Source organism: Prionailurus viverrinus, chromosome A1 (genome assembly GCF_022837055.1).
Source record: "Prionailurus viverrinus isolate Anna chromosome A1, UM_Priviv_1.0, whole genome shotgun sequence".
In the NCBI taxonomy this organism is placed as follows: domain Eukaryota; kingdom Metazoa; phylum Chordata; class Mammalia; order Carnivora; family Felidae; genus Prionailurus; species Prionailurus viverrinus.
In genome coordinates, this window is record NC_062561.1 from 51,211,617 (window position 1) to 51,283,705 (window position 72,089).

General features: G+C 42.5%; 1 long non-coding RNA gene across 1 annotated transcript; it reads right to left on the reverse strand.

Annotated features, from left to right (window-relative positions):
- Nucleotides 1–20,008: 20,008 nt before the first annotated feature.
- LOC125174652 (uncharacterized) lies at nucleotides 20,009–50,014 on the reverse strand. Its single transcript, XR_007155491.1, has 4 exons — nucleotides 49,940–50,014; nucleotides 46,830–46,928; nucleotides 20,330–20,559; nucleotides 20,009–20,083 (listed from the first exon to the last, which is right to left on the reverse strand). It is a non-coding gene; the product is annotated as an uncharacterized LOC125174652 (long non-coding RNA).
- Nucleotides 50,015–72,089: the final 22,075 nt, after the last annotated feature.

The window sequence follows — 72,089 nt, forward strand, 5'->3', positions numbered from 1 at the left end:
TTCAATCCCCTGACAAGGGAGTGTGGTCTGGCCCGCCACTGGCAGCTCTTCCCTCAATTCCTGGTCATTGGGAACAACCTGAGCATCTGTCAGTTGAAGATTCCTTTCCCTGCCAATGGCCATCATGGATAGAATGTAAGATGAACCAACTGCACTTTTCATAGATCTGGTCCTCAGGGAAAAATGCACCATAGAAACTATCAGTGGAAATCTAATTATTTCCTGTTTTACCCAGGCTTCCCCCAAAAGGAGACTCTGAATCAAGGGCTTCTATATGAGCACCTAATTTGGGATTGTGATCCCAAGCAACAGGAGTGAAGAATGAGGGGATGAAATGGGGATGTGGTATTAGTTTCATGTGACTGCTATGTCTTAAAAGAGTACAGATTTATCTTCCTATAGTCCTGGGAGGTCAGAAATTTGAAATGTGTCTTAAGGGCTGAAATCACAGGGTTGGTAGAGCTGGTTTCTTTTGAAGTCTCTGAAAATAAAATCCATTCCCTTGGTTTTTGTTTCACATTCTAGAGAATGCCAGAATTCCTGAGCTTGTGACCCCTTTCTCACATCACTCCAACCTCTTGATTCCAACGTCACACCTTGTACTATCCCTAACTGTATTGCGTTTTTCTCATAAGACCTTTGTGATGATATTTGGCCCGTCCAGATAACCCAGTATACTCTACCTATCTCGAAATCCTTAATCACATCTAGAAAGTCTCTTGTGCCATATACGATAACATATTCACAGATCCCAGGGTAAGAATGGGACCATCTTTGGGGTGTCATTCTTCAAGCTGTCACAGACACACTGGCCACTGCTATGGACACTTCACTCCTGCAGAACATTCTAAGCAGTCCTACAATATTCATCTCAGAACTAGCCACTTAGGGGAAGAAAGAGAGACAAGTTATCTGGCAGCACCCAGCCCCTGCTGAGCAAGATTGTCTCCAGGGCGTTAACTCCCACAAGCCACATCTCATGAGGGGTATTGGAGTGAGGAAAGAGAAAACCTTTAAAAAGCCTAAAAAGGAAAAATCAGAATTCATCTCTAATGACTACTAGAAGGAACTGATACAGAAAGAAAGAAGCTCCAAAGACTGGACTAAAACACCAAGAAAGGCAGTTAAGGGATTTATTCTCTGCCTACCTAGAATCAGTTCTTACTGAGAGTTCAAACTCTTCTCCGAACACAGGAGGGATAGAACATTTGAGTCCTGACCTAGCATATTTCTAAAATGCCACCAGAGTGATAGAATCAGGAGGTAAACAACATAAGTTATTGAGGTCATTCATGTTCCCAAGGACAACCACGCTTTAACGTGCAGGCACCTGGACTTGTAGAAAACATTAGGGCTGACTTCACTCTTCCACCATAACAGAAATGGAAGAAAAGTGGGGCGCCTGGGTGGCTCAGTCGGTTGAGCGACCAACTTCGGCTCAGGTCATGATCTCACAGTTCCTGGGTTCGAGCCCCGCGTCGGGCTCTGTGCTGATAGCTCAGAGCCTGGAGCCTGCTTCCGATTCTGTGTCTCCCTCTCTCTCTGCCCCTCCTCCACTCATGTTCTGTCTCTTTCTGTCTCAGAAATAAATAAACCTTAAGAGAAATTTTAAATAAAAAATAAAGAAAAGAAATGGAAGAAAAGTAACAGTGTCTGGAGCCGGTTAGTAGTGCAAAGAGCAACACTGCCACACTGATAATCAAGAGTGTAAACCAAGAATTATGCTGTCTCACTTATCAGACAGGCAAAGATTAAAAGGAGAAAACAGATACAGTTTTGGAGAGAGGATGAGAAAATAAGCATTCTGACAATTTCTTGGGAAGCATGAATTGATAGTTTTCTGAGGGGGAATCTGGCCTTATCTATCAAAATATATAACAGGTGTGGGCCTTTTCTTGGAAAAAATAACTTACAGAAATAAATAAACAAATGAGCAAAAAAAAGTATATGAAAGCATGTTTATTACAACATTGCTTTGAATTGGAAATCATCTAAGAAGTTGTTCTAGAAAAAAAGAAAAAGAATGAGTTAGTTCTTTATGCAAGAGGTTCCTGATACATAGAGAAACGAGCAAGTTGCAAAATAGTGGGTGCAGTGTGATCCCGTTTATATTTTACAAAATAGTATTTGCACGCGTGAAAGCTTAGTATGATTTGACTATCATGTCGCATCTCTGCTACATTATGGAACCGCCTTGCATGACATCATCCCTCTCCCGGGGCCACCGTGGGGTTCACAGAAGAGAAGCTTTTGCAGCTGAGCTGCTTCCTTTGTGTGACTCCCTCCTTTGCTGATGAGTAAAATGGGTGCTGAAGATGAGGAGTGAATATGAGGTATGTGTTAAGAGTGTGGAGAGCAACAGGAAAACCCATTCTCTTGAACAAAGCAGCATATAATCAAACGTTACGTGTGCCTCATGATGTTTAGGCTTTGTTGCTATTCTTTTTTTTTTAATTTTTTTTCAACGTTTATTTATTTTTGGGACAGAGAGAGACAGAGCATGAATGGGGGAGGGGCAGAGAGAGAGGGAGACACAGAATCGGAAGCAGGCTCCAGGCTCTGAGCCGTCAGCCCAGAGCCCGATGCAGGGGTCGAACTCACGGACTGCGAGATCGTGACCCAGGCCAAAGTTGGACGCTTAACCGACTGAGCCACCCAGGCGCCCCTGTTGCTATTCTTAAAAGAGTTACTGAAACCCCTATAGGTAAAAAAAAAAAAAAAAAAAAAAAAAAAAAAAAAAAAAATTTGCTTTAAAATTCTAGCCTCTGTAGTTCTAAACCCCTTTTCTATTAAAATATTATGTGATTTTTTTAAAGACAAAATTCCTGAGGAAGACAATTATTGAACTATAGCAGGACAATTTATATACACAGTCCTAAAAACCTCAAAGGTCTGACAACTTCAGGCTAAATATGGCAGATGTTTCTGTCTTGAAAAGCCCCACTAAAATAAGACTGGAGGAATCAAACCAATATATAAACCCACAAGGATGAAGAGAAGGTAAGAGGATACAGTAGTGAATGAAAAAGAGGTGTCAACACATTTTTGGAAGATGGAAAAGTGTTAAGGAACCGAGAACAAGTGCCCCTGTTTGGGGGGTGGGGGCGGGGGGAAGGCTAACAGGAAGTATATCACTTCACTCAACAAAACCCAGAAAGTCTCAGGCACCGGGGACATGCTTGACTCAAAAGGTTAAGCAAGGGATTGATTGCACATTGTTGCACTATATGCTAACTAACTTGGATATAAATTAAAAAATAAAAATAAAAATAAAAGTTAAGCAAGGGATTGCAAACAGGAGCATCTGCAGGCCTGTGCTAGGGAGTCAGACCTCTAGCCTGCATGCTCATTGGACACATGCAGGCCATTGCTGCTGATCAGAACTCAGAGCATGCTGCAGCTTCCTCTATGGCTCTCCTGGACACTAGGTATTAAACTCCTCCTATAAGGGGAGTTAAGGGGAAGATATTCTCTGCAGGGAGAAAAACAAAAGGCTTAGGACTGCCACTGCTTCTTCGTGATCCTGGGAAAACTGCCACTATCCCAGTAGGAAGTAGGAGGAATCCAAGAGCGTGGAAAGGGCAGAGGAAAGGCTTGCTGCAACCTTCTATGGGGGAGGCCAAAGCCTTCTCCAGGGGAACGAGAATGTGGCTCCAAGACTGAGAAAGTAAAGCTGTTTCATGGGCATTATGCTAGATGATATAATGTCCCTTTGCAACTGGTTTTGTCCCAAAGCACATCCCACAGTTTTGAGAGCACTGAAGAAAGAGAATGAGGAAAAAAAGACGATTGTCTATACCCTGGCAGAGGGGAGAAAATGTTTTGTTTTAATCTAAGATGGCTGAACACATCAAATTTAAATTCCAGACTTATACCCACTGCAGTCAGCAGAAAGCCCTACCAAAACCGACAGCTTATTTGGGAAATACCCAAAGCAGCAAAATCCCACAGCAAGTATGCATAGATGCCTTGTCCTTGGAATCAGCAAGAAAGAAATCTGGAGATATATGGTAGTGGCCACGCTTCAGTCAATACACACAAGCCAATGAGAGCACGGGAAAAACTGCACCCAAAACCTGTCAGGGTCATAGGAGAAATATTTTCTAAGTATGAGTTTTCTATTCAAATTTACTGAGCTCAAGAGAGGTGGACCCTATAAGAAGTGCTCCCTAAACCTGGGTACAAAGTCTAAGACTAGTCCCAAGAAGACTCACAATCTGCAAAATTTAGTAAATTTAACTGAACTTGTTAGTGACCGTGAACCCTGAGTCACTGGACGGCCAATATCAGGATCCATCCCGAGCCAGCTGTATTGGTTACCTATCACCACCATGCTGTTGCATAAACACCACCACAAACCCCTAGTGGCTCCCTGTAATAAATATTTATTTTGCTCACAAATCTATAGGCCATCTGGGTAGTCCCGCTGCTCTGGGACAGGATTAGCTGATCTTGGCTGGACTCACCCATGGATGTGCAGCCAGCTGGGGCCTGGTTGTCTAGTGTGCCCTCAGTACTCACTTGGGGTAGTTCCCATCTAATTCATGCAGTCCCTCAACCCAGCAGGCTAGCCCAGCCTTATTCTTATGAAGAAGGCTGGTGTCCAAGAGAGCAAACAGCACCCAAGGCCTCTCATGGCCAAGGCTCAGAATGGGCACATCTTCATATCTGCTGCCTTTTATTGGCCAAAGCAATTCACAACCCAGCCCAGATTCAAGGGGGGAGAGGAGAGAAGTAGACCACCTTTTCATAGGAGGTGCTAAAATGTCACATTGCAGGGAGCATGGGAACAGAGGTGGTGATAAATGAAGGCCGTTAGGGCAATCAATCTAGTACACCAACATCTTGACATAAGAAAATTAATTCTGTGAGTAAATCGAAAGAACTTGGTCAAAGGCAATATGATATCTTGGAAGAAAAAAAGGATATTAGTGAGAAAACTGCTAAAATATGAATAAAGTCTGTATGTTAGTTAATAGTAACATTAATTTCCTCGTTCTGACAAGTTCATCATGGCTATAAGGTGTTAACAAGAGGAGAAGCGAAGTGAAGAACACATGGAAACTGTACTGCCTTTGCAACTTTCGGTGGAACTAAATTAATTCAAAATGAATTTATATTTTTTAATGTTTATTTATTGTGTGTGTGAGAGAGAGAGACAGCATGTGCAAGCAGGGAGGGGCAGAGAGAGAGAGAGAGAGAGAGAGAGAGAGAGAGAGAGAGAATCCCAAGCAGTCTCCACAAGTTGTCAACACAGAGCCTAGGACGCCAGGCTGGATCTCATGTACAATGAGATCATCACCTGAGCCAAAATCAAGAGTGCGACACTTAACTGACTGAGCCACCCAGGTGCCCCAAAATAAAATTATTTTTAAAGGGGCATTATAAAAAGAATGTGGAGCACAGGCCATTTTGCGGTGCAGCACCCAAAACTGGGTGTACCACCAAGTCACAGAAAATGTTCCACCCTGTGTTCAGAAACCCCTGTGGCCTGGGAAAATTTGGCAGCATGCAATGCATGAAAAGCCTGAGCAGGTGGCTTGGCCAGGGCCACGTCTCTGCAGACTTCCTAGGCAATAGCCACGCTGAGCCTTGGGCTTCGGCAGGGGAGGCGCCAGGCTCAGCGGGGCAAGTGGCTGTGCCAGCCACCTCCTCCATGTGACTGACGGGTGCAGACCCAGCTGGTGGTGGCAGTGGGAGCCAATGCCACATGGCCACAGGGCTGCAGTGTCCTTTTTAAGTGAGTGAAATCTAGACTTGGCCACCTCCTGCTGACTGCGAGAGGGACAAATTACAATCTTCTTTGGTGTGCTTGGCTCTGAGTCTAATGTGGAGACCAAATGAGACATACAAACATGCGATTATGGTACAACATGATGAGGGCCATGGAGCCGGCCAGTTCCTCACCTGTTGTGCTCCCTTCCTTCAGGAAACCCCAGCCTTCTTCCAGGACGGTTAAGTTATAGGTGTCTTCCCCACTCCCACTTCTCTGTGCCCCAGAGGCAAGCACATGACATCTGACCCAGACCTGGTTACCCAGAGCAACCCATCCCTCTGGGCGCTGAAAGTGGTCAAGGGAGAGGCTTTCCCCCAGGTGTGCTAATCAGACCCTGTCTGTCATATTTGAGATAGGGCCTCTGGGAAAAGAAGGGTCTTTCCTTCTCTGATACTAGAAGCCGTTATAAAAATACAGACTGTCTGAAGCTAAAAACTACCAGCGGGAAGAACCAAGATATGGAGAGAGAAAATCATCACAATGTAGCTTGAACCCCTGGATACAGCCAAGCCTGAAGCCAGGGATACCTCTTGGACTTCCATATTTGTGGCCATATTCTACTTTGAGTTGGGTATTCTCTCACTTGCACCCACAAGAGCCCTGACTAATGCAGAGATGAGTCCCTGCAAGTGGGGTTTGGAATTGGCAGGCAATACAATGAGGATTTGGCTGAGAACAGAGGAGATGCCAGACAATGAAAGTGGCCTTTCATTTTCTCAGAGGACAACAGGGCTTGGTAAGTGGTAACAAAGAAGCTGGGCAGATTTTTCCTATTTGTGTTTTGGGACTCAATCCAGTTCATTTCTGTGTGTCGGGGGAATCAAATGTGACGCAGTTAAAGTGCATTGACCGTATTTCACAGCCTTTAAGACAGTCCCTAAGAGTCTCAGACCATGCTAACTCTCTGACAGCAGAAAGGGAAAGTTCCACATAGCCTCACCAAAGAGATGACTTCTTCCCCCAGCAATCTGTATGAAGATACAAAAACTGATCTTTCCATTTTAAAAGGAAGTAATATTGGGATGCCAGAAGAGCTAGAGCTCGGGGGAATCCCTATTTCCCAGGTCTTTATCAAACACCTCTGCCTATATACTCCCTTCCGCCAAAAAGCTGTCGTTTCCCTCTATTTAAAAAGACGTCCATTAGAATGAACCCCACACCATCATCCCAGCCTACGATTCCAAGGACAGGGACCACAAAGCATGCTAAGAGACTTACTACTAAGAGACAGAAACTTCAAAACGAGGTTGGACTCAAGAACCATGCCACTGTATGATGGCTGGTCTTAGCAGCCAGGTCACTGAATTCCCAGAAATTGAATAGGCTGGCCTCCCTCTGAGATTTCAAGGCAGTGCTATTTCCACAGATTCACCAAGCCCTGCAAACAGGCTTGTGATTGATTGTTCAACCCCTAAGGCAATCCCCAGGCCCCCAAACTTGCACTAAAAGAAAATGGGCTACAGTTCTCCAGCACTTCTTCCTGAACTTTATGGGTAAATTCAAGCGAAAGATCACAGGAAGTCACATTTCAGCCTGCCTCTAGCCCAAGCCCCAATGCAGCATGATCACCAATAAATCGGATACTGCATTTTCATCCCCATCTGGCTTGTGTCTAACCCACAACTGATTCAGAATTTGGAAGAAGGTAGGTAATTAAGCTCTGCCTCAAACCCCAATACCAGGGAGTTGGTACTTTATCCTGCAGGCTTTAGGGAACAGTAGGGACTAATCACCAGCTTCAAGTAGGTTTAAGGCAGATAAAACCTGGGGAGGGTTTTGTGAAGGGGACTGCGACAGCACGGTGGATCGGTAGGAAAAGGGCTAAGACTGCAAAAGTGAATGAAAAATTAGTTAGCAACAGCAACAGGAAAGCTCATAAAAGCTCGAACAACAGAGCTGCAACGAATATGAAGAAGCACTGAGGGACACTGAGGTTGTGCAGATGAAAATCTCACCAGTATAGGAAATACCGCAAAAGGCGTACATCCTGTAAGAGAGCACCGAGATTAAATGTTGTGGACTGTGAATGGATACAAGTCCCTCCTTTTGTTTTTGTTGGAGGGAAGGAAGAAGCAGACAGCTGGAATTCTATCTGAAACAGAAGGAAAGGTTTTTTAAATCCCTGTTTGTTTTACACTTGAAGAGGATTTGTCCTGAAAATTGCCAAGCTGTATAGATACTCTTAAGGGATTTTGACATGATATACACAAAAGATGCCTTGGTTAGCTTCCTGAAACGCAGCCCCCTGGGATGCAAGACTGAAGCAGGCGCTCAGGAGACACCAGGTCCACTGCACAAGGTTTTAGGTTAGATAATGAGGCTAATTGCATTCTTTCTGGGTTCTTTTTCACCTGGATGAGAGCACAGTGCTAAGCAAGCCAAAAAGGATTCACCTGGCTATGGAAATATACAGACCAGAAAGACCTGAAACACACTCGTGATTTATAGAAGCTAGAAGCGATTATTACTTGCCCAAAGGAGTTTAACATCGGTCCACTTCCTTCAATATCCCTTCCCTGGCTGGGATTCTATGGAACACTGCATTCCTCTCCACACTTTCTCTCCCCACCTTTGTCACAACCTCATGGAAGTCTCTAAGGAGCTCTACCAGGGTGCTGAATAAACACCCACTGCTCTCTCAGGCAAATGCAAATAGATTGGGCTTAGCAGTTTTAGTTTGTCTGTCACATAGGGTCTATGGGAGGATTAAATGAAATCTTGCGGGGGTACGTGCTTAGTTTAGATCCTGGCATATAATGAGCAGTCACATATGGTGGCTAGCCCCTGCTCCATATAGCATTGAAAAATCTGGCTTTAGCTACAAAAGAACTTAGCAAGAAAACACTTTGTTGTTACAAGTATCTGGTAACCTACCCCTAATTTCACTCTAGTCTGTACTTTTCCTCTGTTGATGCTTCTCCAGAATTCATATGTGAGAAGAATTTAGGCACATAGGTGCTTAAATTAAAAACAAAAACAAACAAACAAACAAAACCTTGATGGTAAGCAAAACACCACCCAAGCATGCGTTGGTTAAGCCCAAGATTATTATTCACTAGCACACTTAGGCTTCCAACCCTCTACAAAGGGTAGAAATTATTTCTCATCATCAGTAGGAAGACTTAGAGTTCTTTCCCAGAAACAGCTTAGAGTTCTTTCCCCGACTTGGCCAGCTGCACTTGAATTCAGGGTTTCCGCCCTAGAAAGAATGTGATTGTGTCCAAGTGGAATGAGTCACTGAATTCTAAGCAGAGAAGCTGTCATCTCTCTAAGAGGAGCAGTGGAGAGTTCCATTTTTATCGTAAAATAGTGCTCAAAGTGGACCAGGAAGACAGCCATCCCATATCACATCCTCTCCTCCAGGCCTTGCAGCTCAGAGAGGAAGGGAAGCACTGACCAGAAAGAAAGAACATTTGAACATTGGCAACAGGCCACTTGGCCTCGTGGATCTACCAAGTAATCCTGGCCAAGAGAAAAGTCCTTGAGTAATGGTGTGGAACATGGAGCCCCTCGGGAATGTGCATGAAATGCTTGTTGGCTGTCTGTTGAGAGCCCAAAGCCGCACCAAGGCCTACGGCCCTGCTTGCCGCTGACAGCCTACTTCCACCTTCTTGGGATACAATCTATAAACTATGCTCTTGCTTCTGAGACTCTTCACCATCTCCCCAGCATCCGCCACGTGAAAATGAGTTTCTGTTGAGTAGTTTGTTGGAAGACTGAAGTTTTCAGATGGACTTTTGAATATGTGAATCACCTAAGCTTTTTTTTTTTTAATATCATCACTGAGGATGAGCCCATTTAATTTTGTCAATTTAATTTTAGTTATGTGCTTCCACATAATACTTCATCGAATCATCATACCTACCTTGAGAAAGGTCAAGTCAATCATAGTAACTCCATTGGATGAAATCATATAACAGGCATGTGAAGAACACCCTCTGGAATGCAAGCTGCCCTGCCGGGTGCTTTGGGAAATAGAAAGCTGAGTAACAGGGGTTTCCACTCTCTAGCAGCTTTTAATCAAGAGGAAAGACAAAGCAAAGTGGGTTATGAAAAGCTTTGGGTTATGTTCCATACACTAATGGAAAAACATTGGAGGATTGTATACAGAAGCAGGACACAATGGTAACTGTATTTTAGAGAGCACCCCCTGCCTGCAGGATGGAGAACGGATTTAAAGGGAGCAAGCAAGTCAAAAAAACGTTAGGCTACTACAATAGTCCAGGCAAGATACAAAGGAGTCTCAACCTAGTGCACAGAATACAGAGGGAATGCAGAGAATGCATTAAAAGATTTTAATCAGGGAAAATTAGTAGGACTGATGGCAAATGATCGATTGGTGAGGAATGCTGAAGGAATGTGAAAAGGAACATCACACCTAAGCCTTCACCAGCTGGGCGGGAGGCAGTGACATTCACCATAGGAGAACATGGCAGAGATGGACAGGGGCACAGAGGCTGGGCCAGAATAAAGGAGTGTGGGAAGCCCTCAAGGAACAATGACACGATGAAGGAGGGTAGACTACACACAGCAGCATTATAGCGGACAAGGTTGGGAAAGCAGACTAGGACTGTGAATGCCAAGCATGGAGTTTAGACTTAATTCAATGAGCAATGGAGGCTTTTTAGCAGTAGAACAAGATTATAGCAGTTCTGTTGGAAAACTAAACTGCTCAACGAAAAGACTCAGATTCCCAAAGGTTAAATAGTAAACACCTAGTTAGCATCAGCCATGAATCTAATATGCAGGTGTTTGGACTCCTGGTCCATACCTTCAGAGGAGGAAGTTTTCTGGCTTCTCAGAATTCTAAGTACACACTCCTCTCCCCACGAAGTCTTTGCCCTTATTGACTCCTCCAGCCTTTACAATTCAGCTTGGGCCCGACATTCAGCAGGCCAAGAGGATGGATGGCTACTTCCACTATTTCTTTAGTCCACTATTTATTAGATTGTTCTAATCACAAATACTCAAAAAATACCCATAATTGCTAAATGTAGATAATGGTCATGCTCTTTAAGACTCCTTCAAAGGTAGGAATCTAATGGGAATTAAAAGCGTGTGGAGTATTGTGGAAATAACAAAATGACTTCCAAACACAAGTTAGTATTATAATAAGAAAACAAGAGTAAGAAATAGATTTTACTAAAGTTTTATGCTGTGCTAGCAATTATTTCAGACATCATTTTGTCTTCACAAACAGCTACCTGATAGGTAAGGAGACTCAACAAACCTAGTCTCCTCACAGACACATGGCACAGTCAGAATTTAAGGACAGATCCAACTCCAGACATTCAGCTTTTAAATAGTCTGCTATTCTTGGGGCAGGGGAGGGCGCCTGGGTGGCTCAGTCACCTAAGTGTCTGACTTCAGCTCAAGTCATGCTCTCATGGTTCATGAGTTCGGGCCCCCAATCGGTCTCTCTGCTGTCAATGCACAGAGCCTGCTCCAGATCCTCTGTCCCCAACTCTCTCTGCCCCTCCTTCACTAGGGCGTTCTCTCTCTCTCTCTCTCTATCTCTCAAAAATAAATAAAAACATTTAAATAGTCTGCTATTCTGTCCTTGTCAATCATTTGCTAGAGAAAGTTCAAAAGAAGCTAGAAAGAGCAAGCTAGAAATAAGCTACAGAAATACAGCTTATTTCTGTGCAAGGACGACGAGCAGTGATTTTCTTGTGGCTGTGGAGGCCATTATAGCAGATAGTTGCCTGTTACCCAGAGCCACAGTGAGGACCCACCACCTCCGATAACGTTCTCACTGCAATCTTCCCTGCTATCTGGAAGAACAAGATTCTGTTACACTGGAAATAAAGATCTCGGAGGAGAACAGAATGAGAGGGGAGTGGGCTGCCATTCGTGTCGCTTATTTTAAATAAGCACTTTGATGAGGCGCCTGGGCAGCTCAGTCGGTTGAACATCATCTGACTCTTGTTTTTGGCTCAGGTCACGATCTCACTGTTTGTGGGACTGAGACCTGTGTCGGGACAGCCTGCTTGGGATTCTCTCTCTCCCTCTCTCAAAATAAATAAAGAAACCTTAAAATAAATAAATAAATAAATAAACAAACAAACACCGTGAGGAACAAAGATAACCAGGAAACTCAAGTCAACAAACGTCCACTGAGCGCACGTGCTTTATGCACACCTGGGCTTGCGTGCATGTATGTGCTAGCGCAGAACTTGAGGGAAAGGGCTGGAAAAGCAAACGGCCAGAGCCAACACGAAGCAGTGGGCTTTCCTGTTAACTTCTCAGGGCTGTTATATTCATGACATCAAATGCTGTGTGTTGGCTCTTTCATTTTACCAAGGCCCTTGGGTAGATTTTTTTTCTTTATGAATGGCATTATTTGCTAAAGCAAATTTAATCAAGAAGTTCCCATGGGAGCAAAATGATGAGCTTTTTAAGCGCACATTTTGTAATTTAACTTTGCCCCTACATCTCTCTTTACCATGTTCATTCATGACCAGGCAATGAACTTTAAATCCACTCCTTTCATAATCCATCTCTAGAGAGGAATGAAGGTTGGGTTTAATGAGAGGTAAGGCTCAAAGGAGAAAGCTCCTCCACTGGATTAAGCATTCATCTAGCTGGGAAGGAATTATGGAGAAAAGGAGCCATAAGAAATACCTAATCAAGCAGGGTACCTGGCTGGCTCAGTTGGTTGAGCGTCTGACTTCGGTTCAGGTTCATGAGTTCGAGCCCTGCATCAGGCTCTGTGCTGACAGCTCGGAGCCTGGAGCCAGATTCTGATTCTATGTCTCCCTATCTCTCTCCTCCTCCCCTGTTCACACTCTCGCTCTCTCTCTTTTCCTCTCTCAAAAATAAATAAACACTTAAAAAAATAATAAAATTTTAAAAAATAAAGCAACATGATAATCCCAACAATGTGCCAACCCTTAGAATATTTTTTTTAGGTAGAGATGAAGACTTAAAGGTAGCTTATTCCAGGATACTCAAACCTAAAAGAAAAATTATTTATTGACATAACAGAATTATCTAAGATCATATGAACAATGTTCATTTTTTTAAGTGAGACAAAGATCTTTAACAGAAAAATGAAAGAATTATTATCATCAGTATGTCAAATGAGTTGTTAAGGAAAATAAAAAACACTCAGTCTAGGAATCACCAAAGATACTATAAAAAATGATTTACAATACCTCTTCCTTCCCTGCTTTTTCTATAAATAGTACTTTTACATTGGAAAGTTGGAAGGATTTACTATAGAATCATAGATCTGGAAAGAACCTGTCTAAAAATCCACTTTCTTCTAAACAGTAATGATTGCAGACCAGGCAAAACTCATTCCTATTTAACCTTTTCTTAGGAGACTCAGAAAAGGAGATACTACAGTCTTGAAGATGCCTATCAGTCTATTCCCAACAACCTTGAAAGATCATTTTTAACTCTAGCGTGAGACCATTAAAAACTCAATAATCAGCTTTCAGAAAAGACATTTTTCCTAAATATTATCTTTGGAAAATATATTATTTTCTACCTTCCTCTTCCAGTTTAAAAAATACAAATTAAGGTATTTGTAACCTATTTTTCTGAAGCAAAAAGAAAAAAAAAATTTAGGTAAGTAAAGAGGCCAGCCAGTCCAAAGAAGAGCTTGAGAAAGACTCAGACAAGCATCAGTCTGGCTCCAAGGAGAACCCTGTGTCTGCAGGAAGCAAATTAGGAAAGGACTAACTCACCTGGTGAATCACCACAGCTAATCTGCATCTGGAAATGGCAATGCAGGAATACTTAACACTCCTGTGCCTGATCTACAGTCAGGACCTTCAGCCTTAGACTTGAAAAAGATCCTCCACAGCCCAGCTTCTTTGCATCGGAGAAGAAGAAACACGAAGAGAAACCTCCCACTCTTCAGTGCCTCAGTGTGAGGCGATGCATGTCCGCTAAACTTAGTGTGAGTGTCATTTCGCGATATGCACTTCTATCAAATCATTATGTCGATGCATAAAACGAAGACAGTGGTACGTGTCAATTACATCTCAATGAATAAACAAATAAATAAATAGAACTACGCTTACCAAAATAGGTATTTCAAGAATCTTAACAGTAGAAAAATTATAATATGAATAATAATTTTTAAAAAACCAGAAGACAGGGAAAGCTGGAGGACACGTGCTCGTTTTCTAATCTGCAGAGCCTGGAATCCATCAATACGGTCTAAAATTTGACTCTGTAGTTTTAAAAAATGACTACATTCAATTTTTTTTTTTTTTTTAGCAAGTTTCCCTGAGAGCCAATTTTCCTTACAGTAAACATTTATCTCAGCTCCTGCCCCACTTCCCGTGCCTGCTGTCTCTGACGGTGCGAGAAGCTTGGCAGGCTGCAAGTCGCCCCAGAAGGAGCCCTCAGTGAACGAGGGGCAGGGGCCGGTGGATAATACTGGGCAGAAGGAAGATTCTCAGTTGTGTCCGCAGTCTTTCAGAACCTGCTCGATTTCTCACAGTCCCGGTCCACTCGTTCTGCATGCTTTGTTGGTTTTTCTGCCCCTTTGCCTCCTTTCCCCCACTGTCTCCCCATGCTCCTGGGATCATACCTCAAAAAAACTACTTGTACTCAGAGTGTCTGGGTGGCTCAGTCAGTTAAGTGTCCGACTTCAGCTCAGGTCATGATCTCACGGTTCAGTTCGTGAGTTTGGACCCCACCTCCAGTCTGGCACTGTTGTTGGCAGCTCAGAGCCTGGAGCCTGCTTTGGATTCTGTGTCTCCCTCTCCCTCTCCCTCTGCCCCTTCCCCACTTGTACTCTGTCTCTCTCTCTCTCTCTCTCTCTCTCTCTCTCAAAAAAAAATAAATAAATAAAACTTAAAAAAAAAAAAACCTACTTGTACTCAAACCCTTGTTTCAGGTTCAGCTTTTGGGAGAAGCCACTTGTATGGGTCTGCTCAGGTGGCCACAACAAAATAACTACAGACTGGGGTGGCTTCAACAACAGAAATTTACTTTCTCACAGCTCTGGAGGCTAGAAGTCCAAGATCAAGGTGCCATGAGGGTTGGTTGTTGGAAAGGCTTTTTTTCCTGGCTTGAAGATGGCTGCCTTCCTACTGTGTCCTCACATGGCCTCTGCTCTGTGCACAGGGAGAGAAAGAAATCTTTTGTGTCTCTTCCTCTTCTTAAAAGGACATTAGTCCTATTGGATTAAGGCTTCACCCTTATGACCTTATTCAACTTCCTCACAGACTTCATTTCCAAATATAGTCACATTGAGGGTTAGAGTTTGAATATATGAATTAGGGTTTGGAGAAGGCACAGTTCAATCCCTAACCACATTCTAAGACAGGATCTCACAGGGAGGAGACATGTGCTCCATGCTGCTCCCACAGGAACTCTCCATCATAAGTAAAAGAGCTGCTTAACTTGAACTGGTAGAGGGTCAGGTGAGATGTCCCACTGTCTGCCTACAAGGCTTACCCGAGCTTCCTCAGAGATCACCTTCAGGAGCCACAGGTGAAGACTCAGGATGGCAGGGCACCATGGCTTACAGATCTCCAGCCCTTCTTACCATCTCAGTGAGAGGAGTAGCATCCAGGGAGTGACAATGACAGGATAACAGGCTATCAATGTACTCTCACCGAAGAGACGAGGTGGCAATTTCTCAAAAGAAAGCCAAGAATAGAAACTTAGGCTTCAATCCAAGCCCCAAATACCCAATAAATGGAGGATATAGTTCAAAAAATCATGGTACCTATATATTCTTTTTCTCCTATGTGACAAAGTCACATTTTCCTCTTTTGCATAACACTAATAAATAATGACACGTAATTTCGAGGTTCTGGTGAATACATGAGATTGCAGCTATAAGTGCTTGGTCCAGTTCCTGAGCTGGGGGGCGTCACTCAAAAAGCATGACTTCTCTTTCCCCTTCCACAAAGATGGGTATCCTTCTCCCCCGCTGCCCAGGAAACCGGGACTGGGACTGGTCTCTGGCTTAGCCTGAACATCTCATTCACAGGTATTTTATTGTTGTGACTACCAGTTTTTAAAAACCACCTCTAGGTTCTTGTGTTTCAGATCAAATTTTGTCAAAATGAAAACAAATGAAATGAAAAATGTCCTTTCCCATGGACTTCTTAAACTTTCTGATTTCTACTAAAATGAAATTTGGGATACAAAGCTATCCTTTATCTGATTTGGGGGAGAAATCAAGTCTACTTCAAGTGTGTATCAGTGTGATTGCTCTACCTGGGTCCTGGATTGAACCAAGGGCTGTGTCTACTTTCAGACCTTAGGGTGGGGGTGGGTCAGGTAACACCTGTCATCAGAGGAGAGCCCTGCTTCACAGGGAAGATGAGGCACAGAAAGAAGAGAGGCTGACTCCTATTTTAGATGGAACAGAATTATCTCTACTGCTTCTCCTCTAACTTAGTTAATAGGGATCTCTTTCTATAAGTCAATCTCATTTTCTTTCTTTCTTTCTTTCTTTCTTTCTTTCTTTCTTTCTTTCTTTCTTTTAGAGAGAGAGAGAGAGAGAGAGAGAGAGAGAGTGAGAGAGGGGCACAGGGAGAGGGAGAGAGAGATTCCCAGGCAGGCTCCACACCCAGCTCAGAGCCCAACACAGGGCTCGATCTCATGACCCTGGGATCATGACCTGAGCCAAAATCCAGAGTCAGATGCTTAACTGACTGAGCCACCCAGGCACCCTAGTCAATCTCATTTTTTAGTTGATCTGTTAGCATCCAAAGAATGTCTACTTTTCCTTTCCTATTTCCATGCTTCAAATTCCCATCCCGCAGTGATTTCTCTCCTCCACCTCCCCATACATCCATGTATTTCTCATACATCGCTCTCACTCTCCGAAGCCCACACTTGCCTTTTCTTTTCTTCCTATCGGCTTTGCTACACCAAAGCCATTCCAGGACTAGGCTGTCTCTGTGATGCCTTAGTGACAATATAGTGAAAATCTCTATGACAGCTGACTCCCTGGATGACACACAGATCTTAACTGATGTTTGGTATTCCGTTCACACTGTGCTTGGGGCCTCACTGAAAGGGTCTCTAGCTTTTAGAAGAGAGTTCTTTGGCAATTTCCACAAACACCTTGAACTTTCACCCTCCTCACTTCTCTAAAATGAACAAGAGGAAACTCTTGTGATCCTAATGGAAGAATAACTTAGGCCTGCTAATGATAAACAAATTCCCTGCATCGTCTGACCAGACAAAATATGCGACCCTGACTTGCGACAGTAGCCTGGGTGCTCCTGGCTCCTAGCAGCCCCCTCCCCTGGTGCCTGCTTGCTGACTTCCCTGGCTGTGAACTGGGACCACACCCTCACAGCTCACAGCAAACCGGAAGCAAGGGGAACCACTATGTGAAATGGGTTGAGAGCCCCACGCCACCAGAAAGTCTCAATGCCAGACTGCCAGCTTCGGCCCTGATGACATCCTGTGCTTTTGTCCACTGGGTGACTTGAATTCTCTCCATGTCTAATGGACGGACCACAGATACCATCTGCCCCATGCTCTCACCCAGTGAAAGAATTCTGCATGAACATTCCAGAAGCTTAGTCACCCAACTTCTGCTAGACTATTTCTAGAAGGCCTTGAGGGACAATGGGGACAGAGCCTGCTCCCTTTTTCACATCTCATTTTGATCTCTTCTTCTGCAAGCTGAACAAATAGACGTGGGTCTTTCCCTCACTCCAAGGTATACATGTTTTGTGAGTCCTGAACTCCTGGTTGCTCTATTCTTATTACCCTTGGGTTTCAAAGCTAGTTTCAAAACCAAAGGTGTTCACAACTCCAGCTAATATTATTGATAATATTACCGATACAATATTACAGATACATTATTATTTGTCTCCATAGTGACAGGCAAACTCCAGGGGCTTTACAAGTGATTATTGACTATTCCTCATCACACACTGGGACACACGTTAGCCCCTATTTAGCTTCCACTTTCTGATTTTTCTCAAATAGCTGGGCAGGGACTGAAAAAAAAGTCACACTCATTTTCTTGCAAAATCAAAACGCGCCTTAAAAATGTCAGATTTCCCAGGAACTGTGTTTTTTTTGTTTTGTTTTGTTTTGTTTTGTTTTTTTTAATTTACTATTACACCATTCCTGAAAAAGAATCATCAGCAAAAACTAAGGAGCACTGAAATTTAATTCAACAAGGACTGGAGGGAAATACATGTTAAAATACGTGGAAAAATCTGTGTGACACAATGAGTCAGACACTACCAAGAATCACACTGAGTGAAGTAAACATGGAAACCAAACATTTTTAGTCCATGAGCTAAAATGCAGCTACACAAGCTGATCTTAACGAAAGCAGCAGACCTAAGCCCGTGTCCTGCTTCCTATATTAAGTGGGCAAATACTGGACTCTGGGACGTCTTTATACCTTAGAACCACTGCATAGCAGGCTGAGAATGGGAGGGGCGGGGGCGGAGGCAAGAAGGAAGGAAAAATAGGAAGGATTAAAATCAGCAACAGAACTAACCAGACCTGCTTGCCTCATACAAATGGCATTTCTGCCAAGAGAACAGAAAATGATGATAGAGCGTTTCCTTTTCGATAATCCATCTATCAACTGCCTCTGTTGTGTAGCCACTGTAATGATTTATGCTGTAATTAGTAAAACCTTCCCTAGCTATATTCTCTAATGTGAATTTGCAACAAAGAACATAATGTAAATACCCTAAAATAAGAAGGTTCTATGAGACGTAAGCACACAGCCAAAGTTACCATTGCGCACAGAGAAATAAAAAGACAGAAGAACCACTGTTTTCTCACTTCAGAGCGTGCAGGTTTTACACAGGGAGGGAGGGAGAGTGATCTGTGGGTTTGTGCTGTTTTTGTTTTGTTTTGTTTTCCAGAAGATAGCATCTGCTGAGAGCCTTTTAAAAATGGAAAGGAAAGCCAAAGCAGGTTTAGCCCGGACACCATGAAGAGCCGTTTTTCCTGAATCACAAACAGCAGCAGATAAAAAGGAGAAAAGTAACTAAAGGTCATCGCACACTCACGACCTTCTGAGTTTGAGGCTTTCCTTTTTCCTTTGGCCACTACGCGGAGACCCATTTACATGTTGTTTTCTTTGTCGAATCAAGAAAAACAGGCAAGCGAAAAGCGATGATTTTCCAGAAGCCCTGCTTGTTTAGTGTCATGGGAATTTGAGGTTGTTGTCTGGTACATTTGGAATGATCTTTAGGGTAACAGTAAAACCTCTACAGTGTTTACGAATTTTATTTTCTAGTTTGGTGTTTCTACCATCCTCACTCTTCCAGATGACTTTCAGGCACACCTGGCCCCCTTCCCTGCTTACATGAAAGTATAATGTTGTAATGTTCTAATGTTCACTGTCCAGGATGCAGCCTTGCATTAATCCGAGAATCCTATGAGCAGAGAAATTTTAAAACATAAAGGAAGCAGGGTTTTTCTCAAAGTCTTATTAATCATATTTTGAAAGGAGTCACCTGGGTGGCTCAGTCGGTTGTGCATCTGACTTCAGCTCAGGTCATGATCTCAGGGTTCTTGAGATTGAGCTCTGCATCAGGCTCTCTGCTGTCAGCCAGGAGCCCATTTTGGATCCTCTGTCCCCCTCTCTCTCTGCCCCTCCCCCACTCATGCGCGCGTGTTCTCTCTCTCTCTGTCTCAAAAATAAAAAACTAAACATTTTAATTAAAAATTGTATTTTGAAAGGGATAAAAGACTTGGCAAAATTTTCTTATTTTCTGGTCAACTAAAAGGTAGGTCTTCGAAACATCAGATAAAATGTATTCAATTTACATCTACTGTGTGTCCAGAACTATAACCAGGCACCGTAAGAGAGGTGGCCTTTTAAAACTACAAGACATGGTCTTTGCTCCTACATAGTTAAAAATGTAACTGAAAAAAATGGTAGAATAATGAAAAGGCAGCAGGAAGAAGGGAAGTCTCAGGAGAAATAGAAAGTCCAGCAAGACCTTGAACCATTAGGATTCCTGGACAGCTACAGAGAGGGCTGTGGCCTGGGAACAGCGCGATTAAAAGCGGGAGGGAGGGAACGCTGTGAGTTTTCTGGAGTGCCCGGTAAAGCTAAGAGGAAGCAAGCAGAGATAGACAATTCACATGTTAAAAGACAGCTTCAATTACTTTAATTCCAGGAAGGTGTCATTCTTCTGCTCACTAAGGCATCAGATGCTTTGAATAGATGTTTTCGTTATTTTTTTTTTCTCATTTACCTCAAGTTCTATTTCCTTTAAGGTACAAATTCTTGGGGTGGGGGCGTTGTTTGGTTGGCTGGTTGGGTTTGGGATGGCAAACTGCCTGCAGGACCAGAAGTAGAGCTTCCTCATAAGCAAAGTGCGACCTCTTTTCCTGCGGAAACCACATGTGAGCAGCACAGGTCCTCACACTGCCCGCCTGCCCACCCTTACTGCCCTGGGGAACCATTATCGGGAGGTGGGGGGAGGGCTAAGACAGCGTGAGAGCCAGATGGACTGGGTTTGAATTTTTCCATTTTAGGGATTTGGTGGGGATTTGCTTGTTAGGATTTTATAAAAGGTAATGTTCTATGAATAACTTCAACTCCATTGGAAATGGAAATAGTGCCAAAACCCATACCTGGAGAGAAGGACAATATTTAGTTCATTAAGCTTTGATAACATCCGTGGAACAATCTCCTTTCTTAAGGCAGTTTATCTCTGAGGAGGCATCCTGCTTTTCTGTGTTCAAGTAAGAGCCTGCAGATTATGGCAACACTGTTGCTTCTGTTGTTCGGCTTTGAAATTCAAATTCCCTTTCAACTCTCTTCCTTCAGTGGAGCCAATGTTCAGGTACAGCTGTGAAACAACCTGAAGACAAACAAGGGGGAGGGATTTCTAAATGACAATAGATACTATTTACTGTCCTTCTGTGTCAGATCTCTGCCTGTGCTTTACCTGCATTGTCTCATTTAATCCTGCCCACCACCCTAGGAGGTAGGCATTACAATCCTCACTTTATAAATGAGGAAACTGACACTTCTGGAGAGGGTGGATGTTTTCCAAAGTCACATTGTAGCAAATGGTGGAGCTAAGATTCAAGGCCTGCCCTAGGCCACCATGCCAATTTCAATATGGAGGGTGGGGGAAAGAAAAGGGAAGAAGGGCCCCAGGGGGTGTGAAATTGACACTTAAGGGAGGCGCTGAAAAGGTGGCACTGGTGTGAAAACAGGTGGCTGAAGAAGAATTACAATCAGAGTTTACAACTGGTGAGAGATACAGTACAGACGAATGATACCCAGAAAGTCAAATGCTTGGTGTCAGCCAGAAATCATTTGGGCCCCTAAATTCTCTACTCTTATAAATTATCTGAGTGGGATCTGCTCTGCATGGCTACAGATGAGCTGGGGAGAGAGGCCTTCTCAGAGAAGCCAAAAGACTAGAAACCGAGGGTGTTGCCCAAGAAGGAGAAATTGTCTCTATTTTTACACGGGGGTGGAGACAACCTCCTATGTGGAAGTAAGATCACTAGAAGAACCAAGGAGCAGACCATCTTCAAAGCACATGAAATATTTGGAATATGTTGTCATTTTTTAGACCAACAGTGTTGAGAAGAAACCATTTAGAAAGATGATAATTTAAATGTAACAGCATGCTTTTTTGGTACATTAAACTGGGATGGTGCTGGGCCAGCATGTGGATTTAGGCAACTCTCCTGAAGTACTTAGGGTCTTTCCTAAAACCCTAAGAAGAAGTATCTTTCACCATCATAGGATGTTCAGGGACATGCAAAAAGGTTCTAGCCACATTTCCGTAAGAAAGGATTTGAACAGTGACAACGATATTCATGTACGTTAAAAATGTCTGCTGGAGAGGTCCAGAGAAAAACAGATGCTCTAGAGAAAAGCACTGTAAATGAAAGGCCGGTGTGATGAGCGAGACTTAGCACAAGACCTGACTACCCAAAGGGAAGGTGCCAGCAGGTACAGTGCAAGGCAATAAACTGACACCCACCCTTTAAAACTCAGTCTCTGGGGGCGCCTGGGTGGCTCAGTCGGTTAAGCGTCCGACTTCAGCTCGGGTCACGATCTCACGCTCCGTGAGTTCGAGCCCCGCGTCGGGCTCTGTGCTGACAGCCTGGAGCCTGCTTCAGATTCTGTGTCTCCCTCTCTCTCTGCCCCTCCCCTGTTCATGCTCTGTCTCTGTCTCAAAAATAAATAAACATTAAATAAATAAATAAATAAATAAATAAAATAAAACAAAACTCAGGCTCTGGATGGCACGTAAGGCCTTGAACCCAAGCGAAAGGAATTCAGTAAAGAACATCTGGGTATCTCTGTCTCTTGGGATCCAGGACTCAGAATTTCAGCACAATCTTAGATATCTGCTCTCATTACTAATGCCATTCAAACCCCAGGGAAACTTCACATTCTGGCCCTGTCTTTGAAAGACACAACAACTGTATCCAAATGCCATGAAGGTTGTATGGTCTATGCCACTGCCAGTTTCAGTGATTGACAATGCTTCAGAGCACAGGGAGGATTCAAGCAGCCCAAGTATTTAAGTAAGTGAAAAACAAATTAAAAAACGTGTCATAATCCTCTCTGATACTATGAAATAATGGATTCTTGCATAATAAAGCATATCATTTCCCATTGCTACTAAGCATCCGTTGTCTTCCTTTTCTTCATGTTCCAAATTGAGGTTCTAGAGACACTGGCAAATTAGCACACCACCATTCACAACAGTTGCATGTGGAAGATTAGGGACTTCCTTCCGTATTCAATAGTTCGTGTTACTCTTAAATTATGCATATTTAAGTTTATACTCTTAAGCTATACATAGAGATCCAGACATGACATGCATGAAGCAAAATATCATTTCTTTACGCCCAGCAAGTAGATGGACATTGAACACTAGAAGTAATAATAGTTTTATTTTTATGGTCATATTTAAATGATTTAATTTATATTCAGAAAATTTTAATGCCAGCTCTATTTAAAAGATTCACTGCAATGCATGATAGCCATTAATTCCAATTTGAATTTTATCTCCTAATTTCAGTACATCTTTTTTAATATTTCAGAAAAAAAATTGTCCTTTTGAAAATATGAAAAGAGTTTTTTCAGGGTTTACATTTATTTTCATTTATTTTTTAAATGTGTTCAAATCTTTTACATTGTTAGTAAAACTATATTTTATCTTTTTATACTTTAGATCACCGAGGTTCAAAACAAGCTAAAATCATGATAGAAAATATAAAACAAATTCAGAAACATTAAAAGGCTGAAATTTAAAATAGAAGATTTGTTGTAATAAAGAGACATTTGTCAAAATAAAAGGATAAGAGGGACGCCTGGGTGGCTCAAGTCAGTTAAGCATCCGATTCTTGACTTCGGCTCAGGTCATGATCTCATGGTTCATGAGTTTGAGCCCCAAGTCCAGCTCTGCTCAGACAGTGTGGACTCTGCTTGGGATTCTCCATCTCTCTCTCTCTCTCTCTCTCTCTCTCTCTCTCTCTCTGCCCCCCTCCCACTTGTGCTCATGCCACTCTCTCTCTCTCTTTCTCTCAAAATAAATAAATAAAAACTTTAATATAAAATAAAAGGATAAGATACATTTTATATAACATGTTCACTTGATTTATACTCTTAAGTCTTTAGACTTCTATATGTTAGTCTCCATTTTTACTCTTCCTCTGGGCCACAAAAATGATGGGAGCAGGACTGCTATGCACCCTAAAAAGGAGAGAAATATATAGAAAGACTTTTTTTTTAATGTGCAGGGTTGTATTTCTAAGACCCTAAGCCTCTCTGCTGTGCAAATTTTGCCAGAAGAACTTGGTAAAATAATGGAAATAGCTGTATCTCTTGGAGTCTCTCTCATGAGACAGCTCCCACACACCCGCATGGCCAAGAACGGAGGGAGGGGCTCTAGAAGGAAGGGCCTTTTACTGTTGACCAAAGGGTGAGATGAGCAAGCCGAAGGGGTCAGGAGGCAGAATTCCCGGCCATGGCAACTCCAAGGATAAATGCTCCAGCTCATGAGAGGTCAAGGCCAAGTCTTGCATGCCAAGTAGAGACACAGAGGCCACTCTACTGGACCAGAGAGGCCAGGACAGCTGGATTCCCAGCAACAGCTGGGACTGGCAGCAGGCAGAGCACAAGGACAGCAGCCCCCCAGGCAGTGACTGTATTACAAGGGTCCCTCTCCTCCTCTGTCTTCTGGACGATTCCCCGAGGAACACAATAATCATGACACATCAGGGCTTGCCTCTTGAAAGAAGTGGCTGTTAATCCATAGCACCAGAGGATTACTACCAGGAAAGTCACCTGGGTCAGGTGACTCCCATAAGCTGGTGAAATCTAGGAAATATTCAGGTTCTATAGACACAGATGAAACTATTTTACATTAAATGTTATTAATATATCACAATATCCCAAGGCTGGTCCTCAAGTAATGTAAAACTTAAAAATAAAGACATTATTAAGCAAGATTAATCCATTAAAATTTTTTCCTGAATAAAATAAAATACTGTTTTGAGATACATAGTTAAAAATCTGGGCTTTTCAACTTTTTAAAATATATTTTATTAAGAAATCAAAAAGTCTCCAAAGACAATTTGGTTGGTTAGGTTTTTTAAGACATGACAGATATGTTTTACTCTTTTAGGCTGTAAACGTCACAGGCACTACTTAACCAAAAGGAATAAACACACTTGAGAGAGATGCTGCATGCTCTAAATCAAACACAGCAAAGAAAAAGCAATGGGAAAGGATCCTTCCCCAGAGAACCATAAAATGTGTTATGCCTTGTCGGGGCAGGGGCTGGGGGCGGGGGTGATTCTATTCTTTTGCACCATTCCCTTAAAAATAAACTGGGAACTTCTCTCTCTGCCTGGGATTTTTGCCTCTGGGAGACAATTCCAGTTGAGAACTTGTGTCCAGTCATGAATGAAAGTGTGAGAACTTTCTAGAATAATATGTTCTGTCATTTCCATTTCACAAAGAAGCTTTAACTCCCTCAGCCACATTTAGGTCTGTCCAGTGACGCTGGAGGTCCACGAAGGAGGTGGCTTTTCCCAGATGGGTCCACCCTAAGCACATGAAGGGAACTGAAATAGACACAATCAGTGGAACTGTCTGCATGGTTACTATTTCTCCCCTGTTACAAAGGAATATTTTCGTCAGATCATTTAAATAGGCATAATATTTATCACACATGTTAGCTCTCCGAGAACATTTTAAAAGGACTCTTCCAACTGACCTCCTTTAAACAATGATGCCTCTCTACCTAATCCTTAAGAGACAGAAAACAGAGATTCAGAGACATTGCCATATACTCAGGGTAGGCTAATAAATCCCAGTCTGCAAATACAAACAAGCCATCTGTCACCCGTGAGAGCTGGAAGCCAAAGGGACATGAGCTATCACAATCCACTGACGCTGAAGTCCAAACCACAAGGCAGCCTGAGTAAACTGGGGACTCAAGGCCACCCTGGAAGGGCAGCCACACTTGAAGCCCAGGTGACATTTCCTCCAACAGCGTCAGAAACACACGCTGAAGTCTCCACTGAGGATCCAGTAGGGTTCTGTATTAGGGCTCTCCAGAGAAACGAAACCAACAGCTACACACACACACACGCACACACACGCACACACAGAGCAATTCATTTTAAGTCATTGGCTCAAGTGATGGTAGGAACTGGCAGGTCCAGGACGGACTGGGAAGTTCCAGCAGGAGTTGATATTGCAGTCTCGAGGTCACAGACAGACTGCCAGCAGAATTCCTTTCTCTTCCAGGACCTCGGTGCTTTCTCAAAAGCCCTTCAATTAATTGAACGAGGCCCACCCATATCGTGGAGGTTAATCTGCCTTACTCTAAGTGCACTGATCGAAATGTTAATCACATCTAAAGGATACTTTCACAGCCAGTATTTAGACTTGTGTTTGGCCAAACAACTGGGCCCCATGTAGGCAGGTTGACACACAAAATTAAACTCCACAGGTTCCAGCAAGCCTGGGCTCCCCGCCAAGATGCTCCAAGCTCTGCAACCCATTTGCCAGGTCACTTAGCAAGGGAGCTAATCCATCCTGCACAAGGACAAAGTCACCCCCCACGCCCCCTGGCACCATCCCAAACACAGGCAAGGATCCCAGAGCCCCAGACAGTGCTCAGCCACCTCAAATCCCAAGGGTAGGTTTCTCCTCCTCAGAGCACAACACCCTGTCTGAACATGGAAAATGGGGTTCTTCTATCCCGTACCCACGCACGGACCCCAACAGGAGACTCTCCCTTCACAACTGCCTGGAACAAGAGTTGAACTGAACAATCAATGCAGTCACACAATCTACCCATCACTTTTAGTCTCTCAAACGTCCAAACAAGACAGTCTTAAATATTTATAAAGCACTCAGATCCCTGGATTGCTTAAAAACTGAGCACTTTCAGCATCCCAACACTTACACATACTAGCAAATATGCTCACTTACTCTCTAAGCCTACTCTAAGTTTTAGAAGTCAAGCCTTTCCCTACTGTTTTTGATAACAGAAATTATAGCAGAGTGAAAACACTGATAGAAGAAGATCCATCTCAGGCTTAGAAGCCACCGTGTGAAACGGGTCCAGGCAGCCACAGGGCTCATCAGGAGGCAGAGAACAAAAAACAAAACAAGAGGGAAAGCACAGAGCTCTCATCGCCTTAGAGCCGGAATCACTTTCACACACACAGGCTTCATGAAGAGTTCTGGAGGCTAAGGGAGAGGAATGTTGGTCAGCAGAGTGAAAAAAAAAAATATATGAACAGCATCACCACAAGGGATTACATTTTCCAAATTCTTAGTCATTCTCCAGCAAGACAACTGCAAGCCACTGTAGCATCATAATATGAGTTACTGCAGATCCTGGTAGCACGAGAGAAATTAAATTAGTCCCTCCATTCTTAGCACAATAGATTATTCACAGGGTAATGGACAGTTGCATCACCCAAGGAGCCTTGTTTTAAACAGGGAAGTGGCCATCATTTCTGCTTCTTGCTGTCTCTCCCCTAAGAGGGAAGCTGAACAGCAGGAACAGCTAATGTTGTGTACCTTGTTATCATCATCGATAACTAACGTCTACCGAGCATTAAGGGGACGCTAAGTGCCTAGCAGAGACTAACGTGGCCAAGAGGGCCCTCCGCCTAATTTTGGCCCCCAAACATCAGCAAAGACCAACCACTGAAGTCCATAGCAAAAGGATACAGCAGACTTGCCTCATCAAACCGAAAACTGCCTGATTACACAACAGGAAAAAGAAGTGGCCAGAAAAGAACTTGAAAGAGGAAAGCTGATTTTTAGAAATGTGTCATTTCTTTCCTTTACCCATTGACCTCTGCTGTAGGACGTTTTTAACAAAGGGATAATTATTTACAAAAATGACCCAAGGCATGCTAGCGAAAAGACCTGAAAATTATTAAAGATTCCTTGCAGGACAGAGGAGGTTTTGATTTCTGACGAAGGAAAAAGTTCTTCATCGTTCAAGTTGTAGTTAGAGTCCCTCGTAAAACCGAAAACTTCTAATAACCCTGTTGCCACATCTTGAATTTGACAAACAAAGGAAATTTCCTTAAAACAAACGGGAAATCCGCATTCCTGTTTTATAGTGGATCATTTTGGCCTGAGTCAAATCCCTTTTATACTAACCATGTGACTTTAAACAACTCACTTAACTGTTGTGTCTCAGTTTCCTCATTTGTAACATGGAGATAACGATGAAACCAGACTCGAAGTGTTACTGGGAGGGTTGCATGAAATCACACAACTGCCTAGCCCAGAACCTGGCACCTAGTAGGTACTCAGTGAATGTTAACCATAATTGTATCGGAAAAGAGCGCTTTGCAAGCTGTCAGGTACAACACAAACGGGTTACCTTCCATGGCATGAACGGTCACAGAATCAGCTTGTAACTGCTTCCAAATTACATGTTTCCCTTCTGTAAACAGACCCACAGGATGTCCCATCGTGGTGAGTTTCCTGTCTGGCCAGAGGAGGCTGAAGTAACAAGGGGGCAAGGGGGGCGCCCTCCAAAGCCAGGGAGGAAGGTGAGGCAAGAGTGCAGCTTCCAAACTCCCTGCATCGTTGTAAATGAGTTGAAGGCCCATAACCCCTGGAAAGTCATTCTGTCCTGGCTGAATGACATTGCTGGTACAGCTGGAAGTTTCATCTTGCACTGGTTATTAACCCTTAAAGTTTTCAGCCAGTCAACTGACAGAGAGGATAACTTGCTGGTAGCATTAGGTACTTGGGAGCCTACCATGGAACAGCAAGAATGATGGACTCAACGTTCAGCCATCTTTCCCCTTTCTCCCCTCAATACACACACTCTGCTCATGGCTGTCAGTCCTATACACAGGGAGGCAGCCTGCTGTGATAGTGAAGGGAAGGCCCATGGCCAGACTACATGGATTCAAATGCTGTGTGACTTTGAGAAAGTTACCTCACTTCTCTGAACCACGGGTATAAGCAAATCATGGAAATGCTTATACCAGAGGGCTGTTGTGACGATTAAATGTGATAATATATTTTTTTTAAATGTAGGTGATCAATAAACATTGGCTATTAGAATCACCATCCTCATCACCATCATCTTCATCATCATCTGCATGGTTATTACACACGTTCCTCCCTCCTGTCAGGGCATCCACCCGCAAGTCTGACAGTCCAGCATCCTCTCTGCAAAACTACCAAATCTTCCGTGGCAACCAGTAACACTAAGTAACGACAGAATAGGAGGCCAGGTGCAGACGGGTCACAAATGCATTACACCAGAGGCCTGGATTAGGACAGGTCACATGCATGCAAAAGGCCTCTAGCACTTGGGCATCCAGGAGGAATGAAATACCATAGCCTTCGAGGCACTAAGGTTTAACACACAGCACAAGAGAACATTCCTTGGGAATGACTAATCTGAGCCTGTTTCACAGATGAGCAAAGTAGGGTGCAGAGGTAAAGGACCTGCCCAATGGGTTTGCATCAGAGACAGGAACCCAAGCCTCCCGAGGTCTGTCTAGTCCAGGGTTCTTCCATCACTCCCCACCAGCTTACTGACAAGTTGTACAAACTCCGATCCAGGTTTAGGCAGCCGAGAAAGGCAGGTTCAGTGCTGAGCCTCACCCCCTGGGGACTCTCGAAGCTACATCTACCAGTAAGCTGACTTTCTTCCCCTCCCTCCCTGTTTCAGGTCAGTTCCGCTTTCCCTCCGAGGTCCCAGACAGCCTTGCAACAAGATGCAGCTGGAACACAGCTTTTGCAATAAAACGCGGGGCCGAGGTCAAAACCTACTCCCACCCGTCTCTTCTCGTCCTTACTCACCCACGGTTCCTCTCCACTCTGGTCCTCACATTGGGGCCTTTTGACCACAAGCCCTACAGACTCTCCCAGGGAGCCCTTATTTCCCTGCTTCTGTCTCCTTCTGCCCCATCATCTTTGTTCTCACCTTCTGCACGAATGCCTTTCTAACCCCCACCCCAGGCTCGCCACTTGGGTACCCTTTTCCGGTAAATCTCAATACCAGCATCCTGAGCTCAGCCTCCTTCTGAATCACTTCCACCCACTGCCCAGATGGGATTCAAGTACCTCCCTTGCTGGTTCCCAAATGTGTATTTCCAGCCTTGCTTTTTTGCACTCGCCACGCTTTTCACATTTCTGCTTGCACAGTACCTACAGCTCTTCGAGGGCAGTGACCATCTGCTGTCACATCCCTGGGACATAGCACGGTGCCTGGATTCTCAATAAATATTTGTTTGAGTGAATGTAACACAAGTAAAAATATCTCGACTCTTTCATTTAGCTAAAACGGCCATTGTTTGCATGTTAGTGGCTTAAACCCCTTTCACGTTCCTTCACTGATGAAATATGCAACTGTTCTTTTTCCTGTTCGCCTGACTATGATTTCCATACCTCCCCTCATGAGGCATGGTCTCTTCTCCCTTTTTCTCTCCTCCAAAATCCATGATTTCAAAATTAACCTCTCAGCTCAAAGAATAAAGAGAGACACAAGGTCACAAGTGTTGCAGGATGTAGAATCTTTGACTACACGGGAAGTACAGCCCTTGCGACGACAGATACACGGCAATAATGGTAGAAAGATCTCACTGCATACAGCGTCCGCGCTGTGGCTGAACAAAGGTGCGCTTGAAAGCCCCACGGCCACACTCAGGATCACCCACCCTAACAGGCACTCCGTGCTGCCCAAGAAGCATGCAAGTCTCCTCTGGGGCGCCCCTCCTGGCTCTCCTTCCCACTTTCCCCTTTTTCCTCAAACGTCCAGCCCCACCTACCCACTCTCACCCTCAGCTGCTGTGGCCTTGCCTACTCTTCCACTGGAAAGACAGGGTCCACCGCAAGAGAACTCCTGCGAGCTCACACCTCTGCACGCTGCCCCGCCTATCTATGTCTGTACCCTCGAACCCTCCTTCTCTCCCGAGAAAGGCCAGGGCTTCCACCTGCGCGCTAGATCCCAGGCTTTCCTGCCTCTTCTCGGGCATTTCTTCAGCTGTTCTTTCCTCTCTCGTGCAGCATCCATTTTTCCTTCTTAAACTAGATGCCTCCGTCAGACACGACGTACCCTTTCCTTCCCATCTTAAAAAAGGAAAAATTTTAAAAACCCAGACCTCTCCTTAGTTACTTCCACATTTTCTCCTTCCCTTTCTAGCAAAGTTTCCCCAGAAGTTTTCACGAGCGGTGAACTTAACCCTTTGCGTCATGACTTGAATCCATGCCACTCATATTTTTACCCTCAAAGCTCCATCAAGGTCCCCGCTGCCTGCCACATTGCTAAAACTATGGTTTTGTCTTTGTCGCATTGACATTTCAGCAGTTTTTGTGACAGGCTTTAACTATCTTTTTTTAACTCCTCTTCACTGGCTCTTCTCCAGTTTTTCTCCTATGTGTCCGGACAGTCCATCCTGATCTTCCTTCCTGGTTGCCCTTCATCTCCCAAATCTCTAAATGTTGGAGTATCCCAAGCTCGGCCCTAAATTCTCCGTATTCACTCCCTTGGTAATCTCATCTGGATTTGTATTTCGAAATACCATTTCCGTGCTAATGATTTCCAAAGATGTCAAATAGGCATCTTAAATTTATCATGACTAAAACTAAACTCTTGATACATAACCCCAAATTAGCCCCTTTACGGTTAATTGCGACTGAATTCTTCAGTTGCTGAGGCCAAAACTCTTGGAGTAATCTTTAGATCCTTTTTCCATTTACCCTACATCAGCTTGGTCAGCAAACTCTGTTGACTCTGCTTATTTTTTGCCTTCGTCAGCATCTTCTATTATTATTAAAGGGCTCTACGCCTCACACAACTTCGGAAATTGAAAAGGAACCACGAATGCTATCAAGAATGCCAAAGAATGCAGAAGACCCCACGAAAGAACCACAACTCTGCCTGACCCTCGGAACCCTCTTCATTCCCTGCCTCCCCTGATGGTTCTCCCCACATCTGCTAATAATATTGCTTAACTTTTTGTTCTGAAGAAATTATACATTCACAGGAAGTTGCAAAGATAGTACAGAGATCCCGCGTGCCCTTCACCCAGTTTGCGTTGAGGTTGCATCTTACGGATGACTATAGCACAACATCAAAACCAGGAAATCAACGTTGGGGTACATGTACCATGCCAGTTAGTAAAAAATGTGGGTTCCTGTAAGCACCACTGCAAGCGAGATACAGAGCTGGTCTATTGTCACAAAGGACTTCCCCATGCCACCACTTTATAATCACATCCACCTCCCCCAATGCCTCCCCCCTGCAGAGTACTAATCTGTTTTCCATCCCTTTAATTGTGTCATTTTGATAAAGTCGTGTAAATGGAGCCACACAACATGTGATCCTTTGGGACTGGCTGTTTTTCACTCAGCGTTACCCATGAAGTCCGTAGAAGTTATTGTATGTATCAGGGCACCTGGGTGGCTCAGTCAGTTGAGCGTCCGACTTCTGCTCAGGTCATGATCTCATGGTTCATGGGTTCAAGCCCTGCATTGGGCTCTGTGCTGACAGCTCAGAGCCTGGAGCCTGCTTCAGATTCTGTGTCTCCCTCTCTTTCTGCCCCTCCCCTGCTTGCTCTCGCTCTGTCTCTCTCTCTCTCCCTGTCAAAAGTAAATAAACATTAAAAGAGTTTAAGAAATTATTGTATGTATGACTAATTTCTTCCTTTTTAGTTGCTGAATAGTATTCTATGGTATGGATGTCCCACAGTTGTTGAACCATGTACTTATTGAAGGACCTTTTGGTGGCTTCCGGTTTTTCACTATTATTTCACCTATTTTTCACTATTATTTTCACTATTATTTCACCTATTTTCACTATTATTCACTATGAATAACCCTGTATAAGTTTTTGTGTAAACATAAGTATTCATTTCTCGTAGATAACTGCCCAGGAGTGCAATTGCTAGGCTGCATGATAAGTGTATATTTAGGGTTTTGTGTTTGTTTGTTGTTTGGGGGGGGGGGGGTTGTTTTTGTTTTTGTTTTTTAGAAACTGCCAAACCACTTTTCAGAGAGACTGTATGTACCATTTTTACATTCCAGGATATTTCCAGAATCCAACAACTTCTCACCACCAGGCCAGAATCCCCATCCAAGTCATAGTCCTCCCTCCCCGGATCATGTTAGGAGTGCCCTAACTGTCCTCTCTACTTTGACCTGTGTTGTCTCCCTACCCCTTCTGTCTATTTTCACTCAGCTGCATGAGCGATCCCAGGAAGGTGAAAATCAGGCTCTGTACTCCTCTGTCTGAGACCAAGCACTAGCTTCCCATGCCACCCTGAGTAAAGTCAAATTCCTTACCAAGATATCCTTTGGTTTTCCCTGTTCTCTGGCTCTATTCCCCCGTCACTCCCCATCACTCACTCCCCTGCAGCTATGACAATGGCCTTCCTGCTCTGCCTACATGTGCCACACACTCTCTTGTCAACACAGAGCCCAATCTGCTGTTTCCTTTTCCTGAAAGGCTCTTCCACACAGCTCATTCCCAAACTCCTCCAAGTCTTTGTTCAAGCACCCCTCTCAGTTATGCTTTCCTAGCCATTCTACCCTCCCTACTAGCCTTCTGTGCATTATCACCGCATACGTAACTGACCTTGGCTATTCTCTCTCACCCTTCCCTAGAATGCAAGCACCTTGAAGGCAAGGATTTGACACTGCTGAATTCCCAGTGTCCGAAATGATTCCTGGCACACAATAGATGCTTAATAAATATGTTGTAAGTGGATGGATAGATGAGTAAACAATCACTGACTAGAAAAATATGATTGCCAGCATTTCATGTTTGTTCTCAATGTCCCTGTGTACAATGCCATTGAGAGCACATTGAAATGGAGGTGAAAACTGGGGCATCTGTCAGTTTGACTGGTGACTCAGTCAGTTGAGCACCGACTCTTGGTTTTGGCTCCAGTCATGATCTCTCGGTTCATGAGTTTAATCCTTGCATGGGGCTCTGAGCTGGGATGCAGAGCTTGCTTGGGATTCTCTCTCTCTCCCTCTCTCTCTGCCCCTCCCCTTTTTCCTCCCTCTCTCTATCTCAAAATAAATAAATAAAATTTTAAAAAATTTTAAAAAAATGCACCAAGAGCATTTACAGATATTTCCAGAAAATAGTAACAAATACATATTGGTAAATGGATACATCAACAGTGCCTGGGGATACCTGGCTAGATTCCTTGCATTTCTGCATCTCTAGAACAAAACTCTGGAACAAAACTCTGAAGTGTCACATCAGAACACACAGCTCAGGAAGCCGCAAACCCATTCCCTGATAACCTAGAGAACAAGGCACATACAATTCACTTCCACCCTTTTGTTGTCAATCCAAACCCAAGGACAGAATCTTTCATTCTATGATGACTGTTTCTCAAAGCCTAAAAGAATGAAATGTCACCTCATTACCCACTGTATTACACTTTGAACTAACATTATGCTTAGTAAGGGAGAATTTAACCAACACAACAGGCAAAGAGTTCGCAGCAGGTGTAAGAAAGTTCAAAGCCAATAAGGAGAGCTTGTTAATAGGCTGACAGGTACTATTAAAAGGCATGGATGTGCTAGAAAATAATCTAAATAGGCTAATTTATACTTTGCTTACTGATGTCAATTGTTATTTTTTTTTTGAGTGCTTGCCATGGAAATAGCCATATTATTATGTGCTGAGGTCATATTAATTCAACCAATCCCCCTGGATACTATGAGGAGGTAGACACTGTAATGGGTCCCAGATTACAGAGAGCTCTAGCAACATGTCCAAAGACACACTGCCAACGAATGAGGCCCCGAGCCTCCCAAGCCCCGGCAGCCTGGCTCTGGATTGTGTTCTGCACTTTGGCTCTTCATCTTGTGTTAACATCTGAGCTAAAATATGTTACCCTCAGCATCTTGTTAAAAATTTAAGACCATCCAAGAGGTAAAGGAAGAGAGAACTTAAGAGCTGAACTAAGTAACCTACAAAGTGGTAAAGATGGTTTCCAACTCAGGGGCCTGACCCTTTTTTTTTTAGCATTTATTTATTTTTGAGAGAGACAGAGACAGAGAGTGAGCAGGGGAGAGGCAGGAGAGAGAGGGGAACACAGAATCTGAGGCAGGCTCCAGGCTCTGAGCCATCAGCACAGAGCCCGATGCGGGGCTCGAGCTCACAACTGCGAGATCATGACCTGAGCCGAAGTCAGACACTTAACCAACTCAGGGGCCTGACTCTTAAAGCCCATTTACTGGCCTCTTCTGGCCTCTCCTTCTACCTTTCCTACACCATCCCCGGGGAGGGGAGGGTGCTATCCACCGGCTGCCCACCCTCACTGCCTTCTCCCCACCCTGCAAGGCCCCCCACACACTACCTAGCTTCCTTTTCCTCCTTCCTTCAAAACACCTTTCCTTCAGTCATGTAGGAAAAGAAACAGATTCATCTATTGAGACTTTCCCTTCAACACAGGCTATTACTTACCTCAAATGAAGTTTTTATCTGTCAGTCTTCAGATGTCAAGATACGAATCTCAGAGAGCATCACGGAAATATTTTTGACTGGGGTAGGGGTGAGAGGTCTCTTTCTGATGGACCACAAATCACATCCTCTGAACACTTGTCTTTGTCTACATGCAAAGCTGGCAAAACCATAGTAGGGCACACGGCCTGTGTGATCTCTGACAAGTCCTGTCATCTCTCTGTACCTCAGTTTTCTATACACAAAAGAAGATAAAAACAGAGCTATGTCGTGGGGGTGTGGGAGGCTTCACTGACCTGCATACAGATAATACTGCTCAGAAAGTTCTTGGCACAAAATGAGTGCTATGTAAATGTTTATTATCATTACCACTCTTATTAAATGTCCTGTGCACTGTCCTGGTGTGGAGTAAGGAGGCTTTCTCCCCTCCTCCGTTCCCAAACTCCTCTCGTCTAAAAAACACTTCCTGCCACTGGTTTGCAAGAAAGCTTGTTTTCTGCCTCTTGGAGTGGAGAATTGGGTTGACTTAATATTCCTGGCTATTCATACGGTGTGTTTCTTCCTTTAAAGCCCTCTTTGCTACCAACACTACTTTGCATGAGACTACACAAAGAAAGATTCTTGAAAAGGAAGGTTTTGAAAGAAATGTTTTGGGCCTCATTTTCAGGAATGGCCAAGCTGGTTGAAGTCTGCTTATTGTGAGAAATGTGACACAACCTACCACAAAACAAGAATTTCCACAGTACAAGGAAATGTACTTGGTTCAAATGCAAAAAAAAAAAATTTTAAAAAAAGGCTATTTTAGATTTATCAGCACTTGAGAGTAAATTTGCATTATTCTGAATGCTTTGCACGCTGCTCCTTAGGCTTCTTTTAAAAGAAATTTAAGAGAAGGAAAAGAAAAAAGAACAGTGCAATAAAAAAAAAAGGGGGGCCTCCTTTGCTTATATAACTCACGCTATGGAGACTTAGCGAAAATCAACTGCTAAGCAATGTTATCCCATCTCATTGCACAATCCACTGATAATCTTCACCTCACTTGATGGAAACTTCTATGCTTCCTCCTACTTTTTCATGGGACTGTTCATCTTCCTCATTCAGAATGTTTCTCAAACCATGAATTTTAAATTATTCTCATTTAACTCTTGCCTCACTCTGTACTCCGAGAAAAGCTCTGAGACTTATAGGCAAGAAACACATCCCGTTCTCTATTCCCTTCCCGAATATACGCTTCCATAAGTCACTGCAGTAACTCCCACACTATAATACGCATAGCAACTTCCCGTGAAAGGATTTGCTCAGGAAATTATGAAAGAAGCCAGATAAAAGGTTAAATAGCTGCATGTTGGGGATGAAGAGGTTTTCCTAAACAAGGTATCCTACGACACTCTGCTTCCTGTGAGCTTGAGGACAAGAACTCCTGCTCTCCGAGCAGAGGGATCAGTACCTGGCCAACAGTGACTCCCTTCAACTTGCACCAGTATGATTAAAAGATCAGCTTTTGTGCCTCCACACCTTTCTGCTCCCTTGTCTGGCCTGTACTTGACATAAAGACACTAGACTAAGTACTGTTGGAGCCCTGTGATTCTGCCCCACAAGTAAGACATGCTTAGCTGATGGCCCCATCTCAAATGATAAGTCAGTACGGTCTGATCGGAGCCACCACCTCCTCCTTGGCTTGTTCCTTCTGTCTGCTTCAGTAGACTGCCCACATACCCTTGGTTGTTCCTTCTGTCTGCTTCAGTAGACTGCCCTCCTTCAGCCAACAAAGCACCAATTGCTTTGACATCTTGTTATCACACATCCTGCTCACAAGCACAGAGAAGAGGAACTGGGTCCAAATAAGCAGAGTGCTGTTGCATTCTCTTCATTAGATTGACTGATTAAGTTACCTAATTAGGTGTCCTTAAGTCCATGGTGGCCAGATCTACACAGTTGAGCAGGATTTGTGTTGCTGGTTGAATCCAGAGAAAACATATGCTAATTTTGAGTGTTGCATTTATTTTATCCCTGTAGTTCTCCTTGGTTCCAAGAGTTCTCTTTGAAGTCAGCACACTGGTGTTGATCATTAGTGCACTGTTTTAATAACATCGGAGTCATTAACCTGCCTATTTTTCAATTAATGTCACTCAGTTCCATGGCACAGACTGCACTAGTTCTAGTCAATTGTCTCAGAAATAACAATAGGTTACCAAAAAGACCAACTTAAGAAAAAGTGGCTAGATCAGCATAAATCCACCATCCCAAGAGATAAAACAGTTCAAAGACACCGTCCTCCAAAAAAAAGGGGGGGAGGGTCATTTTTCTTGTGTAAGCAGTTGCATTGCATATAGAAGTGTTCCTTCAGAGTGCCGCTCACTCAGTATTTATAGGAAGCCATAGACCAGCACCTGTACTAACACCTAGTATGTGTAATTAAATACTACAGTGTCAAAAGTGCAGAGTCTAATGGTCACACAAGTACTGACATCACTATAACCAAAGCAGCTGTGGATTTTGTCTATGGTCTTGAAGCATAAAATGCAATGAAACTGGCTGTGCCCCCAGAATAATTGTGACAAAGGTTAGCATACCATCAGAATCTATTTTATTAATAAACTAGGTATAAAGGCTCTTCACCAATATAGATCATATTTGACATGAAAATATAGAGCCTGAAGTTGATAGTCCTCATACCAAAATGGCCATAAGGGTGGATATGCTGGCCCAAGTGCATGGCCCATCCTGTCCCAGAGGCAGATATATCCATATCGTGAAGATGAATTAATCAAGGTCCCTTTGCCAAATGCCATGGATTACTCAAATCCTGCAACCAAATTCCCTGGTTCTAAGAATCTTTGTACCTTGCCTATAGTTGTGAGATTCACTTGCTGCTGATACCGGCACTCATTTATTAACTGAATTCAATAAATAGGCCTTAACTATCTAGTTCAAATTGGGAACCCAGTATCCTCCTGAAGCTTAAATTTTAGACAGCCATTGGTCAAAGAATTATATAAACACATATGAAATCCCACTTGTGATAAATGCTATGAATGAAAGGTATATAGTCCTAAAAGAGCAGAAAATAATCTGAAAATAACAGTATCGTTATTACAGTCATCAGGTAGAAATCAATCTAACACATAAGTTTCAGAATCCTTGTGGGGATTAAATTTGATATATACAAAAACATATTTTTAACCTCCACATACTTAGATAAAACTAAGGATCATTTTACTATCAGCTAAGCTAGGTCGCAGAATAAGTAATAAATGAAATCTTGATAACTAAATACATCAAAGATTCTCACTAAAGGCAAAAGCACCAGCAGGTGTGGCAGCCCTCCAGTGCAGCTCCCTCCAAGCAGTGATTCATCTTAGAATCCAGAGCATCTCAAGGTGTGGCTCCTAGATCACTATGGCAACAAAGTCCCATAAAGGTGAGGGACTTCAGAGTCTTGCATTGGCTCTCCTATGCTCCACCATAAGGGCGCTAACAAATGTGGGGCGACGTGGATGTTCAGTAAATACTTCTGCCATGAGAGGGAGAAGCATGGCTCTTGAATGTGCGATCTAACTTTTTTGAGACCATTTCCCACTGATCAAGTGGAAAGGGTCGTTCGAGCTATCTCAAAAAGTTAAGAGGATTCATGTGAAGCCCTTATTTGCTGCAAGGAGCCATAGAAAAGGCTGTGACTGCTATTTTTACCACAACCACCAATGATACCAACACCAAAGAGAAGAATAAAAATTGAATTGAAGTGTGACAGCCTGGACTAGTTTCTGCCAATGGAACAGGCCAGCCGTTCTGGCTGGGCACCTAGGAATGTGCAGCACCCTGGCAACCGTGTCCCTTGGGGACACAGTAGGGTAGCTAGAAACAGCACCCGAAGCAAACAGGTACAGACCCTGGCCCTTCCCTAACCTCTTGGAAAGCACAATTTCACTTCTAGGTCCCTGCACATTTACTTAGTGAGCTAGTCTAAAATTGCCTAACTGGGCCAACAGACCCAGTTCCAAAAAAAGCTAAATATACCTAGTTACCTAAGTATTTTCTGATTCTAAATAATATTATCCTGGGTCAGAGATGAGCTATATTACTTGTTTAACTGCCATTATTGGTCCCTGTTTGACCATCATGGAACCAATGGCCCTGATCTCAATTACAGACCCTTCTTTACCCAACCGAAAACCAAGAAACCCATAAAGAAGCAATTCCTGGTTCTCGTTATGGCTCCCAATCGTCTTTGGTAAGATCGAAACTCAGGTGGTGTTTATCTATTTGAGAAATACTGTATTTACTTGTACTCTCCTAAGGATTGACCCTCAGCACCAATATGTCTGCTTAATATGCTTCGCTTATTGCTTTGGTGATGCATACAACCATTAGGTGCACAGCATGACAAATGTATATTTGGGTTTGTGGAAATGATGTCAGGCTTTTTATCATGAATTTTAGTTGTCTGTCTGCATGTGCAGCTACTCACGGCCAGAGCAAAGAATCAGAAGAAGCAGTGTGCGAGAATGTGAAAGGCAATACTGAAATAAGGAAAAGAACGCTCCTAGAAAAAACAAGTAGGAGTGCAAGAGAATGAAATGAAAGTCATTGATTAGAAGAAAAAGTCTCAGAGATTCCAAAGGTCAAAGGTTTAAAAAACCCAAAGGCTTGGAAGATTAATCTAAGCACTACCAAACTGCGAAAAACAATCTACAAGACCAATTGAAAACCAAACGGCTGTCCCAGAAAATAGAGTAAAATTGAGAATGCTGAGAAGCTAGAAATGATATGGTAAACAACAGTGGATTTATTTATTTTAAAAAGGTTTATAGCCACAATGTATATCATTATTAAAAAGCACTACGATGACCCAAAGCAAATTAAAAAATAAAAACAAAAAAACAGAAACACTATATGCCCGTTGTCTATCAAGAGAAGTTTTAAAACCTTGTAGGCTTTCCTACAAAAAAAAAAAGCTTGAGAAATCACACAAATAAAAGAGATTCACTATGTGGCCTTTTTACTGTTATTGGTAGAGATTCATTCTTAACTAAGCCATAGGTTATCTGGCTGTTTTTAGCTTATTTATGAAAACTGTCTATTAATATTATGTCATATTATGAAAATAAATAGGCTGAGGTGTTTCAAAATGTGCTTGTGCATGAGTGTTTTTGTATATATGTATGGGGGGAGGTGTGAGCAGTGTATGTGACTGCTTGTATGTGCACAGTGTGTTTATGCACATCTGTGTAACTGGAGAGTGTGCAGGTATGCGGTTGTGCATGAGTGTGTGCGTATGCTGTGGTGTGTGTGTGAATATGCGAGTATATGTGACCGCATGCATGAGTGCCTGTGGGGTGTGTGATTGTGAATATGTGCAAGTCGATGCAAGTATGTACGAGCGTATGTGTGAGTATGTCTGTAAGTGGGTATGTCATGATGTGTGAAAGAGTGTACGAGTGTAAATGTGAGCGTGGGTGTGAATATATGTGTGCACACGGGCACATGGAAGCATATGTAGGAGGCTGTTGCTAATGGCAGAACACTTCTAGTAAGCAGAAGGAGTGAGGCCTTTCCATGGCCTAGAAGGAGACCAAGTGTACAGATATCTAATGGGTAAATAGCATAGCAACTTGTTTCTTATGAGATCACTCAGACCAGAACCACATTCACCAAGAAAGTCATTTCCTAAATAGTCCCCTAGAGGCTGAGGCCTTCCTTCCCATCTGTCCACTCACTGCTCTTTTAATCCTTTATTGCCAAGAAGGCAAAAAGATCTCCAGGAGTAGCCCTTATGAGCTCCCAGCAGGTCTTTCTCATTTCCAGGCAGCTGGCCACCTCTCCCTGTTCACTCAGGCCCAAGACTTCTTCCAAGCCCTGATTAAAAACACTTTCATCCAAGAAACCTTCCCTACCCAACCTCCTCCCACACTGATCTCTCCCTCAGCTCTTAAGAATAACGTTCACATCTTGAATGACATATCGAACTGAATTAACCGTACAAAGAGATGAAATCACATGGCTACCTACACTGGCTGATTTTAATAATTGTAACAGTTAAGTTTTATTAAGAACTTACTATATGCCAGGCACTCTACTAAATAAACCTTTTATATACATCTCAATTAATTGTCACAACATTCCTTTGACATAGCTACTGTATGACTTTCATTTTTTTTTTTTATAATTTTTTTTTCAACGTTTATTTATTTTTGGGACAGAGAGAGACAGAGCATGAACGGGGGAGGGGCAGAGAGAGAGGGAGACACAGAATTGGAAACAGGCTCCAGGCTCTGAGCCATCAGCCCAGAGCCCGACGCGGGGCTCGAACTCCCGGACCGCGAGATCGTGACCTGGCTGAAGTCGGACGCTTAACCGACTGCGCCACCCAGGCGCCCCTGTATGGCTTTCATTTTAAAGATAGGAGAGTGAAATCCAGACAGTTTAAGTAAGTTGTCTGAGGTCTGTCTCTCTCTCTCTCCGTGTGTGTGTGTGTGTGTGTGTTCTCTGTGGTTCATATTGAGTAAATTCTATTGCTCTGTCCTCAAATTCACTGATTTTAGCCTGTCTTCTCTACTCTACTATTGAGCCCATTCAATGAGTTTTTACTTTGATTATTATATTTTTCAGTTCTACAATCTCCATTTGGTTCTTTTTTTATAACTTCTATTTTTTTTTTTTTTGCTCAGATTTTCTGACTTTCCATTTGTTTCAAGAGAATTCATAATTCCTTGTGAAACATTTTTATGAGGCTGCTTTAAGTTGTGAGATCATTTCAAAATCTGATTCATCTCAGTGTTGGCATCTGTTGATTATCTTTTCCCATTCATGTTTTGATTTTTCCGGTTCTTGGTATGGCAAATGACTCTCTATAGTGTGCTGGGCATTTGGGATATTATACTGTGAGACTCTGTATCCGATTTTACCTTCTGTTCTTAACGGGCAGGCCCTCCAGGTAAGGTGTCACGCAAGATGGGATGGGTGTGTATGTTCAGATGCCCTCTGAGCCCTGCCAACACCACCTTAGCAAGAGTAGGGCACTGACTCACGCAGGCTCCTTGCAGGTGGGGTGTTCCTCTGCAGCTCTCCTTCTGCCTCATTGACACCTTCTTGGTGAAAGCGGGGCACTAACTCCTACACACTGGACTCTGCTGCCCACAGGGGAACAGAGGAGGGGTCAGGGCAAGTGCCAACTAGCCCTGCCTCCCACCATCTGATTCTGTCTTGTTGCTACTAGATGGAGTGGAGGCTCAGCTCCCCGCTCAGCCCAGTGACCCCGGGAAAAGCAAAATGCTCACTAGCCCCAACACTGGTGAAGAGGAAGTCTCAGGTCAGCACTGGGTCCTACCGACACCACCCTGACAGATCTGCACTGACTGGTTTCCACTGGGCAGGGCACGGAAGATCAGCTGGCCACTTGGTCCTGCCAACATCACCCAGCGGGAGGATGAATCAAAGCACTGCCTGCTTCCGCCACGCACAGGACAGAAGGTTATCTTCCCGCTCAGCCCTGCTGATACCTCCCTATGGGGTGACCAGGGCATGCTGCCTGCTCCCACTCAGCAAAGGGGTGGAAGATAGAGGGGTCATTTTCCACTGGTGTTTGACATTTGGCTAGAGTAGGCTAAATGTTTTCAAAATGCTTCCTGGCCCTTTGCCTAAGGGGAGCAGGCTCTTTTTGGAACTTTTCGTGGCTGTGCCTATGGGTGGTTCTGGTTTAGAAGCTTCTGAAGTGCCTGTACAAAATATAAGATGGCAAGAAAGTGTCCCAGGAACTCACCACATGTCATTCCTCAAGTCCTGTGGTCCCGGGCAGCCCTTCTTCTCTTACATTTCGGAGACTTCCTATGCTTGTTTATTGTATTGTGTCTGGAGATGTTTTGTTGTAATGGTGGGAAGGAGGGTAGAAAGCTTGTAGAAATGAGGTTACTCCCTCTTGGCGGAACTAGAACTACTCAAGGTATTGTAAACTCACAAAAGGTGAGCCCAGAATTTGAACCATATTCCCAAGGAGAAGCTGGTATTCAACCACTGGCTAAGTTCACTTCAACTCTGACTTCCCCCCGGGATCTCCCTTTGTTTCTGGAATGGACAGTCCCAACATCCCTGGAACCACATTTCTTGGTCTCAGAATTCACATTTATTAATTAAAAAAGGAAAGTGCAAGATTACATACATTTTAACACATTCTCTCAGGTTTGTCAAAATGGAAAGAGGACTAAACCCTCTCTTTATCTCCTTGCAGGGACTTCATATTCTCAGACTTCACAGGACAGACTATCTCCTTAATATCTGACTTTCAGAGAACAAATCGTTGAAACACATAGCAGGCCACTCAATGCTTTGACTATTTTTACTTTGAGCCTGCACATTTATATGGCATACATCCTTATTCTTAAACTATGGATTTCATGAAGCAATGCGAATTCTGAGCACATTCTAAATACCTAAAATAAATGAGTTAATTATTGGCTCTGTGACCAACACAAGGATTTTGCATCACTACCAACCTGGTTTTCACAGATAACATTGTAGCTGGTGTCCCAAGCCACGCTGTGGCCATAAAGAAATGCTCCCGCTTACTTTGCACTGAATCTACAAAGCACACATATTTTTGCCTGCCTAGCATTGAAGCCTTTCCTCCCGTGTCAGAGTTATGAATTCTGTAGTACCGACGGCATTCCACCACACCAAGTAAACAGTTAGTTGTGGTAGATGATTAGCAAGGGAATATTGCAGGTCCCATAGAAAAACTAGAAAAATAAAGTCAAAAACCGGTCTCTTGGACACTCCTGTGGGTTCTCCCTGTGGACCAATTAACCAACACATTCAGATGTTGGCATTCCTTATTTCCAGAACCGCTGGCCCAATTACTGGGCTCCAAACGGTTACATTTTATGGCTGAAATGATTTAGAGCCAATGTTTTCATTGCATAGTACGTGTTCCTCTCTATGAAAACAAAACTTCCCAGAGAAGGACCGCAACCGAGGCTGGGAAAGGGGAGGCAACGCACGCAAAGGATCAAACGCAAAAGCCAAATGCAAATTAGAGAAAGAACAGCAGTCTTTGGACTCCAGCCCTTATTCTTTTGGATTCAGTGCCAAATGTGTATTTAAAGACACCCTGAAATATCACCAATTTAGAATTTGTTTTTTGCCTTTGTTGAGAATGCTGCTCTGCCATAGGGTTTGTTGAACAATAAGTCTAATTCAATTACCAGAGGCCAAAAAGTAGCAGTCCAATATTTTGCTTTCTTAACGACTAAGTCGGATAGACTATCAGAGACCCTAGTCATTGTTTAATGCTCAACAATTAAAAATATCTGGAGTGAAGGGTGGGAGGGAGGTAGGTTTCAAATTTTAATACAGATGTGGACGAGGGCTCAAACCTGTGTCAAGCCACCCGCTGAGGAGGAGAGTTCACCCGCTCTCACAAGTTTTGACCTATTTGGTTTAAATAAAGGAGACATCTACCTTCTTGATGTGATTGCCCAAAACCATTCTTCCATGAACAATGTCTTATAAATGAGTTTTCTGTTCAAAGTTCCATCTTGGGTAGTTAAGAAATGACGAGTGATAAAAAGGGAACCTAACTCCAAGAGTGGGACAGGTGCAACTGTTGTAAAAGCATTGTTCTCAGTGGTTTTCAGGGTGGGGAGAGAGGGATATTGCCCTCCGGGGATCATTGACAATGTCTGGACACAGTGGGTTGCTACAACTAGAGTGAAGGGTGCCACTGGTATCTAGTGGGTAGAGACCAGAGACCTAGTTAAAGATCCTTCAAGGCACAGGACAGCTGCCCACAATAAAGAATTATCCAGTCCAAAATGTCAATAGTGCCAAGGTTGAGAAACGCCATTTTATACTTTCATACAAATTAACAATCAGATCCTTTCAAAAGTTGAGCAGAGAGCAGGTTTCCATAAGGTTTTATCTCATCTGAACAATGTGCCTAGGGTGGGAAGGAATTAAGAAAAGGGCAGGAGGTAGCTCAGAGGGCGAGCAGAAAACTATAGAGAGCAGTGACTGGAGTTGAACACAAAACCTCCCTACATTTCAGTTGGGCTTAAAAACTAATTATGTCCTGAAGCCTTATTAATAATCAGTCTTGTTACCTCGTCTCTGTTCTCAGAGATAACTCGGCCTCAATCCTGCTCCCACAGGTGTTCAAATTCTCCATTAACTTCTTTACATGAGGAAACAAATTTCCCTTCTTTCTCACCCTCTTGGGGCTTCTTTCTGGACATTTACATCCTAGAATTCAGCTTTTGATATTCCAGACAGAAAATAGGCCTTGTTTATAACAACCTTTGAGTATTCTATTTCAAAGTCAATTTCACATTCATCACCCCAAATTCTATATATTTTGTCTATGAAACAACACTGGGAGGGACATGTCAGCCAACTTCGAGAATTCTCATGATATAATGGGTACAGCCTGTCTCGGTTCTTTAAAAGTATTGATACACATCTCTATCTGTCAGATCAGAATTCCCCATATCGTATTTCCTGAGAAGAGTAATCTCTCATGTGTTGCCTCCAGAGTCATGCATTCAAATAAAATAATGATGTTATACTAAAAACGAGTAACTGAGTGTGGACTCTGGTCCTGGCACTCTGCCAAATGTCGTACGTAACATTATATTATTTTCTGTCCACAATAAGCCTATGAGGTTAAACTCATTTTTCCCATTGCTCTGATGGTGCACGGAAGATTCCCATCGTACAGGGAAGTAACTTGCCTAAATTTCATGGCTACTAGTGAGCCTGGGATTTCAGTACAAGTCTTTGTTCAAAGCCGGTGCTCTTAATTAATATGGCCTACTAGTGGGTAAAACAGAGTTTAAGGAAGAATTCTTTACTGTAGAATTTCTCAGACCCTTTAATATGCCATGTCTAATCACAAGCGCTACATTTGTCTCCCAGACTAATTTGTCCCATGCCCCCTTTTTCACCAGGAAGCATCCTGCATGACCAATTCTGCACAGCACCTGTTTAGAACTACACCATGTTCCCCACCTGGAAGAGGCTGGTCAGAAAAAAAAATCTAAAGAGAAGCTCACACAAGTGAGTTGTTCATTAAGGGACTGGTGACCACAGAACCACCACCAAAAAGCTTTGTGAGGCAGTGCAGGTGTCACAGAACTGATGAGAGAAGATCATTTCCCGAAAGAGGAGGCTAAACAGAGTCGGAGGGCTTTCATAGAGTCTTTTTTAGAATTTAAATGAAGCACCCCCCACCCCAGTCTTCATCAGGGTAATACAAATCAAAGCCACACTGAGATACCACCTCACGCCGGTCAGAGTGGCTAAAATGAACAAATCAAGAGACCATAGACGTTGGAGAGAATGTGGAGAAACAGGAACCCTCTTGCACTGTTGGTGGGAATGCAGACTGGTGCAGCCGCTCTGGAAAACAGTGTAGAGGTTCCTCAAAAAATTAAAAATAGATCTACCCTATGACCCAGCAATAGCACTGCTAGGAATTTACCCAAGGGTTACAGGAGTGCTGACGCATAGGGGCACTTGTACCCCAATGTTTATAGAGGCGCTTTCAACAGTAGCCAAATTATGGAAAGAGCCTAAATGTCCATCAACTGATGAATCGATAAAGAAGATGTGGTTTATATATACAGCGGCATACTACTTGGCAGTGAGAAAGAATGAAATCTGGCCATTTGCAGCAATGTGCATGGAACTGGAGGGTATTATGCTAAGTGAAATAAGTCAGGCAGAGAAAGACAGATACCATATGTTTTCACTCATATGTGGATCTTAAGAAACTGAACAGAAGACCATGAGGGAGGGGAAGGGGAAAAAAATAGTTACAAACAGAGAGGGATGGAGGAAAACCATAAGAGACTTAAATATAGAGAACAAACTGAGGTTGATGGGGGGTGGAGGAGAGGAGAATGTAGGTGATGCATTGAGGAGGGCATTTGTTGGGATGAGCACTGGGTATTGTATGTGAGCCAATTTGACAACAAATTATATTAAAAAAATAAAAAGAAAATTCTTTAAAACTCGAGAAATTTTAACCCCAAAGGACAATAAAACATTTCTTTTATATTTAAAAATAAAAATATAAAATATAAACAAAGCACAATTTTCACCCTTTGAGCCTTGTGTTGAGGTCTTTACCAATGAACAGCTGGAGAGCATTAAAAGCTTTGTGAATATTTTCTTACCTTCTAGAACAAAAGATGTTAAACTGCCAAGGGAGGTTTGGTGACTTATGAAGTATCCTGCATCATGATTGGTTCATCATTGGTTCATCAGCTGCAAAACTGGGTCATAAAGGCCAAAAATGAAGTGTTACTATTGAATGAATTTCCACATTTTCATAATAACGTTGTTAACTTGTCATGCTTTTCAAAACTTGCCTCTGCGTTCCTCACTTTTATAGTCAATATTTAAGCGGGATCACAATTCTGGGAGGATTCAGACTCTGGGGAACAAGGGAAAATCGGGTAAAGAGCATTATATCCCATAAGTCACATATACTTTAGGGAAGCCAAGAGGAGAGACAGTCAGCAAAATAAAACCAGATGTGAATTTGATATGATGATACCAGGCCTTCCAATAGGAAGAGCACTTTCAAATACACATTTTTTTTTTCTTGGAATCAGTTGCATCACGGAATAAGTGAAACACTGAGCATCTCTTGCCCAAAAAGAATTACATGAAGCCCACACAGGGCTTTTGAAAATTCATTTACATTTGAATGATGCAAATTGTAATTTAGTATAATAAAGTCTGGAACTGAGAGAGAGAAATCATAGGAACAACTTGACTTCCAGTCAAATCTAATCCTAGTCCTCATCTGAACATGCTACCTTCAGTCAACATGTCCCATCAGAGATGTTTTTTCTGTAAAACAAGTCATATCCTTCCTAATCCTGCCACACCCGCCCATCAGTGATAGGATCAAATGTGGTCTACAGATGTGGTTATTTCCACATAAGGTATTCTCAGAGATTCCTCGTGAACAACAGATGTTTCTGTCTGAGGCTTCTTTGGTACGACAGATACAGCATAATCATGCCACAATAAGAGTGAAGCTCTCTACGATATGTTCAGGTTCTGATGTAGAATTAGCAGAGTAACAAGTCTGTATCAACAAAAGACCATATCTTTGCTGGACGAAACACTATTCACCAGTTGTAGACTAGTAGACTACAAACAACTATAAACACACCTCCCTACTTTCAAATACAAATAGGATAACAGCGCAAGAAAGGTTGTCTGATCTTTCCTCAGAATAGTTAACTCGTGTAATTGCTAAGCCTGAATATGACAACGTAGGGAGGAGGACTAAGGCATCACAATGTGGGGAGAGCATGAAGGGGAAACGCCATTTTTCTTCACTGTGCATGTACGTTCGGTCACTGCAGCAGGGTACTGCCCCCTGAAGCTGAACTTATATTTGGCAAAAACACTTCAGTAAAAAGTATGATTTTATAGTCTCTTTATCAACTTTCAGACTTCAGAGAGTCTTAGATGTCACCTAGCATAACCACCCAGCACCCTCCAGTCATGACTTGGGTCTTAGCTGGTGGGCAGCACGGCTCCCTTTAACAGAGAGGCAGCTAAGGATGCATTGAAGTAATTATATCCTGTGTTGTGTTCCTACTCTATGAAAATACTTCCATGAACGAAAGCAGAATTGGACTTCCACAAAGTTCCTCGGGAGCAGCACAAACTGAATCTAGTCTTTCTTTAAAAAGACTGAAAGGCACACTACTCCACCCTGGAAAGGAGCTGTTCCCCTCAGAGCCAAAGTTGGTCCATTCACGCAACCTTTCCTCACGCGATGGCTGTGGAGACTAAGCATCCTGGCCTACCCTCTCTCTGATACACCCACCTCCCAACCTCTGGTTCCTCCACCCACCCTTTCGTGTTTGGGTTTTCTCATTTTCCTTCCTTCCCTCCTTTCTCTTCTCAAACCACATGCTCCCAGATGTCGCATAGATGAACACTACTCATTCTGAATCTTCAGTGCAGATTTCTGTTTCCAGCTCAAGTCCTAACTGAACCACATGCACAGATCAGACACGTCTCAATCTCAAAGTGCCAAAGCGGCATCTTTCCTCTGCATCCGCTACCTCAACGAATGGAATTTATACTTTTGAGTCCTAATAAACAAACTTCCCCGTCAATACGCCCTTCCAATAAATCCATTTCCTAGAACATCCTTGAATTCTCTTCCCTCTTCTCCATCCTCCCCCTGCCACTTTCACTCAGGTCATTGCCATTTCTCGCCCATTTCCCTCACTGTGGCCAGAGCGATCTTCCCAAAACCCAAGCATATCCCGTCATCTTAATCACACAAAAGAAACCATATCTAACTAAACTCCCTTTCATGTCATGTAAAAGTACACTTACTGACCATATTTTATAGACAAAAAATATGCATATAAATGGCATTCTTTTTTTTAATTGAAGTATGATTGATATACAATGTTAGATTAGTTTCAGGTGTGCAACATAGTGATTCAACATTTACACACATTACAAAATGATCACGATGATAAGTCTAGTTACCATCTGTCACCATGCAAAATTTTTATAGTACTGACCATATTCTCTATGCTATACTTTACATCCCTATGACTTATTTATTTTATAACTGGAAGTTTGTACCTCCTAATTTCCTTCACCGATTTCACCCATCCCCCCCACACTCCTCTCCTGGGGCAACCACCAGTTTGTTCTCCATATTTATGAGTCTATTTCTGTTTTGTTTTGTTTGTTCACTTGTTTTGCAAATTCCACGTATAAACACCATACGGTGTTTGTCTTTCTCTGACTTCTTTCACTTAGCGTTAATACCCTCTATGTCCATCAATGTTGTCACTACATTGTATTCTTTTCAAAAAGAGGTTTGAGTTAAACAAAAGAAACAGTTGTCAGAAAGGAAGAGAGGCAGCTTTACAAAACATTTCCACGCAGCTCATCAGTTCTAAGCTGTTAGTTGACGGTAAACATATGGGAGGAAACTACAATATAAGACAGAGATTTAAGAGCCCCATAAAAAAATACCCATATTTTAAATAAGACATTTCCCAGACCCTCATACCTGGGTAAAATCAAAGGACATGCTCTGAGATGCCTTTCAGTTTTTAAGAAAGAAGTTAATCTTCCATTTCCCCCATCAATAATAACTCTGTGGTACTTTTACACCTGTCCACTCACACACATTACAGGGGGGTTCAGATCGAGTTCTCTAGCAGGGATAAATGCTCTAGGTTGAAAAGTTTGAAACGATTGTGATTCAATCACAGAAACAGAAAACTACCTTACATCCTCTTCATGAGGAAGGTTAACTTCTGTATTGTATGAATTGTCCATCATGAAGAGCATCACATGAGAAATGAAAGTGGATTCTGTTAACGGAATTAAACACAAAGCAGAGTGATTTAATTATATATTCGTAGGCTCCGCAAATTGGCTCTGTCTTTTCTTGGCTCTTCCAGTTTTCAATAAATACACACTAAGAGTCACAGCTTTGGAGTTTCTTGACAATTCCCAAACAAAATATTTAGATTCATTCATTTCTCTAAATTTACTTAGAGAAAAATGTTTAAAGGATGATGATGGACTGGACCTAGCCACATTCCAGGTAAGCAGGATATCTCAAATTTTCAAATTCACTTATTTATTTTTGACAAAATCCACAGTATATTCTCATTTACAGTAGTGTAAAATTAAAGGAAAAGTTCTTTTTTAGTATTGGTATTTGACCTTGAAGGTTAATAAACTCTCTAAAAACAAAAACAAGGGGCGCCGGGTGGCTCAGTTGGTTAAACGTCCGACCTTGGCTCAGGTCATGATCTCCCAGTCCGTGAGTTCAAGCCCCGTGTCGGGCTCTGTGCTGACAGCTCAGAGCCTGGAGCCTGCTTCAGATTCTGTGTCTCCCTCTCACTCTCTCTGCCCCTCCATCACTCTCTCTCTCTAAATAAATAAATAAACTTTAAAAAAAGCAGAAATATTTTGATTGAGATTTTTATTTTTCATTGTCCTTCCATGCTTTGGAATCTTACCAAGATCCTGTTATAAATCTGCAAACTCACAGGTGTTGCCAGCAGCCCCTTAGATAAGTTGATCTTTGCTAAGCATAATTTTAAAGAATCGTTTTTAAAATGGGCCCATTAGCAGATCTTATTTGAATTCAATTTTCATAGTTCTGTTAATAATCAGAACACATGCTTTGGTTGCCATATCTCAAGCTCTTCAACCTCCCCAGAGACTCGTAAGGGTGGATACATTTATGGCCAAGTCACTACCCTGCCTGGCTACCCAAACAAGATGATTTGGGCCAAAAGCATATAGAAAAATGAGGTTTGGTTCTCTTTCAAAAAAGGAAAATTAATCGCTATACTTTTTGTTCTAATTATGGCCATAACATGATTTTTTTTTATCCTCACCAGGAACTTGGAGACTATTTCAGATGCGACAGAAAACTTGAAGAAAAGAAAATGCAATAGGAGAACCATTCTGAAACATGACATTAGTACAACGTCAATTCCCTACCTAAATGCAACCAAAAAGATGAGGACAATATCTTTCTAGGTGGATAAAAATAAATAAATAAAACTTGTGAGTGAAAAGGAAAGCACTCCGAGAAGATGCGTTTACAGAGGATTAACCTCTGCAAGGCTAATAAGATAGGGAAGGAAATGATAAGGAATTAAGACTGCATTTCTCCCTGCTGAGCCAGAGATAACTGCATCACCGCCAAGGATTTGTGTATGTGTTGCCTTCTATGAAAATCTATAGATATTTTTGCCCTATTTTTATGCATGTAGAATATGAACATTTTAAACACCACAAAACAGCCTTAATTGCAGATATTTTATTTAACTTTAACCTTTTAACAGGATCCATAATCATTAAGATTTCATCTCTATATTTCAGCTCTCCGTTTAAGGCCCCTGGTACGTATGTCAATCCACGGCTATCTAGAGCATTAGCTGAAAATGTCAAAAGTGTAATTCTTCATTACAGCAGAAATAGAATTATAAAAATTAGATCTTCCAATTACAAATGACATTTACCACTCCTATCGAGGTTAGCCTTACATGTGGTTGGGGTCAGAGGGCGAAGGAGAATCAGCCTGTACTCCAAAATAACTCCAGCACAGGTCTACCATTGAGGTTTTGTTTCCACCTTTAGTAAATTCTTCCATCATCTTGGTTCTGAGTCATAGTAGCCACAATAATAGCTGTACTTTATTTCAGATTTTCTGTGCACCAAATACTGTGTTCAGCTCTTAACAATTGACCTAAAGGAGTCCTGAAGTCTGGACTAAAATCAGACTCCACGTATTTGAACCCTGGCTCTTGGGAAAACTCCCTAACCTTGCTAAACTTCTGTTTTCTCAAGTGTGAAACGGGTTTGATTGTACCTATATCGTAAGATTGCTGTAAAAATGATGAGAGAAGATGACCAAGAAAATTAAGGATTTTTCCTAAGATCACACTCAACTAAAGAAATGGAAGAATCCGATTCAAACCTAGTTCTGACAGCTCCAAATTTCCAAGTTCCCATAACTTTCCACTGTATCACACCACCACTGAGGGTGGCCAGGATGTCATGCAGACAGAAGGTACCGAAGAGGAGCAAGACACCAACACGAGCAGTATTTCTATTCCTGAGAGGAAATCCAGACCTGTGAGGTCCTGGGACAACCTAAAGCAGACAGACCCTGTTTGATGCTCAAACTATAGGAACTTCTATTGGTGACATGTTGTTGGGTTGTACATACCACGGGGGTGGAGGAGTTTCTGACCAACAGTGCCTGACACACCATAGGAAATACACACACACACACACACACACACACACACACACACACACACACAGGATTGAGGGTAAATAATGAGTCAACTAATGAACTCTAAGAAATTCTATATAAGAAAGAGAAATACTCCTTCTTGCAGTGAAACATTTCACATCCCTTTCCCAACCTCAGCACCCTTCAAACACCCGGATACCTACATTTTATGACAGAAGATGAGGGGTACAATTGAAGCTGGGATGAGTTATGGTTCCTCTTGATTGTAAGTTCCATCAAGGTGGGATGATCATCAGTTTTTGTGACCACTGTACTCATACCAGCCAGCACATGCTGAGTTAACACTCAGTCAGTACTTCTTGAATTGAATTGGATTGAATTGAATTGAATCAAATTGCTACTGTGATCTTCCTCCACAGCACACAGATATTTGACCCTCTTGTTTTGTCTTGAACTCTCAACATCTAGCAGTATGTAATTTGACATACATTTGGATCCCATCCACATTAAGCATCTGCGAGGCAAAGACCCAAAGCCACACAGATCAGACATACCAACTCAGGGAAAATGGAAACATCCCACATCAAAGGCATTGTGCATTCGTTTAAGTGGCTCTGTTTAATATATAAGATAATGCAACTTGACTGGGGAGGTGTGATATTACATGATACTAATCTGGATTTAAATTTGTTTAATGCTTATTTTTATTTTTGAGAGAGACAGAGAGCAGGAGCAGGGGAGGGGCAGAAAGAGAGGGGGACACAGAATCTGAAGCAGGCTCCAGGCTCCCAGCTACCAGCACAGAGCCTGATGCGAAGCTTGAATCATGAACCTGAGATCATGACCTGAGCCAAAGTCGGACACTTAACTGACTGAGCCACGTAGGCACCCCGGTACTAATCTGGATTTAAGATAGACTTTCCTCCTTCATGAAATCCAGAAAGAGTCTCACAGTGGTTTTTCCTTTGTAAGACATCACAGTCATCTGAAGACTTGACTGGGACAAAGGATTCGTTTTCAAGGTGGTTTACTCACAAGTTGGTTCTCTTTGTAAGGTTCAGTTTCTCCAGAGGCTGCAGGCCCCCTTATCATGGTGCCTAGCTTCCTCTGGCTTTACGCGGTCCAAAAGAGCAAGGTGGGAGCTGTGATCTTGTATGACCTAGCCCCAAAGCCACATGCCATCACTTTGCATCTTTGATACCATTTGGCAAGTTACCTACCACAGATTTTCTCCCTAAAGTTAAGTTGAGGAAGCCAAAATCACATCGTTCATACAGCTATATAATTTCTGTAAAGCTTTTTAGAAATACACATCAAAAACCTTAACAATGTTTATATTCTTTGATGGAATAATTCCACCTCTCAGAATCCATCCCAAAGAAATAGTCACAAATGCCAAGAAACACTTGTATTATGAGAGAAAAAAGGTTTTGTTGTTTTTTTTATAAATACATAAAAGTTATAAATAAAAGACCCAGAATAACAAAATGGTTAATTAAATTCAGGTGCATCCCTTGATGCTAAGATTCACCTTTTCCCACATTTTCACATCTCTGAACTTGGAATATGTCTTAGAGTAGTCAGCACCTTATTATCCCCAGCAGACACGCAGTAGGCAAAGAGTAGCTGTCAGTGCCATGAACTTGGTCACAGATGTTCATCTTCTCATTACCTCAGCTGAATCATGTACTTTGTTGGTACCACACATGTTGATTTCACTGCTACTTAAAACATCTTCCAAGTAACACTTTGATTCAGCATTGAGATGAAAAGTTTTGTGTACACAAAAAGGCATGTAAACAGAAGAGCAGGGGGTCAGGTTTTTTATTAATGAGGCAAATATTCATCACAGGAGGAATGATCACTATTCCAGATTTTGTTCCAAAGCAAGCAAATCATGTAGGTACTTAATAAAACATAGGTAGACGAAACTGTGTACATTTTGTTTTGTGAGGCATGCACTGTGTATATATCTTCCATATGCCACACAACGCAACTGAAGGCAAAAAATTGCCAAATCCCTGGATGAGATCAAAGAAATATTAAAGCTTTAAAAGGCTGGTGTGACCAACAAATGTTTCATGTAAGGCGATCATTAAGGATTTGTGTCACAGCTTAATTCCAAACAATTTGGGGGCGTCTGGGTGGCTCAGTTGGTTAAGCGTCCAACTCTTGACTTAGGCTCAGATCACGATCTCACGGTTCATGAGATCGAGCGCCATATCAGGTTATGCACTGAGTGTGGAGCCTACTTAGAATTCTCTCTTTCCTTCTCTCTCTGTCCCTCCCCCATTTACTCTCTCTCTCTCTCTCTCTCAAAATAAATAAAAATTTTTTAAAATAATGATGATATTTACAAATATTAAAAACAGAGATGGAACTGTACCCTCCCAGCACTTATAACTTCCTTTGTGACCCGTTGCTGTTATCTACCTAAACCTTTTTTTTAATCCATTTGTATTTCGTATCTTTCTTCTTCTGTGAGAAGTACATTCTCTAGATTCACAAGCTTCAAGTTCTCCCTCCTGCATGGTGCTGCTGGATTGGGCCAGTGCATGTCAATGCAACCTATATTCTTCACACTTTTGTGATCTGTAATAAACCTTTTGCAGGCTTTGCTATTCCAGCCACAAATGCTGGTTTATTAGTTTTTTTCTCCAAATATTGAAACTCTTTCAGAAAACTTAAGGACCTTTCCAGTACTTAATCATTATTCTGACCTCCCCACCCTAAGCCATTCTGAGAGCAGGTCTACAGCAAGCCAAGTATATGCCCAACTTATTTATCCAGTTGTGACATCTTTCCATGTTTTTCCTATATGACAGAAACTAATAAGAATAAAAGAGGAAATACATCTTTTCCTGGGCATTTGAGTGATCCAAGTCCCTTTTACCTGGCATAGTTTGCAACCATGGGCTTTTGGATAGTAACTTTAACTTAATCTTTCTCTCTGCCTTGGATCTTTCTAAGTTTCATTGCATTTGCAAAATCCAGCTTTTTCTTCTTTTCTCCCTCTCACTCTTCTTCTACAGCCAAAACAAATTGTGATCAATTGCCAGAGGCAATCTTGGATTGCAAACAGGAAGCAGGATGGATCCCCACTTGCCATGTTTGGGCTCTTCATCATCAACGCTGACAGAAGACTTCCCCCAAAGCAGCATATCCATTTGTCTCTGCAGTTAGCAAGTTTCCACCCTTGTGCCTCATACATTCTTCTGTCACTTACCAAATCTGATGTGGCCCCGCTGCAGATGTGGTAAGGGTATCAGAGTATCACCCATCAATTCTACCGTCAAGGCCACCATGCCCCAAACTACGCTCTCCCACTGGCACCACCGATCAGCCAAGTCCCTAAATCCAAAGTTATTACCAGAAGTTGTTTCCATTTACTTTCTCCTACAGGTAAATTCATCTGACGGTATAATATCAACCCATTTAGGCATTTAACCTGAAGCCCATAAGCACGTTCGACTGCTTGTCTGTGTCCTACTCCCATCCCCAACTAGTTCAAATAATAAATACATAAAATCAGGCTTTCATGCTACACATTTACACCTAATAATAACTATGTCTGAATTGGTCTGAGATTGAAGTTCAAGACTTATTTTGCCGGAGCTAGACTTTTCCCAGAGACTTGGACACAGGGGCACAGCGGAGTAAGACGAGACGCAGGGGCGCCACAGTAATAGAGAGCTCATTTCAAATCAGAGACACAGCACATCTGCTTGGTGCAGGGAGAGGCTCATCCAGGACACAGATTTGGGGGAGGAGGCAGAAGGGTCTGCTAGAAGTGTCTCATCACCATTACATTAAGACCTAGACTTTGTAAAGTCAGAATTTGCCAAAAATAGTCATAGAAGGATATATTTCATTGCTCTGTCATGTGTGAGACGTTCATTAGCATTTCATGCAGGCAGGCAGAAAATTTCTGGAGAAGCGGAGAAATCACATTCCCAGCTCATTCCCCACGAAGCACTACAAATTTGGCATTTCTGCGCAGGAGGAAACCATACCCTGCTGGCAACAGACTCATCATCAACCCAACTCACAATGAAAACACAAAGAAAGCAAAACACCCCTGCATCTTTATTGCTCTCAGTACCTGGTGAGTATTTATCAGACTCAGGAACATTTCCTGGAATCATTACATCAAGTCTCTTTTCACCTGAAGTACCATGCTCCCTACCTGAATTCCGTTCAATTCATTGGAACAGAGGTATAATTAGCTTCTTTAATGATCAACATACCAGGAATCTGAAAAAGTGGGGAAGGAGAGGAGGAATGGCCTTATTGTGGCCAGAGCCCCAGGGGGAGGCTGGATGTCATCTGTGCCTCGGCCCCATTCGCTCCACCCTTTTCCAGAGTGGGGTCCTCTCTAACCTAACAGGCTAAACTGCCACCCAGCACCAAGTGATAAACAGCCTTGATGCTGAATTTGACTTGCACCTTTGAGGTTATGTTGGTGCTCCTTGCTCGGCAAGTCTCTCGATCATCTATGGCAACACAGAACTGATGAAGTGCATGAAGGCCAGCACTTCAAATATTTGACCTCACTTTCCATCATACCTTTTAGCAGAACTGATTAACAAGGAACAAAGTGGGCAGTTTTAAACTTTACCTCTTCCTCCTTTAATGGCCCTGCTTCTGGTGGAAGAGTAATAAACAGTGGCGATCTAAAGGCCGTGTGTCCAAGGGGACAGGCTGGATAATCAACATCTGAATTCTGAGGAGTCCGTTATGCACCTGCACCCACCCAGAAGGGGAAGGCTTTGTCTCTTCGCGGCCTGGAAGGGCCAGTCTGTGGCCTGAACGGTGCTTTGCATTACAAATTTATGCCGATAGAGAGGACAAAATAAAAAACTATTACACTGTCTTAAGTGCATGTCTTTGAATTGACTTTCTGTCACCTGCCTCTCAGCGACCTCATGTTGCAGCTGGCAGAAGACTGACTGCCACTGTCACTGTTCCCTCCACGCTGACATCTCAGATCATTGCGCCAAACCTCACCACCCTGTCTTTTAATTCTGTGTCAGGATTTATTCTGCCTCATCCAGTCCTAATGGTTCATCACTGAAAACAATAAAAATCAAAACGAACGACCCGAGAATATTAGTTATCTAAAAATCAAGTTTTTTACAGAACATTCAGTGACATGGGGAAATGCTCATATATAATGTTAGGTGAAAAAACCAGGAGACAAAATTATGTATATGCAACACGATCTGATTTGATTATATGTATATGCATGTGTGTATAATTCCACAATATTAATCTATTTTTTAAGTGTTGGTTTATTTATTTTTATTTTTTATTTTTAAATGTTTATTTATTTTTGAGAGAGCACGAGCAGGGGAGGGGCAGAGAGAGAGGGAGACAGAGGATCCAAAGTGGGCTCTGAGCTCAAACCGGAACCATGAGATCATGACCTGAGCTGAAGTCAAACACTCAATGACTGAGCCGCCCAGGCGTCCCCACAATATTAATCTTGATCATTTCTTGACAATGTCGTTAAAAGAAATTTTAATTTCCTTCCTTATGCTTTCAAAACTTTACTAAATTGTGCATGTATTATTTTTATAAGCAGAAAGAAAACAATCTTTTCAAACTGCTCTACAGATGTAAACTCTTCCTCAGCTTAACCCTGTATTTTTATTGTTGATTCATACTATATTCTACTGCACTAACTTCACAACCCCATCAGCTGGATTCCCAAAGTTCCACCCGCATGGCTCAACTCTGTAGCATCCAGAATGCACAGGAAGTGAGCAGCTGACTTATGGGTGACTTCTCAAGACGTCATGTGTCAGGAAGCAGAATGAGCCAGAAGAACTGGCTTCTAGTCCCCATCCTTCCCCTAATAGTAATGCAAGGACCTTGGAAATCCCTCTGAGCCAACCTCTCCCATATATGAACTGAAAGGTTGAGCTGGATGACCCAAGGGCCCATCTTGCTTGAAATTTCTGCTTTTCATGAGCTGCCGGACCTAACTGCCGCAGAAGGTTCCAGTCACCATGAGTGTGAGGTTACTGCAAAGAAGCTCATGAGGCAAATGATTCTCATTCAACAGGAAGTGGTGAAAGCCAAGAGTCATAAATATCCAAATATATGTGCTGTTTTATCTCAGAACAAATCTCTCAGGCAAAACAAATCTATTTTGCCTGAGAATCATTTGCCTCAAGAGCAAAACTTTGCAGTAACCTCACACTCATGGTGACTATTTACATTTACAGATGTAAATACAGCCCAAATATCTATAGTAGTGGAAATGGAGGGTGAAGGAGGGGTTCAGAAAAGAGATCAGTAAGGCAGTCTTTCAGAAACATCAAATTATATAATGTCCCAAACATAGACAAGGAGTTCACTGCACACCCAAAATTTAAGTATAATAAAGTCTGAATTCACCTGGATCATGAAGTGACTCAAGGATAAATACCAGGAATGATTACAATAACCTGAATCTGGACATTTAGTCATAGAAAAGATAACCTTTAACTTGGATGAGATTACTGACTTGTTAATTTCTCTTTTTTTTATGTTAGTTAATTTCTTAAAATTATGCAAGTCACACATAAATTCACCGTAATATAAAATTCAAACAACATAGATGAACACAGGATAAGAACATGAAAGTTCCCCTCTGGTCTTACCTTCTGGCATCCCACATCTCTGCCCACAGATGACCTACATTGTAGACCCTTTTTGTTTTAAATCTTCACATGGTTCTTACCTATCTCTCCCAAACCACTACAAGAATATCTATAAATATCAGATGTCTTTGTTCTGTCACATTTAACCAAAAACTTGACAAATTTCTTATTAAAATGAAATCGTTCCTTTTCAAAGAAGAATCCATTCTTTGGATTCTACAATGGATTCTAACCATTTTTCCCTATCTGTTAATCTTCTTATCTGTAAAATAACAAACAAATCAACATGGATATTAAAGGAAGAAATGCTACTGGGACAGCAAAAACAGCACAGAAGCCTCTCTGTGTGCACAGCTTCTGACCTCCCAGACACAGACATATGCAGACCTTCACTAGCTCAGACTCTTGAAGCCCCGAAGATGCCCCCAGCTTAGTTACCATCTGAAAACACATCCAGTCTGTGGGAGCTTCTGGAAAACAGTATCACAGCCCTTCCTTCTCCACCCTTCTTCTCAGTCTCAACTCTTCCTTCTCTGCAAAACTACTCCCAGGCAGAGCTGCAGTACAAGAAAAATCAGGTATTCTGGAGGAGCAAGAAGCCCAGAGATGCCTCTCAGATTAGAGATCAGTCCCGAAGCTCTCATTATTTAAATGCTGACATGGAAAATGTATTACTGGAAGCCCAAGTTTGTGGAAAATCTGAAACTCGATGAAGGTTTTTTAGCGATCGCTTATGTGTGGAGACAATAGAAAATGAAATAATTTAAAAAATGAAATATAGTTAACCAAACAGCACACATCCAAAACATTATTGAGCTCGGAGAAGGGAAATGATGGAAATGATGCTTTTTTCTTAACACAGAGGAAATATGCTGTATCTACTAATAAGAAATATTTATTGAGTGCTTACTATCCTAAGCATTTTACATAAGCTAAACACTTTAATTTCACAACAAACCTACAGGAAAGTATTATTATCATCTCCATTTTAAAGATGAGGAAACTAAAGAACAGAGAGCTAGTAAGCTTCATCTCACAGGATCTGGGCTCTCCCTCCCAGTAGCAAAATGGCTGCAGCAGTGTCAGCCCTCACATCTCCTCCCTATACCATCCAGAGGAAGAGAAGGTCTCTTCTAGAATTCACACTCTCATTGGCCTGATGGTGTCACATGCTCTTCCCATGTGGACAGGGAGACTGGGATATGCCAATGAGACTAAGCCTAACAGAGCCACCTGAATAGGTAACTGGAGGCAGGGTCAATGTCACCGAAACTTCCTGGCTGAAAATGGAGGTAGTAGGAAAAGGGAGATAATGGATCCTAGAGAAGTGGCCTCCTCTGAAGTATTCATCAGAATACTCATCTGAAGTATTCATCAACCAGAAAAAGCAGCACAGAAAATTTCTCCAATGGTACCATTATAAACATCCTCCAACTTGAAACTATTAACTCTTATTGGCACTATTTGTTCTGGAACAGTATGTCCTCCAGCAATTACTTTTTAAACAAAAGTCAAATTTTTATTCTATCCTTTGTTCCCCAGAATCAATTTCTCCCAGAGACAAAGGTAGATTTGTAACACATGCTGGGCACTCTCAGGAACATAGGTGATAATACTTTATCGGAAAATTTGATAGTGCAGAACCAGAACTACCTTATACCTTTCGATTAGAGGAAAAGGATGATTTCAAATAAGAAGATTCTTTCTACCTAGTCGTCTTTTATGCATGTGTTATTTCACCCCTGAGTTAAGGAGTTAGTGCTTTGCTTACACACAAGCAAAGCACGCAACTGAAATCAAGAACTATATGAGTCCTTATGAAGTACTCAGAACTCTCTCTGCTTTTATTCTAAACAGATAATTAGCTACCCAATTTCAAAGATGTTCTCAAATGAAGATGCCACCGTGTTCCTCGGGAACACATTTTAAAGTTTAATGATCTTTACTATCAGCAGGACGCCCGTATTGAAACTACCATTGAATTCAATTTAATACAATGAATATTTGTTGACTATGGAGTACCTACTACGTGACCATTCTGAGGCTCCCACCCGTGTCTCAGCAGAAAACATCCTCCCCATTAGCCTTCACAAACCAGAAGACCAGGGCCAGCTGTCCACAAGTTAATCAACATATACGCATTTGAGTAGCCGTGCTAGGAAAAGTGACACGCAAACAAGCGTAAACATTGTCTTCAACCTCACCTCCCCAGGATACTTGTTTGCATTTCATTTTCCTGGTCCTCCTGTTTCCATGGCTTTCCTCTGAACCTCCTGCTGGTTTTCCACTGCTGTGATAAATAGATATCTCACAATTGAACTCGGAAGCAACCAAATGGATCCTAGGAAAAAAAAACAGTGGCTTATTTGGGGAAACAGATTCCCAACCACAACCCTTTTACATTAAGTTGTGCTTAAATGCAAAAGAAAAATAAATACAAAACACTGAAAGAGTAAACATAACAGATATCAACTAATAATCCAGGGAGCAACACTCCATATCATTAGTACCAGGCATGACTAATCTGATAAAGCCCTCAGCTCACACCAGCTGTCCATAATCAGAATAGACTAGCAACCATTCCCAGGCCTACAGTGGGCACACAAGCTGCTGAGAAGGGCTGATTCTATCAAAGCCTAAGCAGCTCCAAAGTTCATTCGGTTCTGCTCCTGGACAAGCTTCAAAACCATTTTAGACCTCTCCAAGGGGCGGTAAAGCTCCAGAGCAGGTGTATTAGGGAGTGATTGAAGTCATCTCATTTAATGCGAGAATCCCTTTACAACCATGACCAGCCATTGATCCAGCACGGCGGAGCCAGGCAGGGCCGCGCCTGTGACCTTGGCCATGTTCCCAGTACTGGGAAGCTGTCCCCACCACAGTGTGTCCAACCCTCCTTCCGGTGACAGGGCTTCAAACAGAGGAAGACCGCTCTCATGGTCCCTAAGTCACAGCTCCCGCTGTCTTCTTCATAGAATATCTGACAGCCTGCATACAGTTTGCATCTCTCTCCTTGTCACTTTGGCTAAGCAAGTTCTGTGATACAAAATCTAGACTTTTTGCAAAAACTTACCTACTTCCTTTTCTGTCATATTCCTTGTGTGAAAGATGTTTATATTTACTTTGTACTCACTCCGAGTTGAACGAGTGAGTGAACCAGTATACATCATAAGAAGTCTTTAACCTGAGGATGTCCTTTTCATCATGAATCAACATTTATGCTGCTTTGTGCCTATTTAAACTATGCTCTGCCCATTTCCTCTTCCTTTGAGTCTCTCTGTATTTAGTCTTCTCCACTCAGCCCTTCTTGCCCTGTGGATTAAGGTCAGGTAGCAAATGCCTCTCTTCTACATCATCTAATTGATCGTGCTGGTGTGACATTTCAATCTCTGCTTCATCGGGAGAAGCAGCTTCATGTGACATGGCAATGCTGTGGGGGAAAAAACAGAAATAGAGAAAGCCTATTAACCTTCAGAAAATGATAGTACATTTTGTGCTTCTTTTACCACCTGATTATTTTCTAAGCAGTAAAACTTTCAATTCATTAAGCCCTAGGTGGGTAAGTGATGCTTTATCCAACAGAGAACATGAGATACCACTTTTAAGTGATTTTCTGACATTCACACACACTGGGAGATATTGGACTGATGACCAACTATGAAAACCACAGACCTGAGTTCCCAACACCGAGGTGCTCCGTCTACACATTTCTACATTGACATTTATGCAAAGAACAGCAACGTGTAACTAACTGCAAAAGGCAAAATTCAGACCTCATCTGAAAGACCTGGGATTATAACCCAAAGTACCCAATATAGACTCAGTTTCTACTGTGTGTGGCAGCTTTACTTAACTCACTTATCCTTACAAACATCCTGTCAACATCTGGAAGATGGGCTCCATTTTACAGGTGAGATCCTTGAGGTGTGGACACCTGTGACTTGTTGGAGCTTACATGTACAATGGAACTAAATTAAAAACAAATCGGTCACTGAATCAGCATAACACATCAAGTGTTTCTCATAATCCCTCCTCTCTGAGATCTAATATTACAAAATGAACTTCTGCTTTTACCTACCCGAGATTTTGACAAGCAATTAAAAGCAATAATCACAGGGTGGGCTGGGTGGCTCAGCGGGTTAAGCGTCCGACATCCGACGTCAGCTCATGATCTCGTGGTTCAGGACTTCGAGCCCTGCTTCAGACTCTGTGCTGACAGCTCAGAGCCTGGAGCCTGCTTCGGAGTCTGTGTCTCCCTCTCTCCCTGGCCCTCCCCTACTTACACTCTGTCTCTGACTCTCTCAAAAATTAAACATTTTTTAAAAAAATTTTTAAAAAGAAAAGAAACAGGGGAATAAGGATTCCAAGAAGGCTGCCAACATATGCTCTGAAGGATATGTCATGAGGACACTGCCTTGCAGCCAACCCTGACCTGGGCCTCAGTGGCTTGAGGGCAAGAGAGAAGCCATCATGTTCTGCTCTTCATGCAGGAACACACCACAGGGCTGTCGTAGCATCTGCTGGTGGCCACCGGTCCGGCCGCTGCTTGCTGCAGAGACCTGACTCCAAAGACCTCTCTCCACTGCGAATATAGGACCATCCGAAATATGGAAGCCCCAAGACAGTATCCAATTTTCCAGTATCTCTGGGTTGAGGTATGAAAGCCCATTCTTTTAAAAATGTTCCAGGGAGGGGCGCCTGGGTGGCGCAGTCGGTTAAGCGTCCGACTTCAGCCAGGTCACGATCTCGCGGTCCGTGAGTTCGAGCCCCGCGTCGGGCTCTGGGCTGATGGCTCGGAGCCTGGAGCCTGTTTCCGATTCTGTGTCTCCCTCTCTCTCTGCCCCTCCCCCGTTCATGCTCTGTCTCTCTCTGTCCCAAAAATAAATAAAAAAAAAAAAAAAAAACAAACGTTGAAAAAAAAAAAATGTTCCAGGGAGAGGGAGAGACATTTTTTTTTCTTTCTGGTTTTCTGAGAGGATTGAGAAGTTTCCCTCTGAAATTTTTGTCAAAAAAAAAAAGAAGAAGAAGAGGAAATCCTTGGGGTGGGGATGCTATTGTCCTTCTGAAATTCTGTGGGTAGTTTCGAACCTTCACACCACTTGCTCCCGTATTGATCACATGAACATCGTGAACCTTTTTTAGGTAATCAAGCACAGAACAATTTTCTAATCTGTGCTTTGCCATTTTCTTTATAATTGTAGGCTAGTGACATATGTTCTCTCATCTGTAAAATGGTGATAATATTAGCCTACTCCAGGGAGATTTTGTGAGAATCATAGAAGAAAAGCCTTTAAACCCAGTTATAGCAACCACCCCCATAGACAAAAGTTGCTAAGGGATTGGGGAGTGGTGGGAGGGAGCACAAAGGGAGTAGGATGATAGGAGGAAACGCCGAGAAAGCAGCCCAGCCCACTTCTCCCCCAGAGATAGCATCCCAGCTTATTTCCCCCTAATACAAACTCTCTTTTACGATCTCGGTCTTCTGACCCAGCAGTTTCTCCATCAGACCTCCTCCAGGTCCCAGAGACTATTATTTCCACATTAAGTGCCCTTGCTGAAGATTTTGTTTGAGATTCTCACATTTCTATATATGCCTTGCTGCTTTCCAGACTACACAAAATATGCTAATGCCACGGTTAAAGATCCTTTCATTAAGAAAATTATAGTAACGTGGAATCTGTTGATTTTTCACCTTGGGCATCAATTATATTACTGTCCATTTCCTGTTTCAGTTTTACAATGGTTGACAAGCTCCTAAGCCCCATATCAGTAGTAAAGGCAAAGCTGGTCTACAGGGCTGACCATCTGGTAATTCTTATACAGCCAGCCAGCCTCAGAGGTAAAAGTATTATCCAACATTGGAGAGCTAAGGAAAACAAAACAAACCTCTGAACCCCAATATGGCAGAATTTTGAAAAAATAAAACCATACCTTGGTTGGATCTTTTTTTTAATGTTTATTTATTTTTGAGACAGAGAGAGACAGAATTTGAGCAGGGCAGGGAGTGGGGGGTGGGGGGCGCAGAGAATCCGAAGCAGGCTCCAGGCTCTGACCTGTCAGCACAGAGCCCATCGCAAGGCTCAAACCCACGAACCATGAGATCGTGACCTGAGCCAAAGTAGGACACTTAACCGACTGAGCCACCCAGGCGCCCCTTGGTTGGATTTAAAGGGAAATTACCTAGGGGGGGCTGAGTGGCTCAGTTAATTAAGCATCCGACTCCATTCAGCTCAGGTCATGATCTCACAGTTCCTGAGATCAAGCCCAGTGTTAGGCCCCACCCAGAGAGTTTGGAGCCTGCTTAGGATTTTTCTCTCCTCTCTCTCTCTCTCTCTGCCTTTCCCCCTGCTGTGCACACACACTCTCTTTCTCTCTCTCTCTCTTAAAATAAATAAACATTTTTAAAAAGAAAAAGAAAAAAATGAAAAGAAATCACCTAAAGAAAAGAATATTTCTTTCGGTCCACTCAAATTAATAACATCTAACTCTACTGAAAGCACTTAGTTTGCAGTGAATGTGTATCAGTGATTATAGGTCAAGCCATTAACAGAAACTCAGGATTCAAATGTAACAACTTAGAATTTGCCTTTTTTTTTTTTTACCATAAATGTCAGTGTTTTCATAGAAACAAAAACAGAAGACAAACAAAACAAACATCAGGGTTTTCAAACTATTGGAATATGTTTTAATAGAAATCACTCTAAAAAAAGTTAACTGTATTTGTATATGAATTGAATGTGTATTAGGGGAAGTTAACTGTATTTGTATATGAATTGAATGTGATTACCCCACTTTTTAATTAAATTTCAGTATCTATGGTGAATTTGATCAATATTTTTAACCATAAATATAGCTAAATAACAACTATTTCTAGAAACAAACCCAAGACAAAAGATATACTCCTCAAGTACAAAATCTGGTAATTTTTTAGTTTAGCTTCGCAAGCCTCAAAAAATGACCTAGACTGGATAATTATATATTCATTCCCCTCTTCCTTTCCAACTACCTACCTGCCTTGTGTCACAAGCCAGACTCTTCTACACTTGTGACCCTTTTCCTTTCAAAAGACCGGTGGTCCTACAGTAATTTCAACCCCTCCCTCTCTCTGCATTTCCATCCACCTTTTCAACAAGTATCAAATTAATGATCTGTTCATCTCTAAGTCACCATTGAGGCACCCTATAAATCAACAGATGTGCTTTTGATTCAATACATTACCCTCTCTCCTTCTCTGCTAGACGTATAAAAGAAAACATTCAGATTAGGGAAATTATTTCCAGAAGAGAATCATCAAAATGGTGTTTCGCAGCATTCAAAATCCACATCAAGTCTGTAAAACTTTGGTTGTAAAGTATTGGTTAAGTGCTACCATTGCAAGATACTATTTATTTATTTTTTAACATTTAATTGTTGTTGAGACACAGAGGACGAGCAGGGGAGGGGCAGAGAGAGAGGGAGCCACAGAATCTGAAGCAGGCTCCAGGCTCTGAGCTGCCAGCAAGGCTTGCCAACCGACGCGGGGCTCGAACCCACCGACTGTGAGATCATGACCTGAGCCAAAGTCAGATGCTCAACCGACCGAGCCACCCAGGTGCCCCGCAAGATAATATTTAAAAGTAGCATAGGCCTATGTATATACACAAATGTATATAATATGTGTAATATAATATAATATAATATAATATAATACAATATAATATGCATTATTTGCATATGCATATACAATAACTTAAATGTAAATACACAAATATAAACGATGGCAGTAGAGATTTACGTGCGTGTGTGTTTAATATTTTTGGCAGCTCAGTATTCCCATCTCCTTCCTGTAGGACACACATTTTCTTTTGGAGAATTACTTCTTTCCCATTATATTGCATTGGCAGAACAGTAAATCCAATGCCTCAATCCCACTGAGAATGTCACATTAACCAGCTTTCCCCACACTTCCTTGGAAAAGCCAGAAGCCCAGAATATCAACTGTTGTCTTCTAGGATTTGCATCTTATGTGAGAGACACTGAGATGGAAGAAGCTGTTGGAATTCCATAGTTCTCATCCATGGTGCCTGGACATGATTGTTCCTGGTCTGGAAACACTCCCAGCACCCAGAGCAGCCTTAAGTAATAACTTACCAAGCCTGAGTCTCAGCTTTCCAGTTGATGTGCTGAGTTCCTGATAAATTTCCTTTCTTAAATTGTCCAAAGTCATCTTCTGTTGCCTGCAACCCAAGGACCCCAATCAGTACAGTTACTTACGAAACAAACACTGAGTAAGAACACATATTAAATATATTATTTACATTCGGGGTGATTAGTATATATGTATAGATGAATTTTGTTGATCAATGAGTAAAGAGGATCAGGGAAGTTGAATTTTCAGGCAGGAAGGTTGTCATGAGCTCTCTCCAGAAGAATAAAAGCTGAGAAAATATCTTTCTGTGTGTGTGTGTGTGTGTGTGTGTGTGTGTGTGTGTGTGTGTGTGTGTTTCAGATACCATACATATATATAACCAGTGGTATGTTCTGAAATTTTATTAATACCTTCAATGGAACAACAATTAAAGTTGGCAGCAAGGATGTTCAGTGAGAACTCCACTAGCAAAAAAGTCAGTTGCCTTTCTGTGTTGAAAAATTTTGTATTTTATGCAGCCAGTTAAAAGAACATCTCATCCAACTATTCAATATATGTGAGTTTATTATGCACAAATGGCTACGGATATTTATCATCCGCCCTTTGCGATCTTTTTTAACAGCTACTAACTATCCTGATGCGCCCATATCACCCCGTTAGGAGATTTCTTCGCTTTGTTGATGCAGAGCATTAACTTAATGTTGCAGAATTTAAGGTCTTCTCTTTTATAAACTTATCATATCCTTTTTCTCCCTGTGCAGTTAAGTCTGGTTTAATTATCTCCCAGAAATCAGTAAAGGTACTGTTTTTGCCTTTGCTTGCCCTTAATCCTTATCTGATTAAAGTGTCACACTCTTAATTGGGCTGTGTGTACCTCAGCCTCTTCAATTCCAAATATCGAGGGTGGCAGCGGGACCCCTAGGACTGGCAAACGGCTCACAGATAAGCAGCAAATGCGAGTAGTACACAAAATACCAGTCCCTCTTCTTGGTGCCACCCTGCATTGCCACCCCCCCCCCAACCCCGCACCTCTTCTCTTTCGCCCGTCCAGCAAGGAAAGAGGAGAGATTTTCAGAAATGGAGAGGGTGTTTGACACCTATTACTCTCCGTTCAACAGGCTGGAATCTTTTCAATCTTGCAAGTCTTTGAAAAGAGTTCAAGTGCTATTTGATTGAAGCCTTGCAGTACTGACAAGACAGGGCTCGCTAAAAACCTCAGCACCTGAAAAGGAAAAAGAAAAACATAGGCCCCTGTCAACACATATTTTTTAAGAAAGTATGGATATCATTGTGATCCTTTTACCAGTGAGTGAACTTTGAAGATGCCAACAGAGAGAAGGGGGGAGGAAGGAGGAATGAGAAGGAGAGGGTAGGGGCAGGGAGAGAGAGAATTTCTCTTGCGTCCAAGTGGGAACAATATTCCATTAAAGTTCTTTTCCCACCAGTAGGTATATCCGGGGCCTCCATGACAAAAGGCACAACTGTGACATAAAGTTGGTGGAGGAGATGACTGGTTTCAACATTACCCTCAGAGCTGGTTTCCTGTGGGGCCATCATAACAAAGCACCACAAAATGGGTAGCTTAAAACAACAGGCATTTTTTCTCTCAGTGTGGAGGCTGGAAGTCTGAAGTCAAGGTGTTGGCAGGGCTGGTTCCTTCTGGAAGCTCTGAGGGAGAATCCATCCCAAGCCTTTCTCCTCACTTGCCAACAGCCCCTGGCATTCTGTGGCTCACAGCTGATTCATTCCAATCTGTGCCTCTGTCATCACATAGCACTCTCCCTGTGTGTCTATGTGCATAAATGTGCTTCTTCTTACAAGCACACCAGTGAATTAGGACCCACTGTAATCCAGGATGACCTCAACTGAACTTGACTACATAAGCAAAGGCCTTATTTCCAAATAAAGCCACATTCACAGGTACTAGAAGTTAGGATTTCAACATATCTCTTTGGGAAACACAAATGAACCCACAATACCCTCCATAAAGAAGGTAACCTTATGCTATTTCCAAGCTATTCAGTGTTCACCTTTGTATGTTCAACCGTTTCTAGAACCCACAATGGTCCACAATCAGTGGCGACTACTCATGGTGTGCCCTTGCATGGGTGTGCTGCCATAATTTAATTTAAACGTTATAGAGTAGAGGACGATGTGCTGTGTATAAGAGGTAAGGAACATAATTCATCTGGATCCAAATAAAGGTGTTTGTTCACTAGAACCCATAAGAATTTTTGCCTTGTGGGTATATCAGAGGAGTTCAGGGCAATCAATCAGTCTACCAAAGTGGACACTACTGGGGCAAACTGGTGAGCAGTGTGGGGGTGGAGAAGAATGTTATACACACAGGAGGCATGATTATCCTGTGACAGAAACTGCACTGTTACTGTTATGCTGTTCTGAGCCTCTCAATCTCTTCCAGTGTGCCATCAAATCTATTGATGCCAAACATCTTAAGAACCTCTGTTTTCAATTGGAAGTGTAGATCAAATGTTCCAATGTCATCATCTCTCCCACTAAATAATATCTTCATAATTTACCTATTGCTTAACTCAGTTGCATTGTCTGAAAACAAAAATCTCAGACTTAAAAGGGAAATTATTTGTGGCGGCTGAGAACTTTTTCAAATTTATCCAGTGATTTGTTTAATGGTTATAGGAAAATAGGCCCCACTCAGGGCTTGGATAAAATCACCCAAATTCACCAGAAAAACATTGTTCTCAAGAATATACATCTCAAGGATACATCTACAGCTTCTAAAGAGCCCCTAGGAGGATCTTCCCAGGATACAACCTCCAAAAATTGTTGGGGAATCAGAAATCCCATCAACAAGGATTTGTTCTGAAGACGAGTGAAGAGAAATCTGACACAATGGAAATACTCACCCCACACAAAAGTGAAGATCTTATAGATATTCCTTTATCAGGTATTTTTCCAACCAAGAGAGCTAGAAGTAAGCTCAGGAAAGGCACCTGCTGGAAAAACACAAAATGAAAGGCAAAGGTACCCAATAATGTCACCTCCTTCATATCTGTCCTGGAGGGCGGCCCTGTGACTCTTCTCCCCATGGAGCTTCTGGAGAGCATGTTCCTCAATGACATTTTACATAACATGGATGATGGAGGGGACCCAGGAGGAAGGATGTCTACACAAATACTCTCTTAGAGGGAAAAGTTACATTCAGTGAAGGGAAATGAGGGAAAGAGTAGAGATCAAGAGAAAAGAAAAGTGTTCTGCTTTTGCCCCAATGGTCAGCTTCTCTGTCTCTCTTCCATCCTCTTCTCTAACCTGCTGACTGCTGAGTCTTATGTGTTTGATCCTGCAGGCCAAGTGAACATTGGGTTGAAAAATGGGAGCCCAAGGCCCAGTGGCCTTCCACCCCTGTCCACAGTCCACGACAAAGCTGTGAAGAATATGTGCCTGGTGCCCTGCTGAGACTCTGGGTCAGGTGCAGAGATTTCACCAACTAAAAGCCAACCTATGAGACACATAAGTTTACAGAAGGGAGAAGGACCCTAGACATGTGAACAGTGCTGAAGCTCTCTCTCCTGACCACGCCTTTACTTCTCTGTCCTTCAGAAACCTGCTCCTATTTTGCTCCACAAAATACTCTAGCCAGAACTTTCAGGCCATTTTGCTGAGGCTATACCCAAAATAACACATCCCCTCTCACAGGACACTCTAATGCTGCCAAATTAGTTGTGCTTTTCAACATAGAGGTGCAGCAAAGCCATCTTGGGGTCAAGACCGCTGGCCACATTCCTAGTCTTTCCTAGACACACACTTGGACCTCTCACATCCAGTTCCCTTGGAGCTATATAGCTACAACACTGAACTCTAACAAGGGGATTATAAGGGATGTGTACCACTCATAGGTCTGGTCCGTGGAACTTCTGTGCACAGTAATCTGTGCTCTTTCCACATCCACTGTCCTCATGCAACAAACGAAACCACTTTGGAAGCCACACAGAGAGGATGGCAGAGCCACATGGCAGAGCGACAGGGTACAAGGAGGCTGGGTCTCTGAATCACCACTATGAAACTCTGATTAAAGAACACCTTTTTGGGGGTGCCTGCGTGGCTCAGTCCGTTAAGCGTCCAACTCTTGGTTTTAGCTCAAGTCATGATCTCATAGTTCATGGGTTCAAGCCCCACAACAGGCTCTGCGCTGATGGCACAGAGCCTGCTTGGGATTCTTCCTCCCTCCCTCTCTCTCTCTCTCCCCCCCCCCCCCCAACTCATGCTATCTCTGCCTCTCTCAAAATAAATAAACAACAACAAAAAGACACCTTTAAGGGTATTATGTAAGCAAGTAATAAACTATTATGTGTGAGCCATTATACATTCTTTACTCCAATTTGTTTATTACTGCAATGAGTCTACCTTCATTAACATGCACCTTCTTTCTGAGATGCCTACCACAGAAGCTGTGTGCTTTCTGACACTGTTTTTCACTAAAGCATTTCATTGGGCAATTGTGCTTCTTAAAACACTGCAGATGGTATAAGAAAGTCTTCCCCTATTGATAATAAAACTTTGTTAAATAATAGATGTCTATATTATCGTGCAGAGGAAACAGGGCAAGCTGTAGAGTCAGACTGAGTTTGATCTCTTTTCTACAATATTCTACCCCGGTGATTAAATATCAACTCACTTTATCTTTCTGATCCTAAACCCTTCTGTGTAATTGGGACAACTAATTATCCCAATTAATTATTAGGATAGAGTTGCAAAGAGTAGAGTTTAAGGAGTAGATGGGGCGCCTGGGTGGCTCAGTCGGTTAAGCATCTGACTTCAGCTCAGGTCACGATCTCACGGTCCGTGAGTTCGAGCCCCACGTCGGGCTCTGGGCTGATGGCTCAGAGCCTGGAGCCTGCTT